Raw genomic sequence first — 52,236 nt, 5'->3', positions numbered from 1 at the left:
GCGCATAAGAATGATGTTGAACCTACTCTTGTTAATGAACAAGTTGAGAAAATCGTTAATCATGGAGATGTTTTCTCAAGTTCTTTGTCCAAAGAGACAGAAATATTGAGCGACTTGATCTTGTAAGTGTTGAAATATTTTAAATATAAATTAATAAAATTAATTTGAAATATATTGAATTCAAGAAAATAATCTAAATATTATGACTGATATAATTTGATTAAGAGCAAACTATATAAATCTCACTACTTTAGGTCCTAATTATTAGGACTCACTATAGTTTCAAATATTACTTCATGTACAATATTTCGTTCTTTAGATACATGTATCACAACTCGACAGATACATGTATCTGGCAATTTTAAAAAGCGTGATATATGTTTTATTCGTTTGTATTAAATGGTTGTAACTGATTTCCTTAATTAAAGGAGTAATTGACTACTCTAACAGATTTTCAGAATACATGGACAATTAATTCTGAAAAATTAAATTTAATCAAATTCGTTAATATAAGACGAAAATCAAGAAGTGTACTAATGTTTAAATAATTTCATTTTATTACTCTTTATAATAATAAATTCATTAATATTATTAATAAAAAACAAAACATGTATATCTTGGTTATATAATTTGATTAATTTCATTTTATTACTTTCAAAATAATAAATTCATTAATTTGATGTATCTATTATTAATATATGATGTTGTCACGACCCAGGGGTACATCCTACATGTAACATGGCATACAAGACCCCGAGAAGTCTCATATAAGCCACTTAGCTTTCATAACATAGGATAATAGAAAATACAAGATTTTTAAAACATTTCAACAAAATCAAAGTTTTCATATCAAAAGTGAAAGTCTATTATACTTTGTCTCAAACCATCTAAAACATGAATATCTTGGGACACAGCCCATACAACAATGTTCAAAACATAAAATGAAAGATCATAAGAGAAATGGTGGTCAAATCCTTGAATGCTATGAGGACTCACCAATCTTCAAGCTTGCTTTCTACTAAGATCCTAGCCACGGGGATGAGAGTCGAGATCGCCGGACCCTACATTTGGATAAGAAATGTAGGCTAGAGTATGCGTTAGAACAAGCATGTACTAAATATGATAGCTTGCATAAACATCAACATAAACATAAGAGTTAGACAATATAAGTCATAAGCATAATCAATGCATATAATAGAGCATGTCAACATAAAGGAATACTTCTTGAAGTAACCTCAAATCATCCTTACTCATCATGGATGGCAACTCAAGCACAATCCAAGCCATCACTTATCATAACATATCTATCTTGTCTTTTATAGAAATGGAGAATCGCCTCTTGCCCAACTTACTATGGGATCATGGGTAATCGCCTCTAGTCCCTTTACTTAGGATCATGGGAATTCGACTCTAGTCCAACATCATGTGACATTGGTACTCGCCTTTTGTCTTTTACATTATAAGAACGTGGGTAATTGCCTCTCGTTCAATACTAAGGAATGTGGTTAATCACCTCTTATTCAACTCTAAGGAATACGGGTAATCGCCTCATATCCTTTACATTTGGAGGTCTTGGGTAATCGCCTCTAGCCTCATCAATTTCTTAGTCTTTAGCGTGGATTCATTTTAGGTGAGCAATCCTTTCAACCTAGAATCATTCAATGTGAAAAAGCCTTTCATATTCATACATAATCAATTCATATGGGAATAATCCCTTCCATGACAATTACATCAATAATCAACAATTCATAATATGGGTTTTACACTCAAAGCATTACACCTCATAATCATCATACATGTTTTACTCTTGAAACAATTAATATCATAATTATCACCTATGCTTTCATCTCAAAGCAATTCTAATCATAAATAATCATATAGGCTTTAATCTCAAAGCACTTCTAATGTATCTCATCAATCCTATAAGAATATATCTAACCCTCAAGTTCTCCTTTCATGGCATCAAACCCATTTATATCAAATTCATCTTAGAAACATGGGTTAAGCATGGGTATATGTAAATTCATCCTAAAAACATGTAATCCTATCAATTCATGCATAAACAATCATCACCCAATCATTTGGATCAACATTCATCAATACCCATAACATTAGAAGAAAACCCTAACTCAATTAGGGAATTTCTACTTTTCAATTGGGGAATCCTAGGGGCTCCATGGATGGAAGGATTTCATTGATGAAAAGTCATCATACCTTGATAACAAAGCCCACAAATTCTTGAGGAATGGAGACTTGACCTTGATCCTAGCTCCAACACTTTCTTCTTCTACAAGTTCTAGAGAGAGAAATATTTGAGAGGAAGACTTTGGAATTTCTTTTCAAGTATTAAAGTGGCTCTTTTTAAGATCTGGATATTATACCCACAGAGACTTACCATTAGAATAACTTGATTTTTCCAATACTTTCAGCTAAACACAAGTGTTATCAAGATTTCAAGATCGATTGATTTTATAATCTAAAAGTTAAACAAGAACTAAACAAACGCGATTCAATTTCGAAAGTTTCAAACAATGATTGTGTAAAGTTCAGGGCTGCAACTCTTATCAGGATTCATGCAAATTAGCTTGTAAACGGATATTTATCAACTATTGAATCAATGATCACAAGTTTAAATATATGATTATGGTCTCTTGACCTCTAATCGCTTACGATAAATGGCAACCTAACTACATCATTGAGCGGGGATAGATTGAACCAATTACCGAGCATTATGATTTCTTCCTGTATAATGACCAAGCAAGGTTTATAGGTATATCCCTATCCTAGATACATTTAACTCTAATTCTTAAGAGAAAATCATGCTCATCATGCCCCACGCTCTATCCTCTTATTCCTCTCACGAGTTCAATTTGGATACTATGTTTATTTTAGTGGTAATCAAGCATGAAATACGAAAAACAAGAACATAAGAGAGATTCATATGATAGTTAATGGCAATCCATAAAAACTCAATAACTTACAATCATCTGGTAGCCACAGACCTAGAACTAGGGAAATTAGCTACTCATAATAGTAATTTCAATCAAACAAAGTTTAAATATCATCAATGGATCGAAAGTAGAAGAGTTTAGGAAAGAACCCTAAAAACTGATAAAATAGCTCTCCAAATCGTCGTTCTTCAAAATCCAGAAAAAGAATAATAAATAAAATAAAATATTAATCTATTTATAGTTAAGTCGAAACAGCCAAAAACTGGTACTTGGGGCGCGACGCGGAGGCGTTTTCCAGATTTGCTTCATGGCGATCAATTTGTCTCTGCTACACGGCCACTCCACGTAGCACTCTGTCTCCAATTCAACTTTATGAACCAAATTACAGCTCCCTCTCCGCGATGTGGCGAGGACACGGACCATTCTGTCCCAAATTGCTAATTCGCACCCAAGAATTGAATTCCTCTCCACGACGCGGAGAGGATACGAATCTACCTTGCTTTCATTTCTTTATTATTCTTTCTTGTTGCTTTTCGACTTGGATCCTTTCGCGCTTCCTAAAGCATGTTTTAGTGCTCGTTTCTTCATTCACACTTACCTACACAACTAATCATGTTGGTTAGCATATATACAATCAAAAGACTCGACATGGCTACAAACTAACATAAAATGATTCCAAAGTTAGCCAAAATGCAGGTGTTATTTGGTTTCTAGGCATATAAATACGCCTAAGATCAAGGATTTCGGGCATCATATCGGCCTCGGCCTGTCAAGTAGCACCCTCAACTAAATGATTCCTCCACAATACTTTCACAAAAACAACTTCTTTATTTCTCAACTTCTTAACTTGCCGGTCTAAAATCTCAATCGGAACTTTCTCAAAAGAAAGATTTTCATCAACTCCCAAACCCTCTAAGGGAACTATGGATGTCGAATCTCCAACACACTTCTTCAACATAGAGACATGGAAAACCGGATGCACAGATGCCAACTCATTAGGCAAATCAAGTTCATAGGCAACCTTATGATAAGATCTATTTCCTCAAGTCATTAATATTAGGAACACACAAACGACCTTGATATCTAAGTACGACATCTCCCCCTTGGGAGAAAGCCTCAACGGACTTTCTAAGTACCATCTCTTCCAATTCTACCAAAATTGGATCAAGACCTTGCTTGGTCTTCACATCCATCACAAAAGACGATTCTGATCCATTATGAACCATAACACCACCTTTGGTGGAATCAACTAATTGAACACCAAATCGGGCCAATCCATGTACATCTTGCACTAGTTCCTTCTTATCTTCTTCTATATGGGCAACACTACCTATTGATAATCGGCTAAGAGCATCCGCTACCACATTCGCCTTACCTGGGTGATAGAGAACACCCATATCAGAATCTTTGAATAACTCAAGCCACCTTCTTTGGCGGAGATTTAGATCTTTCTGATTAAACACATATTGTAGACTCTTGTGGTCGGTAAACACATCGACATGCACACCATACAAATAATGCCTCAAAATCATTAAGGAAAAAACCATCGCCGCTAATTCAAGATCATGGGTAGGATAATTATTTTCATGAACCTTAAGTTGCCTTGAAGCATAGGAAATAACTTTCCCATTTTGTATAAGCACACATCTTAGCCCAATTCTTGAGGCATCACAATAAACAACAAAACCATCCGCCCCATTCGGTAAAATTAATACTGGAGCGGAAGTAAGTCTATCTTTCAATTCCTGAAAACTCTTTTCACAAGATTCAGACCATATGAACTTGGCCTTATTTTGAGTCAAAGTTTCAATGAAGAGGCAATCGTAGAAAACCCCTCAATAAATCTTCTGTAATAACCAGCTAAACCCAAGAAAATTCTAATATCCAAAGGTGATAGAGGTCTAGACCAACTCTTGACAGCATCCATCTTCTTGGGATCTACCTCAATACCCTTACTTGAAACAATATGACCAAGAAAAGCTACAAACCTTAGCCAAACTCACATTTTCTGAATTTTGCAAAGAGTTGTTGTTCCTTAAGGATTTGCAACACAATCCTCAGATGATTAATGTGGTCATCCTCACTCTTTGAATAGATCAAAATATCGCCAATGAACACAATTACAAACATATCAAGGTATTGCCTAAACACCCTATTCATCAAATCCATAAATGTCGTCGGAGCATTAGTCAAGCCAAATAACATTACCAAAACCTCATAATGACCTTATTAGGTTCTAAAAGCCATTTTTGGAATATCATCATTCTTCACCCTCAATTGGTGATAACCCGACCTAAGGTCAATCTTAGAAAAGTAACTCGCACCTTGGAGTTGGTCAAACAAATTGTCTATCCTTTGAAAAGGAAACTTATTCTTGATGGTAACCTTGTTCAATTGCCGATAGTTAATACACATACGAAGTGAACCATATTTCTTCTTAACAAACAAAACTGAAGTATCCGATGGAGGTGAAACCCTTATCCAACAAATCTTTCAATCGTTCTTTCAATTCCTTAAGTTCTACCAGAGCCATTTTATAATGAGGAATAGAAATAGGTTGCGTATCTGGGAGAAGGTCAATACAAAAGTCTATTTCCCTTTCGGGAGGAATACTGAGTAAATCATCTGGGAACACTTCTGAAAACTCATTAACAACGGGGACCGACTCAAGAATAGGGATTTCAGAATCCATATCTCTCACCCTATCTAGATGGTAAAAGAAACCCTTAGAAATCATCATTCTATCTTTAAGATAGATATAGTTTTTCTAGAAATGGCATTCCTAAAAGCATGTCTTTATTTATAAATTCATAACTATATATATCTTCTATAGTTAATATTTTATCCCATATTTGTAACTTTATATTTTTTGCTTTATATGTTATCATACTTCCTTCATTATTAAATCCTGTGACGACTATAGGTGTTTTTAGTTTTTCCCATTTTTCATCTGGTAGACAATTATGTTTACACATGTTTGCTTCTGCTCCTGTATCTATCATTGGAGTATAGTATCTGTTGTAGTAATTTTCTACTATTATGTTTGCAAGTATATAAATTTTCATAATGCTCTTTTTACTATGATCTTTTTATTTTTATAAGTTATTGTTAATTGGGTATTTTCTAAATTATATGGTTTCATTTCTTCTAACCATTTTATTCCTAATATTATATTATCTTCTTGGTATATTTTAAAGTCTATTCATATTATTATACCTCCTATGATTATTTCTTTTTGAGTTGTTTCTTCTATATGTAACAATTCTTTTGGTAATTCAGGGCATACTTGTTCTTTAGAGGTTATTTCTTCTTTTGATACTAATTCTCTAGGTATATAATTTTCTTCTTGTCCTGTATTTATTATGATGATATGTTTTCTTTGTTCTATTATTCCAGTTATATAGTAGTGATATGGTTCAATTTCTTTTATTCTTTGGTATTCTACTGATTTTCTTAAGGGTTGGGACATATCAATATTTTTATCTATATTTTTTATCCTTTTTGATGTACTTATCCTATCACTCACTATTTCTAGATCCTCTTATATGTCTATTTCTTTGTAACTATAATCATTATTATCTATTACTGTAACAATTTGTTCAAAAGGATTCTCTATTTTTATTTTATTTATCTTATTCTTTGCTGTTATCTTATGTTTTGTTGTTAATACATATAGATTTTTACAGCGGGCTGTAAATATTTTACTTCCTGGGGCTAATTCTATCCCTGACATTTTCCAATATAATACTAATAATTTATCTATATTTCTATCATTTATTGCTACTGAATAATTAGCACTTATTATAAACTTAAATTTTTGGTAGATTAAATTTCCTTTTACTGCGCTTATTATACTTCTTTCTATTGGTTCTACTTGAAATAAACCGACCTTTCGACATAGAATTTCCTCCCTTCCACTCGAGGACATGCTCATTCGGGAACTGAAACTTGATTACATGGGTTCTACAATCAATAGAAGCATAACAAGAGTGCAACCAATTCATCCCAAGAATGACATCAAAATCTAGCATATCAAGCTCTACCAAGTCAACAAGAGTAACTCTATGGGATAATGAGACGGGACACTTTCTATAAACACTCTCAGCCATCACAAAATCACCAACAGGAGTAGAGACTAAAAAAAGGATCTAATAACACATCAGGAAGCACATCAAATATCATAGTCATATATGGTGTCACAAAAGACAAAGTAGCACTGAGATCAAGAAAAGTATAAACATCTAATTGGAAGACTTTCAACATACCGATAACCACATCAGGAGAATCGTTTTGTTCATCTCGAGTCTGAAGAGCATATAACCTATTTTTCCTGGGAGCACTAGTACCCAAACCACTTGGACCGGATGAAGGATAAGGTTGAGCCTTACGACAACTATCCCCTTCATTCTTAGCAACCGAAGGACAATCTCTTATCTTGTGATCCATCTTACCACAACCAAAACAAGTAATGGAACCGGCTAGAAATTTACCGTCATGCTTTCTTCCATACTAATTAGTACAATTAGGCAAAAAAGACCCATTACCACCTCCTTGAGGCTTAGGGATAGATACTCTTTCAATGTTGAACCTTGGAGGAGCCTTAGAAGAACCTTTCCTGGAAAATCTTCGTAGAAAACTTGAACGACCACGTCCATCGGACCTAGAGTATGAATAGTTACCACCATTGGTTCTAGCCCTCTTGGTCTCCCTCGACCTTTCCCTAAGTTTTTCTTCTTCAATCTGTTGGGCATGCACCATGAGACGAGAAATATCCATGTCATGAACAAGCATAATCGTACGACAGTCTTTCACTACCAATTCGGACAAACCCAAAATGAACTTGTTCATTCTTGCCCTAAAGTCGGCAACTATAGAAGGATCATACTTCAACAATTGAGTGAACTTCAAAGAATATTCTTTCACACTCATGTTTCCTTATTGGAGATTGATAAACTCAAGCACTCACTACTAAAAATCTGCTAAAAAGAGACGGAAAAAGCGACGGAAAAGCGACGCAATCAATCTCGTCGCTTTTTCGCTCGACGCTTTTCCAAAAGCAACGGATTGCGTCACTTTTTTTTATAAAAAAATAATTTTTATTTAGAAGAATGCAACGCCGTCCGTTGCTTTTTTTATTTTCAATTTTTATTTTATTTTAAAAAAGAGACGAAGTCCGTCGCTTTAATTAATTTTTATTTTTTTTAGAATCTTGAAAAGCGACGGACAATGAGACGCCGTCCGTCGCTTTTTTAAAAATAAAAATTTGAAAAATCCAGAAAAGCGACGCACTAAAGGACCCTGTCCGTCGCTTTTCTGGGTTTTAAAAAAAATTAAATTAAAAAAAGCGACAGACTAAAGGACCTTGTCCGCCGCTTTTCTGGATTTTAAAAAAAATAAAATCCAGAAAAGCGATGGACAAATCCACCCTGTCCGTCGCTTTTTCTGCAATTTTTTTGACAACAGAAACTGCCAATTCTGCTGCCCACCTGCAAAAACAATTCAATTCAGTTCAGCCCTAATCAAACACAAAACATTATAAAGAAGCTACACAAAATATAAAACAACAAACTTAAATTAACATTCAAAAATATTTAATCACAATTTAAAGACTTATAAAGTCTTTCAAAATTAGTTTTAAAATTACAAAAAATTAGTTTCAAAATTACAAATAGTTCATAAATACTATATTTTATCAAGATTTCTAAAGTTCAGCCTAATAATTAGTTCATAGATTCTATAAATCAAGATTTCTAAAGTTCACAACCTAAAGTTTAAAATTCTACAATAATTCAAGATTTCTAAAGTTTACAACTTAAAGTTCTAAGATCCCACAATAATTCAAGATTTCTGTTCACAACCTAAAGTTCTAAAATCCTAAAATAATTCAAGATTTCTAAATTTCACAACCTATAGTTCTAAAATCCTACAAAAATTCAAGTTTTCTAAAGTTCACAACTTAAAGTTCTAAAATCCTACAAAAATTCAAGTTTTCTAAAGTTCACAACTTAAAGTTCTAAAATCCTACAAAAATTCAAGTTTTCTAAAATTCATGACTTAAAGTTCTAAAATTCTACAATAATTCAAGATTTATACGTTTCACAACCTAAAGTTCTAAAATCCTACAAAAATTCAAATTCTCTAAAGTTCACAACTTAAAGTTCTAAAACCCTACAATAATTCAAGATTTCTAACGTTCACAATCTTATAAAGTTCTAAAATCCTACAAAAATTCAAGTTCTCTAAAGTTCACAACTTTAAGTTCTAAAATCCTACAATAATTCAAGATTTCTAAAGTTCACAACCTAAAGTTCTAAAATCCTACAATAATTCAAGATTGCTAACGTTTACAATCTTATAAAGTTCTAAAATCCTACAATAATTCAAGATTTCTAAAGTTCACAACCTAACGTTTAAAATCCTACAATAATTCAAAATTTCTAAAGTTCACAACTTAAAGCTCTAAAATCCCACAATAATTCAAGATTTCTAAAGTTCACAACCTAAATTTCTAAAATCCTACAATAATTCAAGATTTCTAAACTTCACAACCTAAAGTTCTAAAACCCTACAAAAATTCAAGTTCTCTAAAGTTCACAATCTAAAGTTCTAAAATCCTACAAAAATCAAGTTCTCTAAAGTTCACAATTTAAAGTTTTAAAATCCTACAAAAATTCAAGTTCTTTAAAATTTACAACTTAAAGTTCTAAAATTCTAGAATAATTCAAGATTTCTAACGTTTCACAACCTAAAGTTCTAAAATCCTACAAAAATCAAATTCTCTAAGGTTCACAACTTAAAGTTCTAAAATCCTACAATAATTCAAGATTCCTAACGTTCACAACCTTACGAAGTTCTAAAATCCTACAAAAATTCAAGTTCTCTAAAGTTCACACCTTTAAGTTCTAAAATCCTACAATAATTCAAGATTTCTAAAGTTCACAACCTGAAGTTCTAAAATCCTACAATAATTCAAGATTTCTAAAGTTCACAACCTAAAGTTTAAAATCCTACAATAATTCAAGTCTTCCAAAGTTCACAACTTAAAGTTCTAAAATCCCACAATAATTCAAGATTTCTAAAGTTCACAACTTAAAGTTCTAAAATTCTACAATAATTCAAGATTTCTGAAGTTCACAACCTAATTAAAGTTCTAAAATCCTACAAAAATTCAAGTGCATATCTAATTTCTAGAATTTCTAAGTACAAGAATTTCCAAGTTCAAGAATTTCTAAGTTCAAGAATATAATTCAAGTAACCCAATTTTCAACAACACTATAATACATATAAGCACAAATACAATGACAAATTGAAAAATTCAACTAATCTCTAACTTCTAGCTTCTACTTATTTGTTAGCTCTAACTTCTAATACTTAATTTACAATCATATTTAAAAATCCCCAATTTTTCTAACTTCAACTTTCAAACTTACTAAATTCAAGAACTTCTAAGTTGGAAAATTCATCTAATCTAATTTCAACTTTCATATACTATCCAATATTTTTCTAACTTCAAAGTAATCTAACTTTCATATACAATTGAATGCTTTTCTAACTTCAACCGTCAAACATACTAAATTCAAAAATTTCAAAGTTGGAAAATGCAACTAATCTAACTTTTAACTTTATAACTTCTAACTTCTAATTATTTGTTAGTTCTATCTTCTAATACTCTCACAATCATATTTTTTAAAAAAGCCCAATTTAGAAGAAAACCCTAAAATAAAAAATCTCCAATTCTCTACCTAACTAACAATAATCAAATATACAAATTAACAATTGAATAACACAATTCATCAAATTAAAATAATATACTAATTTATAACAAATCAAATATTACTAGAATTGAAAAAAACTAAAATTAAACCTTAACCTTAACAAGCTAAGGAAAAGAGGTAGTGGGGACGATGGGTGGCAGCGCCGACGAGGCAAGGCAGCGACGGGACTAATGCTCAGGAATAGAAGGGAGGTGACAGCATGGGGTGGTGTGGGGTAGCGGCGGCGGCAGCACAACAGTTTGGTTTTAGAGAGAAGAGAGAGAAAGAGAGATGGGAAAATGGGGGGAAAACCCGCTTTTAGGTTCAACATAATTTAAAAAAAGCGACGGACAGCGTGTCTTTGTTCGTCGCTATTTTAAAAATATTTGACCAAAAAGCGACGGACTAAGAGACGTTGTCCGTCGCTTTTTAAAAATGTTTAACTAGATATTTTGACCAAAAAGCGACGGACTAAGAGATGTCGTCCGTCGCTTTTTAATAAAACTAATTAATAAAATAAAATAAATTAAAAAAGACAGACAACGTGGTTATTGTTTAATTTATAAATAATTATTTTTATTAAAAAGCGACGGACGGCGTCTCTATAAATATTAAATAAATAATTATTAATTATATATATAGAGCAAAAATCTGCGAAAAAAGCAACGGACTAAGAGATGTCGTCCGTCGGTTTTTATAAAATAATTTTAAAAATAATTATTTTTATTAAAAAGCGACGGACAGTGTGGCAAATATCGTCGCTTTTTGGAGCGACGCAGTTCGTCGCTTTTCCGTCCGTCATTTTTTGGCTGTTTTTTAGTAGTTACTTTGGCCTCCCTCATCTCAAGAGGAAAGAACCTATCAAGAAAAGCGGACTTAAATCTCTCCCATTCTAGGGGACCCGCATCTACTGGTCTTGCTTCTTTCCATTAGTTGAACCAAATTTTGAACAACCCCTTTTAGTTGATAAGTGGCCAATTCAGCCTTCTCCACCGGAGTCACTCCCATGATAGCCAACACATTGTAGACCTCATCAATGAACTCTTGAGGATCTTCCTCAACCTTAGAATCATATAATTCCAGAGGATTCATCCTCATGAAGTCCCATTCTCTAGATGCCACAGTACCCACATTTAGGTTCACGGGGTTCACAACTTCCCTATTGTCTTAAGCCATTGCAACTTGAGCTAACACTTGAAAAGTCGTCCTAAACTTCGCATTAGTCACTTTCTCGGCCAAAGGGTCAACCAGAGCTTGATGATGAGCTTCTTGATCAACATTGGCATGCCCCGAAGCTACCTCGAGGACGTAGACACGGGACCTAAGATACTATGATAATTGAAATAAGAAAATTCTGTGCGGAAGATTAAAACATGAGATAAACTGAAAGTGATCGTGAATACCCATTCTAAGTCTGAATATATAATCTGAGAGTTTAACGACAAATGAAATATCAAACTCCAAGCTAAAACTGAATCTAACTTTGTCTGAAATAAAACCTCTAACTGACTAGAGATGTTGGTACATTCCCCCAACTAAATCTAGCAAAACCTAAAACTAAAGACCGAAAGTAGAAAGATAATCATGTCAATCGTCCTCGAAGAATGAGGACTCACCACTGATGTTGATGTACTGAAGATCGGGAACCGATCTATGCGTGATCTAACTTCTGAGGACCTGAACCTACATTACGAGAAGATGTAGCGCAGAGTATGTGTCCGTACTTGAAAGGTATTGAGCATGCATGATAGAATAAAGCTGAACAATATACATAACTGAACAAAACATATAGTTAAGCAATGATGTACGATAAGCATGATACTATACTGGAAATACTGAACATGAACTAACTGAATGCAATGACCAGGTTTATAACATACTGAGACTGAAATCTGACTGTAACTGATAACATGGTCAATTCAATAGAGTCTGACTGTAAGGGAGCTACTAATAACAGACATAAAACCACATGAGCTAAATGTGGAGTCCGATGTATACTCCCCATCGAGAGGACCTAATATACCCTACCAGAGGTATAAAGGCATGACTGGCGTGATTACTAAATTGATGCCCACATAGGGGACTTACAACCTATGGGGCACGTAGTTCTGGAACTTGAGGGTGAATGACCCTAGTCCACTCGGTATTAAGCTACTTCCAATTAATTATGAAATTAACAATTTATGATTGAAATTATGTAATACTGGATAGCTCAAAACACTGGCATGCTAACTGAAAATGCAACATTAATGTACTGATAATAAGACATTCAAATCTGAGGCATGTATAACTTAGATAACTGACCTAGCATGTGTAATTCATGAACTAAAAGAACTACATAGCTAGGGTTCTGAATTTATGAAAGAATCTACGCAAAACAATACTAATATCATGATAATCTGATTAGGAACATCAAGTAACTAATTCATAATAATCTGCTGAAATTTTAGAAACCCTAGGTCTAGATAATATGAAGGGAATCAAGAATCTGACTGAATTCTAGAGACCTAATCGGTGAAAGGAACCCACAAGTGAAATACCACATACCTGGTGACGAATTTCACAGAAAAATCTTTCGATTTCGGGGCTGGAACTGAAGAAACCTTATTGCATTCTTGGAAGGGTTTGGGTCGCATCTTTTCTCCTATTTTGTTCTAAGTTTGATGATTTTTTAGTGAATGAATCGCTTAGGGAAAGATCTGATTAAGTTACTAGGCTTAAACTGACCAAAACTACGTAGTTTAGGGATCAAACGACGTAGTTTAAGTACCCAACGCAAAGGAAAAAGACCTAAATGACCCTAAATTAAAAACTATTGAAGGCCACCCATAGAAGAACCTACGATATGTGGGTTGACCTACCAACTATAGGTAGGGGTCGTCGGTCAAGTCTTCCCGACGGTGCTTCACTAAAATTAGCATAACTTTTTGCTCGGAGATGGGATTTTAGCAAAATCAGTGGCATTGGAAAGAGGATTCAATTATAGTTTATTTAATAGGTCATGGGCCACCTAATTCCTATTATGCTAAGAGTTATGATCGTTTGAAGTTGATCCATCATCAATTTCCCTCTAACTGGTTATTGACCCTCACCTACGGTCCGTAGGTCCAACCATGGATCATACTGGTCGACCGTGGGTGGGATCAGACACTATAAAGATTTGGGCCTTAACGACGGAACCCCACATACGGTCCGTGGTCGCACCAATGGTCCATGGGTGGTTCCGTTGGTACTGGCACTAGTTTTTCTGAAAACTAGGATTTTCTTCATTTTGAGACCCGAGGTGTTACATTATCTCCCCCTTGGGGACATTTGTCCTCGAATGAAGTCTAAAAAAGCTGAGTATGGAGGGAAGGAGCTGCAATTCCTACCAATGAGTACTAGAAACTGATTTCTAACTGAACTGAGTTCTAAGAACATTCAAATATGATGGATGCAAGAACAACTGAAGGAACATGATACTAAGACTGAATTTACACAAGAGTAAACTGAGAGATTGGAGAGGAAACTATTATCTCAAGCTGAAACGAAATCGGGAGGAAAGAGATGAGGGTACTTGGCCATCATGTCTGCTTCTGCTTCCCAAGTAGCTCCTTCTACGGACTGACTCCTCCAAGTTTGTCAAATCTCATCACCCCCTTCATATGTGATACTTTCATGAAAACCCAATCATCTATCTCAAACCCTAAGTCCCTTCTCCTTACATCTGCATAGGACTTCTGTCTTAAATCTATCTCTGATGAGTTGAACTTTTTCCATAGCATCATGAACGGAATCTAGCCCAATATCCCTCTTAGGAACACATAAGCGACCATCTCCCCCTTGGGAGAAAACCTTTACTTTCTGTTGATGAACTGCACCTTCCAACTAGAATAATATAGGATCATTGTCATGTTTTTCCTTAACATGTGCTACACCACTCTCTAGATATCATCTTTCTAGCCTTAAGGTAAGAGATAAATCGACCTATAGGCACTGAGCTACTACCCTTTTATTCTAAGACTGGCTCATTTGGAAACTGAAACCGAACAGTCCTAGTTCTACAATCGACTAAGGCATAACAGGAAGGTAACCAATCTATGCCTAGAATGATATCAAAATCTACCATTTTTAAATCTACAAAATTTGCTAAGGTGACTTTCTGAGAGACTGTGACAGGGAAATTTCTGAATACCCATCTAGCTATAACTGAGTCACAAACTAGAGTAGAGACTGAGAAGTGTTGTGTAAGAGTTTTTGGACTGATACCGAAGTTTACTACTATATAGGGAGTTACAAAAGAAAGAGTAGCCCCTAGATCTACCAATGCATAAACATCTAAATGAAAGACTTGAAATGTACCAATGACCACATCAGGAGAATCTTCCTGGTCCTGGCGAGCCTGGAGAGCATAGAACCTGCCCTGGCATTGACCACCACCTGTACTAGATGACACACCCTGTTGAGTTGGGTGACCTGCTGGTGTTGTTGGGACTATAGACTGAGCCCTACTATTATTATCTTTTTGCCCCTACCTGGACGAAGGGCAATTCTTCACCCTATGACCAGACTGACCACATCCAAAGCATTTTTCCTTGCCTGCAAGACACTCGCCCAGATGGTTCTTACCACACTTTGGACAGGTTGGGTAGGTCCTATTTCCTGAAACACTTCCCTGAGACTTAGAGCCTAATGCCCTACTATTCTAATCCTGTTGAAACTGTGAGTGATTTTCACCTGCCGATTTCTGCTGAGAGTACTCATAGTTCCCTATAATAGCTTTCTTATTATCCTTAGCATGTTCCCTAAGCTTATCTCCCTCAACCTGTTGAGCATGAGTCATGAGCCTAGAGATTTTCATATTTTCCACCAACATAGCATTACGACACTCTATTTTCACTAAGTCAGATACCCCATATAGAAACTTGTTCATTTGATCCCTGGAATTTGCAACCATGTGAGGATCATATCTGGAGAGTTGGGTGAACTTAAGCCCGTACTCTTGGACTGTCATGTTACCTTGCCTCAAATTCATGAATTCCTGAGCTCTCGCCTCTCTCAACTCTCTTGGTAAAAACCTGTCCAGAAAAGTATCACTAAAAACTCCTAAGTGATAGGAACTGCATCCGTACCTCTGTTTCTTTCCATTGAGTAAACCAGATATGAGCTACATCCTTAAGTTGGTAGGATGCTAACTCCACCCTATCATTTCCAGTCACTTGCATCACTCCAAAGATCTTCTTGACCTCATCTATGAAGTTTTAGGGATCCTCACCAACTTGCGACCCTAGAAACTCTGGCGGATTCATCCTAACAAAATCACGGACCCTAGCTGTTGTTGATTTACCACTAGTATTTGTAGGAACTGGAACCTGCTAATTGTTTTGGTTAGTCACACTCTGAGCCAAAAGTTGAATAGCGTTCCAAAACTCTACATTGGAAACTTCATGATCAAGGACTGGAGGAGCTGCGTTAGCATTGCGTGCATTAACATTCCTTCCGTAAGCTTTATGAGGAGGCATGATCTGAAAGTGCATAACATCGAATTAGAAATGAGGAATTAGATCATACCTTGCTCACGATAAGAATATCAAGAAAGTGTAAATTTCCTAAAACACTTCGTTGCCTCCCTCCCATTAGATGTGGTGCACTTTACACCCATGAAGAAGACTCTACTTAGTGCGACTTTTCAGATATCCTAGGACACTTAAACCTAGTGGTCTCATACCAAGTTTGTCACTCCCCGAAGCTACCCCCAGGATACAAACATGGGACCTAGGATCACGAGTGACCCCAAGCTAACCCTGCTAGCATAACGTAAGCATACTATGATAACTGAAATAAGATAATTCTGTGCTGAAGCTTAAAACATAAGATAAACTGAAAGTGATGGGGAATACCCATTCTAAGTTTGATTATATAATCTGAGAGTTTAACGACTAATGAAATATCAAACTCCAAGCTAAAACTAAATCCAACTATGTCTGAAATAATGCCTCTAACTGACTAGAGATGCTGGGACATCCCCCAACTAAATCTATTAAAAACTAAAACTAAAGACTGAAAGTAGAAAGATAATCAAGTCAATCATCCTCGAAGAATAAGGACTCACCACTAATGTTGATGTACTGAAGATCGGGAACCGATCTTTGCGTGATCTAACTTCTGAGGACCTGAACCTACATCATGAGAAGATGTAGCGCACAGTATACGTCAGTACTTAAAAGCTACTGAGCATGCAAGATAGAATAAAGCTGAACAATATACATAACTGAACAAAACATATAACTGAGCAATGATGTACGATAAACATGATACTATACTGGAAATACTGAACATGAACTAACTAAATGCAATAACCAAGTTTATAACATGCTGAGACTGAATCTGACTGTAACTAATAACATGGTCAATGCAATAGAGTCTGATTGTAAGGGAGCTACTAATAACCGTCATAAAACCACATGAGCTAAATGTGGAGTCTGATGTATACGCCCCATCAAAAGGACCCAATATACCCTGCTAGAGGTATAAAGGCATGACTGATGTGATCACTAAATTGATGCCCACTGAGGGGACTTACAACCTACAGGTCACATAGTTCTGGGACTTGAGGGTGACTGACCCTAGTCCACTCGGTATTAAGCTACTCCTAATTGATTATGAAATTAACAATTTATGACTGAAATTCTGTAATACTGGATAGCTCAAAATAATGAGACATTCAAATATGAGGCATGTATAACTTAGATAACTGACCTAACATGTGTAATTCATAAACTAAAAGAACTACATAGCTAGGGTTCTGAATTTATGAAAGAATCTATGCAAAACAATACTAATATCATGATAATCTGATTAGGAACATTAAGTAACTAATTCATAATAATCTGCTGAAATTTTAGAAACCCTAGGTCTAGATAATATGAAGGGAATCAAGAATCTGACTGAATTCTAGGGACCTAATGGGTGAAAGGAACCCACTAGTGAAATCCCACATACCTGGTAACGAATTTCATAGAGAAATCTTTCGATTTCGGGGATGGAACTGAAGAAACCTTGCTGCGTTCTTGGAAGGGTTTGGGTCGCCTATTTTCTCTTCTTTTGTTCTAAGTTTGATGATTTTTTAGTGAATGAATCCCTTAGGGAAAGATCTGACTAAGTTACGAGGCTTAAACTGACCAAAACTACATAGTTTAGGGATCAAACGACGTAGTTTAAGTGCCCAACGCATAGGAAAAAGACCTAAATGACCCTAACTTAGAAGTTGTCGAAGTCCACCCACGGAGGGACCTACGATCCGTGGGTTGACCTACCAACCGTAGGTAGGGGTCATCGGTCAAGTCTGGCCGACAATGCTTCACTAAAATGAGCATAAATATTTACTCAGAGATGGGATTTTAGCAAACTCGTTGAGTTGGAAAGAGGATTCAATTGTCTTTAATTTCATAGGTCATGGGCTACCTAACTCCTTTTGTGCTGAGAGTTATAACCGTTTGAAGTTGACCCATCAGCAATTTCCCTCTAACTGGCTTCTGACCCTCACTTACGGTCAGACCTACTGTCTGTAGGTCCAACCACAAATCGTACATGTTGACCGTGGGTGGGATCAGAGACTATAAAGATTTGGGTCTTAACGATGGAACCCCACCTACGGTCCGTAGTCCCACCTACGGTCCGTGGGTGGTTCCGTTGGTACTGGCACAAGTCTTCTGAAAACTAGGATTTTCTTCATTTCTAGACCCGAGGTGTTACAAACATTTTCTCCCTCGGTCCTTCTAGCAAAAGCTCTTCGAGTAGTCATATCCTGTAGACCATCGGATAAGAATTATGAGAAAGACTTTATAAAGTTAAAACTCTATCGCGCGACTTAGAGTGAAGAAAGAAGTGAAGTTTCCTAAGCATCAAATCGCTTCTCATTCATAAATGTGGTGCAATTCACACTCATGAACAAGACTCTACTAGATGTGGTTTTGAAACATCGTAGGACCATTCTAAACCTTGTGCTCTGAATACCAAGTTTGTCACGACCCATGGGTATAACCTAGACGTAACATGGCATACAAGACCCTGAGAGGTCTCATATAAGCCACATAGATTTCATAACAGAAGATAATAGAACATACGAGATTTTTAAAACATTTCAACACAATCAAAGTTTTCATATCAAAAGCAGAAGTCTATTACACTTTGTCTCAAACCATCTAAAATATGAATATCTTGGGACACAGCCCATACAACAATGTTCAAAATATAAAATGAAAGATTATAACAGAAATGGTGGCCAAATCCTAGAATGTTGTGAGGACTCACCAATATTCAAGCTTGCTTTCTACTAAGATCTTAGCCATAAGGATGAAAGCCGAGATCGCCAGACCCTACGTTTAGATAAGAAATGTAGGCAAGAGTATGTGTTAGTACACGCATGTACTAAATATGATAGCTTTCATAAACATCAACATAAACATAAGAGTTAGACAATATAAGTCATAAACATAATCAATGCACATAATAGAACATGCCAACATAAAGGAATACTTCTTGAAATAATCTCAAATCATCCTTACTAATCATGGAAGGCAACTCAAACACAATCCAAGCCATCACCTATTATAACATATCTAGCTTCTCTTTTATAGACATGGAGAATCGACTCTTGCCTTCTTAATAAGGGTCATGGGTAGTCGCCTCTTGCCCAACTTACTATGGGATCATGGGTAATCGCCTCTAGTCCCTTTACTTAGGATCATGGGTATTCGTCTCTAATCCAACATCATGTGACATGGGTACTCGCCTCTTGTCTTTTACATTATAGGAACATGGGTAATCACATTTCGTTCAATACTAAGGAATATGGGTAATCACCTCTTATTCAACTCTAAGGAATATGGGTAATCGCCTCATATCCGTCACTTTTGGAGGTCTTGGGTAATCACCTCTAGCCTCATCAATTTTTTAGTCTTTAGCTTGGATTTAATTTAGGTGAGCAATCCTTTCAACCTAGAATCATTCAATGTGAGATAGCCTTTCATATTTATACATAAGCAATTCATGTAGGAATAATCCTTTCCACAACAATTACATCAATAATCAACAATTCATAACATGAGCTTTACTCTCAAAGCACTACATCTCATAAACATCATACATGTTTTACTCTCAAAGCAATTTAATATCATAATCATCACATATGCTTTCATATCAAAGCAATTCTAATCATAAATCATCATATAGGCTTCAATCTCAAATCACTTCTAATGTATCTCATCAATCCTATAAGAATACATCTAACCCACAAGTTCTCCTTTCATAGCATCAAACCCATTTATATCAAATTCATCTTAGAAACATGGGTTAAGTATGGGTACATCTAAATTCATCCTTAAAACATTTAATCATATCAATTCATGCATAAACAATCATAACCCAATCATTTGGATCAACATTCATCAATAACCACAACATTAGAAGAAAATCCTAACTTAATTGGGGAATTTCTACTTTTCAATTGGGAAATCTTAGGGGCTCCATGGATGAAAAGCCATCATACCTTGATAACAAATCCCACAAATGCTTGAGGAATGGAGACTTGATCTTGATCCTAGCTCCAACTTTTTCTTCTTCTTCAAGTTCTAGAGAGAGAAATATTTGAGAGGAAGACTTTGGGATTTCTTTTGGATTTTGGAAATAATGACTTGAATGGGTGAGTTTTGGGGTTAAAATCACTTATATATGGGTCCTAGGCTTAGGTAAAATGACATAACATTAATCTAATTAAAATCAGAAAAGACCTAATTTACCACCAATTTACAGGAGACTTCCCATCACCACATGAAACTCCACGAGCCATGGTTCCCTCTATGGTCTTGGAACAATGGCGTGTCAACCACCCTTTAATCCCTAAAAATCTATCTGATCACTACGACCCCTCCCACGACCCGTGGTGGCCTTCACAAGCTATTTGGTAGGTCATGTGGGGGGTCTCATTTTGGGCAGATTCTAGGGGCTCACTACCTCACCTTCACGGGCAGCACCACAAGCCGTAGTGCCACCACGAGCCATCAAAGTGCACGTGGGATGTGATCCTCCCTTGCTTAGATACTGCCTAGGGTCTACGGGCACCACCACGACTCGTGGTGCCTTTCACGACTTGTGTGAACTTTATGGAGGGTGTCGAGGCTACAATTTCTAATTCTTGACTTGACACTTAGCCCCTCACTTAGACTACTCGATTTTCGAGGTGTTACAGAAGTATCTAACAAACTAAACACTTAAATACATGTGTGTACAGTTGCACATATATATTTATACGCATCATGAACACATACTAACCTCTTAGATACATAAAAAATTGAAGGACTTTGATCAGATGGACACAAATATTCATACGTATCACAAAGAAATATTAATATCTTATTGCATATGAACATGTAATGATCTGGTTGGTCATTTTTGAAAAGTTTTATAATTTACCGTTTTGCCCCTCTTGGTGTCGACCTCGAGTCTTTTATGATCGAGTTCTGAATTGGTCTCGAACTTTGATTTTAAGGTTGAGAATTTGGTAAGATTTGAGTTTGAAAGGTTAATGTTGTTAAAAAGAGACTTTTTGTGTCTTTTGGAGTTTCGAATGTCGGAAGGGAATTTCTTCAATTTCATCAGTCCTGAAGGTGAATCTGATCTGTAAGAGTTTCAGTTTTTGATTTAGAGTCCTTTTGACGATTTGATATCCTAAGTTGTGAAATTATAGAAATTTTGCCTTTGGATTGACTTTCGTCAGCGTTCGGATTCAGATGCTCGGATCGAAATTCTGAGAATTCCTTTGAATTCGGAGGATAATTTTAGGCCCATGTGAGGTTTTGGTTGATTTTTGTGAGGTCTTGAGCTTGTTTCAACCTTTTTAGGCATTCAGTTAGTTTCTTATGGCTTTCAAATATGGCGTGTCAATGAGACCTCAAATTTGTGTTTTGACGATTTCATTTAATTTGGAACGTCGAGTTTGATCGATTTGCATATATGGTTTGTGTGCACGAAATTCCGAATGAATCCAAGGATCTTTTTGATGTTTTGAGTGTTGGCTGATTTTCTTGTATCTGTAATTTGGTGCACCTCGCGATAGTGAGGGGTGACTCTCTTTCGTGAGGTTCGCGATAGCGAGGTCAGGTTCACTTTCGCGAAGGGTCAACTTCCTTTGACCTTCACGATCGCAAAATACTTATTCGTGATCGCGACCTTTGCGAAAGTGAATGTCTATTAGCAAAAGCGAAGAGCGGATAATTTTCGAAGTTCACTTTTACGAATCAATGGTTGCTTTTGCAACATCAGATGGGATTTTTAACCTGCAAATTTTGGGATTTAAGCCCTATTTTTCATTTTTGAGCTTGGGAAATCCTTTGAGGCAAGTTTGGAAGAAATTCTTGTGCTAAATCATTTGGGTAAGCTTTAGTGATCCTAAAATTTCACTTTCCTTTGATTATTTATCGATTTTAACATCAAAATTTGGGACTTTGATTGGTAAATGGCAAGATTTTTCAAGAACTCAAGTTCTAAACTAAACTGGAGATTGTGAACTGATTTTGAGTTCTTTTGTGAAATGGTTTTCACCAATGACTTCCTAAGGCCTTGAGTAATGTATTCATGTGTTAATTTTCATATTCAAACATTATTTTCGAAAATGGGTTTTGAATTGATTGACCCATTTTTTAAAGAAATTGATTTGGGTATTGTTGTTTCTTGAAATTTATTGTGAAATACTTATTGTTATAGATTTTGTGGCTTTAGACATTGGTCGGAAGGGGAAGACTCAACTCTTGGAGTGATTAATTGATTGCATTAAGGCAAGTGATCCCCTAAAACTTGTATTTTGTATTCGCTTCATTGTTGTGTGTTGAGAGTAATAAAAATAAGGTGAAGGGTTAATTGTTCACTTGGTAAATCTTAATAAATAAAAATGGGTTGAAATGAAAAAGCTATGTGATTATCATAATGATGTGAATTGCCTTGTTTTGATCCTTATTGATTAATTAGTGAAATGTTTGATAGCATGAATATGGACTTCAATTGCATGAATTGTTGTCTCTTCCATGTGGAGTGATATTGTTTGTGTGCATTGACTGTTGAACACTGTGATAAGATATGTTATATTTATGATGCCGAGGTCATTTTCGACAAGTGTTATGATGCCGAGGTCATTTTCGACAAGTGTTATGATGTCGATGTCATTTTCGACAAGTATTATGATGCCGAGATCATTTTAGTTAAGTGTTATGATGTTGAGGTCATTTGAGGCAATTTTATGAGGCCTAGGTCATTTCCGGCTAGTGTTATAAAGCTGAGGTCATTTTCGACAAGTGTTATGATGTCGAGGTCCTTTCCGGCAAGTGTTTATGAAGCCAAGTTCATTTTGTCTAGTAAATTATATAAAGCTGATGGGAAATGGTTCTGGCTAGTGACATGACATAAAGGTGATGGGAAATGATTCTAGTAAGAATCGATCATTGTGGTTTGATGCATTTTGATACTTATGATTGACCTACTTGTTAACTGCGATTGATGTGCATGATACTTATGAATAATCTACTTGATACGTGAGGTTGACTTACTTGATTCGTGATGGTTGTTGACTTAAAACTTTTGGACTGTGAATATTGACATTTGTGAACTGTGTATTGTAAAACTGTTAGTTGGGCTGATTTATGTACAGGTTGTAGTTTTATGAGGTTTGGTTGCGATGAAATGAGTATTCGATTTTTACCTAGATGCTTCGTTTATTAGGTTATTTGTTGAGTACCGTATTGTTGGTACTCACTCATTTCTTCTACACTTGTGTAGATATCGAGCCTGGTACTGTGTGATTGTCCTTCTTCTCCTACTTTTCGAGGCTTGTCATATGACTTTTGATAGGTAACTGTTTGTCATTTCGATGAGCCCTTTTTTTCCTTTATATTATGTTTTGTTCTATTTGAGAAACAAAGACTTTGAAATTGTGTAATTATTCATTTCGCACTTTTATATTAGAGACTTGTACGCGTGACAATTAGGTTTTGGGGTGTAAATATAAAGAATAAGTTGTTCCGCTTTTATCTTATTCTTGCTTTAGTTTTCGTATTTCTTTCGCTTCGTTGGGTTGAGGCTGACTTGTCTTGGTGGGAAAGTACATGGCCATAAACGTGCTAAAACAAGTATACTTGATTTTCTAAGCTATAAATAATATTGTGTGTGATATTTTCAATTTTAACACATGGAGCTATGGTTCAAATCTTTTAAGATACCAATAACTTCGTCAGAACTTTGAAGTACTTACTCTAAATGGAGAGTTCAAATCTATTATAAGGTACTCTCTGGTATACATGATGTTATGAGAAATATACAAATTAATGGGGGATTGTTAGATATTTTGTAATATATAGAGGTCTTAAATTGAACAGACATATATGTCCACGAAAGAATATGACTATTATGAAAAGTCATTTGTTCATGAAAGAACATAACTATTACGAAAAGTCATTTCTTAAGTTCTATAAATATAAGGACTCTCTAGCAGTGGCGTAGCTACAACCAGTTCAGGGTGTCCAATTGGACATCCTTCGTCGGAAAATTACGTTGTATATATATGTCAAATTCTACATTTAAAGGATATATATTTAAAGTTGGACACCCTTGACAAAAGATGTGCCTTTAGCGCAATGGTAATGAGTGTCCATTTGAATGAAGGAGCTTTGGGTTTGAACCCCAAATAGCACAATATTTTTTAATTTTATTTTGGCAGTCACACACCATTATTCTTGGACACCCTTAATCAAAATTTTGGCTCCGTCAATGCAGTCTCTAGAAGTAGCCTAGGAAGATAAATTATTCGGTATATACCAGGGTTGTGTTGTATCCTCAATCCGGAAGGGAATTACTTGTATTTTCTCCAAAATATATACGGACAATACCTCACTTTATTTATGCCTCAAAGTCGTCTTCTTCTTCAATTTATATTTCCTTTTTTTTAACACACATCAAATATTTATGTTAAGTACATAAATGCATAACATGTATTAATGTATATGCCTTCAACACTTAATTATGGATAATTAAAATGAAACCTTAGCTTATTAAATAGTATAGTAAGTTTGCATGGTTTGATTTGAACACTCATATGGGTAGGTATTTACTCATGATCATGATTCATGAACAACCGTAGGCGAAGGTGTTGGGAGTTGTGATGCACTTACTCTCACGCATGTATTTCTTAATTTATATGGATCATTTTTGTAAAAATACATGTTTTGAATTCCATTATTTAAATTAACTTGTTTTATTTGGCCAAACATAATGGAGTTTTAGCCAAAAGTTATAAAGTTTTTTTAAAATTTTGCTAAAAATTTAATGTAGTTTCGCCAACGCCAAGTTTTATTATAGACTTCGCTCGAAAATATACACTGTTAGGATAAATATTTTTTTGTATATATGAATAATGAAGAAATACACATTTGTACTCTACTGTTATTTTGGCTAAAATATTTAATTTGGTCCTAATAGAGTTTTTGTCAAGTCTTTTTTATATAGATTTGACTTGAATAAATACACCATTAGAATAAGTATTCTTCATATATAAAGAAAAAACAAAAGGAAATACACACTTGTACTTCACTATTTTGGCTAAAACTTTAATCCAAATCAAAATGATGGAATTCTTGTCAAGTCTTTTTGATATATAGATTGGCCTGTAAAAGAAGAAAAATACAAATGAAATAAATAAATTGTTCTACCTACCAAAGAAACTTTAAAAAATGAGGTAACATGCTTCATGCTTGGTATATTAAGAAGTGAGAAAAAAAAATACACAGTTGAAACAAATAAATCATTAGGATCATGTGCATTAATCATGTTTTACACCTAAAATGAAAATATTCATTTACTTTGTTATTATAAATATTTTCTCCTTCTTATTACATAAATTTATTTTATATTAAAAAGTTATATGATTTTTTTTTATTTTTATGTTACAATAAAACTAAATAAAGTATTTTCAATATTTTTCGTCCCAAAAAAGAGTAAAATATTTTCTCTATGTTGAATTCTAAAATAGAGTACTATTTACTCATGAAAATATGAATAAAGAGTACTATTTACTCATGAAAATATGAATAAACTTGTATTTTACCAATCCATTTATTATCCAATCCATTTTTACTCATATAAAATATGTGCGAGTTGAATTATTATATATTTTATGTTGACTTATTTTCAACCCACCCAAATTTAATTTAACCCAACCCGCTCATTTATCACCAGCTAGCTAGGTGATGCATTATATGGGTAGGTTTTTGGCAAAGTCAGTTGTCAAAATAATTGCAAGTGAAAACAAGTTGGTTGACCAAATAGATGATGCATGAATGTGCAGCTTATTGGTTTGGCTCTTGGTGTTGATTAAGGGTTCCTAATTAAGCAAACAACTTTGGTCATAATCCTGGCTAAAGCACTCCTCTAAAAGCCCAAACCTTTTTGCATCTTCACGCGCCAACCATTCCTTTGAAAAATTTAATCATATTCAAAATATGCATGTGTGGATATTGCAAATATACTTACTTTGTTTCTCACTCATTTTTCTTTTTAGTCCATTAAAGAAAATGACACATTTCTATATTAAGTAGCAATTTAATTTTAAAATGTCAATTTTATCCTTAATAAAATGATTTATAGTTATACAAACATCTCTTACTTATTTTAGATCACAAGTTTTAAAAGTTTTCTTTCTGTAACAATTTAAAGTAACTCAAATAAAATGGAAGGCATAATACATAAACATGACCTTTAACTTGACGTCAGCTGACAATTATGACCTTTAACTTTGAGTGTGCACAAGTAGGCATACTTAAACTTGTATAAAATTGAACAAATAAACACATTCATCCTACATGGCACCCTATGACGCAATTTTGTGTCCAACGTGACATCCTACGTGTATTATGCCATGTAGGACACATGTGTCTACTTGTTCAACTTTATGCAAGTTTAAGTGCCTACTTGTGCACAGTCAAAGTTGGAGGACATATTTGTCCGTTGAAGCCAAGTTAAGGGTCGTGTTTATGTATTATGCCAAAATGGAACAGAGGAAGTAAAAATACTATGGTTGTCACAATAAGGCCTAGATGAAAAGAAAAATCATCTTTCATGAAGAACAAAAAAATAGTATGTGCTTGAGACCCTTTTGTTTGTTGATAAATAAAAATAAGTTTAGATAATTTGTTGACCATCGATATTTTATTTATTAAGTGTGCTCTCTACCATCAAATTAAAGCATTGACAGTCAAGATCACAATGGGTATCGACTAATTTTGAATAGTTAAGTTGATTGCTTTTTGACTTTTTGAGGCAAAGTTTGCTGATTAAATATTCAGGAAAGGGACATAAAACCTAACCTTTGAAAAAATATTAATCTGGTTTAAATTATGTTAGCTATATTCATTATATTAGTTAACTAATAAAATACAAGAGAAGTTAGGGGTCGTTTGGTAAGGTGTAAAGTGTATTTAGTAATGTTTACAGTAATTATACTTTCATTAATTGTGCAGAGATTAATTCTTATGCATTATGTATTTAGTTTGGTGTATTAAAAATAACATGCATTACATACTTTGTAAAAAATATATTTAATGACAAAGTTTTGAGAGGCAATTATATCTTTAATCATGCTAGTACTATTAAAGTTCCTTGCAGTACTAATATCATGAATTTTCATATATTAGTAATATACACATTAATACACAATAAAATATAATTAATTATATAAATTGAAAAAATAAAACAAACAATGTATATTACTAATATACGTTGATATTTCAAAATAAACCAAGAAAGCCAAATGTCTAAATATTAGCGTCAAACGCTATGCTACTTATGTCATTATCAAAATGTTATTAATAATTTTATATTCTGTCATTTTCCTAACCGTACAAATAGCAAAAATAAAGACTTCAAAATTAAATTGGTAAGAGAAAATTCCTTTACTCAATTAATAACTACAACTGCAAGCAGAGGCGAAATTAAGAGTTTGGGATTTTATATTTTGGGACATAAGAGATAAATATTGCAAAGTATGCTTCCTTTAAAAAGAAAAAGAGATATTTTTATCGATAGTGAGGTTCAATAACTCATAACATGAGTGTGAAAAGCATTTTCACCACTTTTTTTTATCACTAAGTTGTCAATCAATTTTGTTAGGGAGTTCACATGTTAATAGACATATATTAAATGGGTTCATAGGTTTATATATATATATATATATATATATATATATATATATATATATACGGAAAAGCTAATGGGTTTGCCCGAACTCATAAACCCCACCTAGCTTCACCTCTAACTTTTAAAATGAGACAAATTTTGCGGTAAAGTAAATTATTATATTTATATATTTGAACAGGAGATTAACGAAGATTTAGTATTGCAAAATGTTAGAAAAATTCAATTTTTTCTAGTAGTTTAACATTAACATGTAGAAGATTATGATTTATGAGTCAAAATTAATAAATTATTAATTATTTTGTAATCTTATCTTTTAAAATTTATATATATTGTAGACATTGAAATTTTGTTCAAATTGGGACTCTACAAGGTGTGTTCAATTTCAATTAGGATTCTTGAAGGCTACTCAACCCTAAACTCTAGTTCACGCCTATATAAAGGGTATTAAATCCCTTAAAAGGCATCTCAAAAATTTCATAAAAAGATCAAAATCTCAAATATTCCACAAATTCGTAGAATATCTTTAGATCAATTCCAAATCATCTTAATTTGAGAAATACGCCACTTACACCCCTCAAATTAACGTCCAAATCATCCTAAGTCGAGAAAAATCCACAAACGGCCCTCAAATTATGAATAAATATTTTATAAGAGAAGAATCAAGGGATCAACTGAATTATACCCGCAATCTTGATAAATAAAATTATGTTTCTTCATTTTTTTGTGATTGTAATTTATTTTCTATCACTTTAAAATCTGCCCTTCATCTCTTCTCTCATAAATGAAATATGAAATTATGAAGTTGCAAAGGTGGAAGAATGAGTACTTCAAGCCTCGTCTTTGAGTTTCATCGATTCTACACCCTGACAAGCCTTGAAGCAGGGGACATTTGTAGATACTGAAATTTTGTGGGACTCTACAAGACGTGTTCAATTCGAATTGAGACTCTAAAAGGTGTGTTCAGTTTCAATTAGATTTCTTGGAGCTGGCTTACTCAACCCTAAACCTTAGTTCATGCATATATAAAGTGTACTAAATTTCCTTAAAAGGCATCTCGATATATTCCACACACTCATGGAATATTTATATAAAGGTCAAATCTAAATCATCCTAGTTCGAGAAATACGTCTCTATCAGCCCTCGAATCATGGATAAATCTAAGGAGAGTAGAATCAAGGAAGGAACAGAATTGTACCCGCACTAATATCAATAAAATATTTATGTTTATTCAGATTTTATTTGTTTGTGTGGTTGATTTATATCTTTTGAAAAGAAAACACTCCCGTTTTCTATGGAGTACCCTGATTTTCACAGCATTCTGAAACATGGGAGGTGGAGGGGTCTGATCAAGCTATGATAAATGTATGGGGAAAAGTAAAGCATCTCAAAGTTAAACTGAAAGGCATAAACACATGCATGACATCATACTCACAGAAACTACATGTAGCTAAAGAGAAACAAGTGTGTTTGCCATGATAGTCTATGTAATTATATGGAGAGAAAGAAACAAGATTAGATTTTAGCGAGAGGCAGATTGTGCACAGATAAGATCGTGAGGGAGATGTGATGCATATTCATATTAGGGTCGTTTGGTAGGGAGTATTAGAAGAAATAGTCCATGTATTATGTATGATATAATTTAGTACTATGTTTGGTCCATGTGGATCGATTAGTTATACAACATACATGGTATTATTATATGATGTATTGCTAATACCTCCCATTTTGTGGTATTAGTAATACATAGGTTTTAATACCATGGGATTATCTATGTAAAGACAAAAATATCCCTCAAATTCTTTTAATTTTTTTATTTATTTTCTTGATTTTATATTTTATATTTTATATTTTATATTTTATAATTATATTAGTAAATTTATTTAAATAATTTAGCTTACAAATTTTATTATTTTAAAAGAGTTGTTTGTTGCTCAAAAGATTACTCAACTTTGAGAATTTATCAAGTAAAGTCACATTGAACTTTGTTTTGTGTCGATAAACTCACTCAACTTAGATATTTCTATCAATAAATCACTCAATTAAATCTAACTTCAAATATAGGATAATAAGGCAGAAGAAATTATTTTGTATGTAACAAAATTATGAACCCAACGAAGAAATTAATTATTTAGATTAAAAAGGACTCAAATGCTAAAGTGGAATTTCTAACTAATTCAGAATTCCATCTATTCTTTTTAATTTTTTTTGTAACTAGGGTTGTAAATAGGATAAGCTGAGAAATAAAATAATGAATTATCTATAACACACTATAACGTGTATCATAAAAGGAACCAAAACAGAAAACATCCTCAGTGTTCCTGATTTTTTTTGGAACGGCACTGTAATTATAGCAACACGCCATTTATGAAAAGAAAAAAAAATAAAGTAATAACCTTATTTAATTTCAAAGCAATTGAATTTTGATAATTCGAGCTCTAAAAATTTAGTAATAAGACTCTCAATTATAAAAATAATATTGTCCAATAGTTATCTATCTCGGCCCTATTAAATAAACTAGAAAATTCTATAACAATTCAAGGATATAATTGGTAAGAAACTTTTGTAAAAATTTTAATCCAAACCCAAAATTAGATGGGAAGCAATGAATCAAAAACTTGATAAAAATAACACCTGCATTACTAATCTCTGCGTTATAATACTTTGTACCAAACGACCCCTTAGAGTATAAGTATTTTGCTATGGAATTACCTAAATTTTCTTGTTTAGTATGCTGTATAAGTAGGAAGATGGATAAAATGAGAGAGCAGTTTATCAATTACTGTTTTGTTTTGTAACGAACTATTTTAGTTATGAATGAAAATCTCTAAAAAAAAAAGACTATTTTTCTTTTTTTTTTTCTCACAAGAAATTAGAAGTGAAAACAAATTAAAAAGAAATGAGATTCTTGTCTCACCCCAAAAACAAAAAACAAAAAGACAGAATAATATATGGAACTCTTGTATTTGATTATGTTTGTCAATTTGGTCCCCATATGCCAACTAAATTCTATTTCAAATCTCGTTTTACTTGACATTAATTAGATATGACATATTCAACCAATGTGCATGAGATACACTTATTTTAGAAGCGTGAGGTCCTTCTAAAAGAGTAAGATGGTCAAATTTGACCATTATAACACTCATTTTCTTCTCCAATTATTTCAACATCACTGATGCTCAAAATTTGAGCTTCCTCTTACTTTTTATTCAATCTTTGACTTGTTCCAAAAAAAAAAAAAACTTTACCTTGACTGCTCATTTTTGAAGTGTCTTAATTGTTGAAGTCATTTTTTTACCATGCCACCAAAGTAACAAGGATATTTTGATATAATGAGTTTGAATATTGTTTCTTTTACGCAAATCAATACACAATACAATAAAAATTCTTAATTTTTAAAGTAAAAATATTCCTCTATGTTCTCCCATAAAAACCTAGAATATAATGGCTAAATGAGTCTATACAAATTGCATTGTGTCAGTCCTTTATAAAGAAACCACAACTGGCCTAGTTGGTTAGATATGGTAAATTTTGATATATTCTAGACATGAAAAGATTATATTCATGTTTTGCTTCAGTCGATTGTAGAACTTGAGTAGTAAAAATATAATTTCCAGATGAGTCAGTTTTAGTGTGGAAAAGTAATTTAGTGGTGTCTAAGGGTCATTTCATTTCATACCTTAAGACAGAAATTTAGTTTCAAGGAGGTGTATCTATCACTTAGTCAGAGTTAAAGACTCCAGTGCTGAGATCTATCCCTTCAATCAGTTCCAATCATGAATGAGTTTCCAAAAATCTTTCTTGATGATCTTAGTCCCCCCTTCCAAATATGAAAATAGACTTTAGAATAAACGTTCTTCTTGATACTCGACTTATTTCATTCTTGTATATAAAATGGCTCCAGACAAGTTTAAAAAGTTAAAAAAAGCAGTTAAGAGATATTTTTATAAGGGTTTCATTAGACCAAGTGTCTCACCTTGGGGTGCGACCTTGGGGTGCTCCAGTCTTTTTCCTGTTAAAAATGGTTCCATTAGAATGTGAATAATTGTCACCAGTTGAACAAAGTCACCATAAATGATAAGTATCGCATTCTGAGAACTCTTGACTTGTTCAACCAGCTTCAGGGTGTCACTTGTTTTTAAAATAGACTTCAAATTCAGCTATCATCCGTTGGAAGTTAGAGTATGTGATATCCCTAAGACTGCTTTTAGGACCTGTTATGGTCACTTCAAATTTCTTGTCATGTCCTTCGATTTGACTAATGCTACTACAACGTCTATAGATTTAACAGATAGAGTATTTAAACCATACTTACACATATTTCTTATTGCGTTTATCAATAACATCTTAATCTACTCCAGATGTGAGGAGAATCATGCTAGTCACCTCAAAATAGTTCTTCAGACTCTTAAAGATAAGGAGTTACTCGCCAAGTTTTTCAAGTGTAAATTTTGGTTAAAGTTCGTGGCATTCCTAGGCGACATAATGTCCAGCGAAGGTATTCACGTTGACTCTCAGAAAATAGAAGCAGTAAAAAATTGGCCCAGACCCACAAACTCGACTAATATTAGAATTTTTTGGGGTTTGACTGACTATTATAAAACGTTCGTAGAATAATTTTCATCTATTGCTGCTTCTTTGACTAAGTTAACCTAGAAAAATGTTAAAATTTAGTGGTACGAGGCTTGAAATAAAAGTTATCACGAATTGAAAACTCTAAGGCTAACTTCTTTTTTTAAAAAAATTGTCATATATTTTTGATATATTTATTTTTGTCATCAAACTTTAGGCGCATATTTTCTCTTGAACTGTTAAGTGTCATGTCACAACGCTTATGATGTCTATGTGACGCCTACATGAATATATTTTTATCGCAATTAAAATTTACTTCTAAATTAATTATTCTACACACCCATTATTATATTCAATTCGTTTAACTTATTAAACCTAAACTCTTAATATCATTTTTCATCTCACTTTATTGGCTTCATACGTGATTGGAACAAGAACAAGTGCTTCTCGATTTATTCTAACTTTCATTTTCATATGACTTTTTGCAGAATAAGATAATTTCGCTGCACATTTCTCTCTAGCATTCACTATGACGATTCTATAAGGGCATGACATTGACTCCTATAAGTAATCTCTTTCAAGGCCTAAAACTAAAATTTGCGCAAACTTCTCCACCTTTTCTGCATATGTTGAGTTTGTTGCCTCCATTACAACCACATTACACAAAAGCAAAGACACTAGAAGTTGATGCTGCTTTTGAACAACAGACAAAAATACTAGCTTAATTAAATAAATATGCAAAAAAACATTATTTTCCTAGTGAATACCCACATAAAAGATTCAAGATTTCTGGTAACATTACAATTGCTGGACAAAAAACATATTCTACTTATTTATTTCTTTTTTAGGTTTAAATGGTGAGTTTAATATTGAGTGGGTAGGAAAATTAAATTGAGACCAAATTTTAATTGGAATGAAATTATATCTACGTAGGTGTCACATCAATGCCGCATAGTATAATAAGAGTGGTGACATGAGGCTTAAGCCTCATTTGTTTGCACTTAATGAAAGTTTGAATCTTAATCATTCAGATTCAGCTCATTAAGTCTATTTGTTTTTTTTTTTTAAAAAAAAAAAGAAACTTCTTAATGGGTCTTAATGAGTTTGAATGAGTCAGATTCATAACATAATCTTAATACCATTCAGACTCTATTAAAATAATAAGCGTTCTTTCATTAAAAAAATATATCTTCTTCCTTGCTTCTCTTCTGGGCAAGTTTCAAGTTTCTTCCTCTTCTTTTTCAACCAAATATCATTTTTTTTCTTTTGAATAAGTAAAATTTCATAATCTTTTACAAGTATTTATCTGATATTTTTAACATATACAATATTCTTGGGTGAATTGATATTTATGCAGAACTCTTCTTTTTACAATTCATTTGTTGTCAAAAATTCTTTGGAAGAAGTTATCATTGTTTCTTGAGAAAAAAATGTATGAGAAAATAAATAAATCGGTTTTTTCTAGGGTGGGTTATAATCTTATTCTTGAAACGGAAAAGGGTCAAAATTACCCTCGAACTATTCGAAACAGCTCATATATACTCTTTAGTTATGTTTGAGATCAAAATGATCCTTGACACTATGTTTTGGACCACAAATACCCTTAAAATGTTATCTTTGCGATATGTGCTGACATGATAGTCCACCTAGGCAGTCCAACATGGCAAAATCCCTTCCTCTCAATTATATTGTTCTTCCTTGTTCATCTCTATCACAAAATTTATTTTAATTTTTTTAATCAAAATAGTTCTTTCATTGTTCTTGTTTGAGTTATTGTTCGGACTTTGAAATTCCAATTTCGAAGTGAGCTGAAGTTCGTTTGAGATAGTAGTTGTGTGTTGAATGATTGAGTTCATTGTTTGGGTTTTGATGTCATCGAATCTGCGGCTCAAAATTTAATTCTCAAGGTTGAAAGACGTTGAAAAACTCTTAAAGTCATTCTTTTTGTGAAACTCGAAAATAGCTACTAATTTGAAAGCTTGTTGGTGAGAAATTTCTAACTTTTGTTGGATTTTTGAAATGCAAAAATTTGAAGAGATTTAATTTAATGTTACTAAAAATTGCTTGGATATTGCAATTGAAGCTGGAAATTGACATTTAACAACTGATTTCTTAGTTTGAAGATTGATATTTGAAGATTTGAGTTGAAATTTCAAAAAAATATATAAAAGAGTTCTAAAAAGCTTGAAAATCTAAAAATCGATTTTGTGAATCTATGACCCCAAAATTCAAACAATGAACTCGATCCTTCAACACGCAATTACAACTTCAAAAAAACTTCAGCACACTTTGAAATTGGAGTTCCAAAGTCCGAACAACAACTCAAAAGAGAACAATGGAAGAATTATATTTGATTTTCTTTTTGTGATAGGGATAAACAAGGAAAAACAACATTATTGAGAGGAAGGTATTTTTGCCATGTTGGACTGCCATGTCAGTTCTGATTGCAAAGATAACGTTTTAAGGGTATTTGTGGTCCAAAACATAGACATCAAGGGTAATTTTGATCTCAAACATAATTAAATGGTATATATAAGCTATTTCAAATAGTTTAAGGGTAATTTTGACCCTTTTCCATTTTTGAAATAAATTTTGGAAGAAATTATCTTGGGTTTGGATTATAACTTTTATTGATATAGTGCTTCATTCCTTTTCTTTTTTTTTAAAATAGAAAATTATGCATATTCAAATATTGAAAACAAATAATCTTAATGATTCAGTGTTCCCTAGAAACTGCATCTTAATATTCAGATGTGCATTTGACATCTAATCTTAATGTACATCTTAATATTCAGATTCAAACGTATTAAATAAGGATTTAACAATTTAAGAATAAATATGTGTCTAAAGTTAGATGATAAAAAAAAATATTAAAAACAAATGATAAAAGATAAATATAACTTCTTTTTTTATGAGAATATAAGGACAAATATGATAATTTTTCCTATTGAAACTTTTGAAAAGAAGAAAATAATATAATACTAGTGTTTAGTTAAAGAGCAGAAGAGCTCACAAAATTGAAATGGATCTCTGAAAAGCCATCAATCTTGTCCTTTGCACAACTCCAAAGGATCACATACCTATTGGCCTTGCCAACTTCTCCATTGGAAAACCCCCAATATATAAACCCTTCTCCATCTTTCTCCTTTCAGAGTTTTTCTCCCTACACACAAATTGATAGAATTATTTCATCTGATCATGGCTCATTCAGCTATCTCTCAGGTAACTACTACACTAATACTTCAAAAAGATTCCATTTTTATCTACCTTTGTTGACTTCAAATTCTGGATCCCTCCTGTGTTACTTGTTAGCTCATGGGTATGTATATGAATGCAGGTGTCAGTTGCTGTTCCTCTCCAAACGGATTCCTCTTTCCGAAGATCTACGTTTAAGGTTTCTTGAATATCTTTAGTCATTGCTAGTATTACTTTCTATTTCCTAACACATCAACTCACTCAGGAAAAAAAAGGGGTTTGATTTGTTTTTTTCTCAACAAAAAGAGATATTTTTTTTTACCAGTCACTGTCATAGCTTGTGTTATTTGAGTTTGATATGTCCCAAAACTGTTCAGATACTTGATGGACAATTGTATGATGTTGGACTTAAGGTATCTGACATGTTGAGTGGTCCAATTGGTGACTGTGACAGTCAATGTGCCTTCCCCCTTTTTTCCCTTTTCTGTGATGCAAAATGCAATTGATCTTGATTAAAATTGGTTTTCTGCTATGTGCTAAATTTTGAAAGATTTAATGAAATGATAATTTGAAACAACTTGTGTGTCTTGTACATTCAGGCTTGCTCAATCATCTCTTAACCAATGTTGCTATGTCTTCATGCTTGTCTAGATCACAAGACACAATATTAATGGTTCTCTCTTCCCAAAGATCTAAATTAATCACAACTGATATGCTTCATTTTGATCCCCATGCTCCTAGAATGCTAACCTTTTCTATCCTGTAATGGGTAATTGAGAATTTCATTACTAATTGCTTTGGTATCTGAGCCTTGCTTTCTTACCCATTCCTCTTGAATCGAAGTCTGATAGTATGAAGAAGGCTTAACACATAGTTTGCTCTCCCACAATTTGTAATGAAATCCCTTTGACACACCTCTAATTCTTGGAAAAAGCTTTACCCACTAAACCTTTCCTAAATTATGTTCAATGCACACCATTTTAGCTACATGGCACTTGCAAGTTCTACACACAAAAGAAGCGAGTAAATGCAAATTTCTTTTGTCAGAAGCTTTACATGGATGCTACGTGTCCGACTTTTAAAAATATTCATTTATTTTGAGTCCTTTTCATTTTCTAAAATTGTTTTACACTTGTTATGTGTAAAAGTTAAATTTCTCTGCCTCACTCACTGCCTGAACAACCATTTCTACTCTCCCAAATGACCTTCTTCTTGAATATCTCTCACAGGTAACTCATTCTTCACTTCCTTCTTTACCTTTGTTTTGCTGTCGTTGGGGGACTTCTTAATTCCTCAACATTTCTCCCTCATCCTCATTGCACACAAGTTGAGCATCTTGACTTGGTGAAAAGATGCTTCAAAACCGGACAAGAGTATTTTTTTTAAAATACCGCTATTGATCCCAAATTTATCTCAATGGTGTAAAAAATCAGAGTGCTTTTTGTCAATGTAAATGCTTGATCTAATTAATGAGAAACTAGACCTACTAAAAAGATGAGCGAGGGACTAATCCAAACACTTTGCTAGAAAAGACTGAATATGACTTGTTTGAATTCTGCAAAGCTTGGGAAGAGAAATGAAGCTGGAAAAGGTGTCCAAGACAAGGGTTTCTTTTTCCAAGGAAAAAGTACGCTAGGAAGGTTGTGGGTGCGAAAACCTACATTGGCCAGCGGTTGTGCAACTGCTGCAGCAGTAGAGGAGTATGATCCGACGAGAAACACATGGCGCATGAAAAATATGTTCTATGTGCATCTGTCATGGGGTGAAATTGGTGTGAAAACTTCATTTGTATCTGTTAATGGCGTTAACAAGAATCAGCCATGGGTTTTACTAGTGGGTTTGTAGATTTAGAAAGGTTGTCGTATTTTGGGTTTTGCTTCTTGGGAATTGAAGGTGGATAGAAGAGGAGATGAAAAAGTTGTTGAAGAGAGACTGAAAGTTACAGTAATATTTTCCCCTTGGATTCTTGCATTGAAGGACTCTAACTTTAAGTATTTTCTTGAGTTATGACATGTGTCATGGCAACAATTGGTGCTTGACATACACTTGTGGGGGGAAATATGATCAAACACTGAAGAGGTGTGTAAAAGCTATGGTTGGGAAAAGGATTGGTGCGTAAAGCTTTTCCCGGTGTGTGTCAAAGGGATTTTGTACAAACGCGAGTGGGGGGTGGGAGGATATGTATTTAAACAAATGAAGAATATTATGATTCGCGTTTCGGCATCCATTAGTGATTTCCAAGGGAGTAACCTGATTGCTACATATTCACTCAATTCTTTTATGAATATCAGCTTGTGTATATCCTTATTCCTGAAAAATGCAGATGTCATGTGTTCCATAACTTTTGGCCCATCTCTAAGCTGTTAGTCAAGAATCACTAGAGAAAATATCCTAAAGTTTCTGTCTTTATAAGTAACTCATACATTGTTCGTCTGCTTTGTGGTCTTGAATCATTTAGATGTTTCCAAGTAAGCACATTTGTTTTTCATTTCTTGGTCCTTTTGTTGCTAACATGTGTAGTGGTATATGTATCAGCATGAAAACATCCTTTACCGGTGGCATACTGTTTTTAGATTCTCCTTGCTTAATTCTAGTGCATAAATCTTTGTTCTAAAATCATGTTTTCCATTTTCATCAGTAAAATAATTATTTGACGGACAATGCAATATGCGCCAAGGTGAGTCATAGAAGTACATGGGCAGCAAGTATTACAATAAAAGGAACAAAACTAGAGAGATGAACTAAACAGTAAAATGAATAAAGAACAAAATTCACGTGAGTCGAAGGACATTAGGAACTCTGATAATGTACTTAATGAGGAAAGAAAAATAAAGTAGGATGTGATAGGCTGATAGCTACTTACATCGGTTGATATGTGCACATTTAGTTGAATATGTGTTTCCTGATCTATGCAATCACATGTTTTGTCTGTTTCATGACTGTTTGATAGTGATTTGACTAGACTAAAGAATACTATATATTAGTTAATGTTTTCTTATCCCCAATTGATATGCATTTCATTGTTACAGGCTACAAGCTTAACATTCAGTGATAAATCATGCATCTCTATGCCATCTATCGATCTAAAAGCGACTCGATCCAGAAGCCAATACGTTGTTTGCATGTCAGTGCAACATGCTAGCAAAGCCAAGGTTTCAGTTTCACCTTTATCACTTGAAGATGCAAAAGAACCACCCTTGAATATCTACAAGCCCAAGGAACCATACACAGCGACAATTGTCTCAGTTGAAAGAATTGTAGGCCCAAAAGCTCCCGGGGAGACTTGTCATATTGTCATTGATCATGATGGCAACCTTCCTTACTGGGAAGGACAAAGTTATGGTGTCGTTCCTCCTGTAAGTTCTGGCTCCATTTTCCCTATTATTTTTATTGCATTGAAAAGCTTTCTTGTTTTTGCCTGAATATATAGGACCAGTTATATAACATTTTGAATTAAATCTGTGTCCTATTTGCTTTAAACACATCTCCATTTGGTGTACTCAGTTTGAAGGACAACCATGTTCATTGCTGTTACTAATAGGACATTTACCATGAATATTCACTTGTTACTTTTACTACTTTGCACTTTTGACATCACAATAGACGGAAGGGCCCCCAAAAATGTACATCCAATCTTTGCCCTGGCATGCTTGTATGTTAGATTCTGTGTTTCAGATGTTTTGGTCATTGATACTATTGGTGTCCAACTATATTTGACCTGAACCTTTTGTAGTTTGCCCCCCCCCCCTTTTGCGATGCAAAAGTTATAAAAAAGTGATATCATGATGCTTTTATCCTTCTTTTTTATACCAAGCCTCAGTATGAGCTTCGTATAATTTTAACACCCACCATTCTTTCAGAGTCTCACTTTTAACTTCTTTCAGGGTGAAAACCCTAAGAAACCAGGGAGTCCCCACAATGTTCGTCTATATTCAATTGCATCCACCAGATATGGGGACTCTTTTGATGGGAAAACGGCCAGCTTGTGTGTCAGACGAGCTGTCTACTATGATCCTGAGACAGGAAAGGAAGACCCATCCAAAAATGGTGTTTGCAGTAACTTCCTATGCAATGCGAAGCCTGGTGACAAAGTGAAGATCACAGGTGAAATCCAAATAGTCCTTTTACAGATGTTATTCAAAGAAGACTTTGCATGCCAACACTACTCGTCTTCCATACATTGCATTCTCAATTTGTCATCTCTGATCACATCATTTGCATTTTGGCTTAATGAGTAGGTTTTTCCAACATTTCAATAGAGGGACAAAGAAATGATCTTTGAGGCAGCATACTGTTAAAAGTGGTCTTGTCAGCAGGAAATTATATTGTCCAGTTGACCATATAGGCTGTACAGCATAACAGATTGAAGATATTTGCCTTTTCCTTGTGTGCTTCAAATTGCCGGCTGATATGCATACTTTTTCTCCTGAGAGTGCATCAGTGCTTTGTCTGTCACTATCTCTAGAATCTTTTACCTTGACTATCTGATCATATGATGAATCGTTAAATGCCTATTTTGTACAACTAATTAATGATTTCCTTAATATTAGCCTTCCGTTAGTCTGTTGTATGCCCCTTCTAGATTTGGATTTGGCGTTACTAACCCCCCTTTTAGTTACAAACTTCCCAGTAAAGAACTTCTATACTCCATGGTCTTCCGTCTTCCTACACTGTCACCTTTTTCCGCTAAATTCCAACTACGCGTTTCTAATTTCTAAATAAGATACCCTGCTGAGCATTAAGTGTGGTGATGCTTTGCAATTAAACAGGATATTTCATGTGGCTCTTAGATTCTTATAATTTGTTGGTGGGTTGCATATTTATTGGTGAAACACTCCGAGATTCAATTTTCTTCTTCATTGATCGCCCTTTGGATGTTTTCACAGGTCCTTCTGGTAAGATAATGCTTCTACCTGAAAATAATCCTAATGCCACACACATCATGATTGGAACTGGAACTGGTGTGGCTCCCTTCAGAGGCTACCTTCGTCGTATGTTCATGGAGTCAGTTCCAATGAAGTTTAATGGCCTTGCTTGGCTTTTCCTTGGGGTTGCAAACACTGACAGCCTTCTATACGACGATGAGTTCACCAAGTATCTCAATGACTACCCAGGCAATTTCAGATATGACCGTGCTCTTAGCCGAGAACAAAAGAACAATAAAGGGGGGAAGATGTATGTTCAGGATAAAATTGAGGAATACAGCGATGAGATCTTCAAACTTCTGGATGAAGGGGCCCACATCTATTTCTGCGGGTTGAAGGGTATGATGCCTGGCATCCAGGATACCCTGAAGAGAGTTGCTGAAGAGAGAGGTGAGAGCTGGGAGCAGAAGCTTTCACAACTCAAAAAGAACAAGCAATGGCATGTTGAAGTCTACTAAATAGGAAATGTTAATTGTTGCATTTGTTTGTGATTGTTGATTGTTGTCAACTGAACTTAGCAAGCAGTTTAGATGACACATTGTATTGCTAGTTGACATACAAATTGTTCATGTTGCATGGGAAATGAAATAATAACTGTTGCTGCTTGAGGCAGTTTACCTTGCATCGTCTGTATTGGGTTTTGATGGCGTTTTCGTCGGGAGAGCTGCTCTATTGCACTTTGAAATTGGTATGAGTTGCATGTTTTCTTCCAATGTGGTGTTGATAGTTGAAATGTTACTGGCTTATGTTATCCTCAGAAATGTGGATATGCATTTGGAAAAAGTTGAAATGTGAAGTTTTGAGGTACCCGATTCTAGTTAACTTCGGACATATTAGGGGTGTGTTTGGTATGAAGGAAAATATTTTCCTGGAAAACAAGTTGATTTTTGACTTATTTTCTCATGTTTGGTTGGTGAGTAGAAAATATTTTCCGGAAAAGATTTTTAGTGTTTGATTTATGAATGAAAAATATTTTTGAGAAATATTTTTTATTTTTACTAGAGTAGAAAATAATTTTTGAAATTGAAAATAGTTTTTAAAAACAAACTTGAATTTTTTTTTGGGGGTGGGGGGTGGGGGATGGTAGGGGGTGGTGAAGGGGGGCGGGGGTCGAGGGTAGGGGTAAAAATTTGAAATTTTGAAGTTGAAATTATTTTTTAAAAACAAACTTAAATTTTTTTTGGGGGGGTGGGGGATGGTAGGGGGTGGTGAAGGGGGGCGGGGGTCGAGGGTAGGGGTGAAAAATTGAAATTTTGAAGTTGAAATTATTTTTTAAAAACAAACTTAAATTTTTTTTGGGGGGTGGGGGGTGGGGGATGGGTGCTGGTAGGGGGTGGGTGGGGGGTCGAGGGTTGGGGTGAAAAAATAAAATTTTGAAGTTGAAAATATATTTTAAAAACAAAATTAAAATTTTTTTTGGGCGTAGGGGGGAGGGGGAGGGTTGCTGGTAGGGGTTGGGTGGGGTGCGGGGGACTGGGTAGGGGTGAAAAAAATGAAATTTTGAAATTGAAAATATTTTTGAAAAACAAACTTAAAATTTTTGTGGGGAGGGGGGGCTGGTGGGGGTGGGTGGGGGGCTGGGTAGGAGGTGGGTGGGGGGGTCAAGGGTAGGATGAAAAAATGAAATCTTGAAGTTGAGAATATTTTTTAAAAACAAACTTAAATTTTTTTTTGGGGGGGGGGGGGTAGGGGTGGATGGGTGGGGGGCTGGGTAGGAGGTGGGTGGGGGGTCGAGGGTAGGGTGAAAAAAATGAAATTTTGAATTTGTAAATATATTTTAAAAACAAACTCAATTTTTTTTTGGAGGGGGGTGACCGGAGAGGGTAGTGGGTAGGGGGTAAAAAAATAAAAAATTGAAATTAGAAATATCTTTTAAAAATAATTTTTTATATTTTTGGGAGGGGGTGGGGGTCAAAAAATTGAATTTAAAAACAAGCTTTAAAATTTTATTTTATTTTTTTTGGGGGGGGGGGGGAGGGGGGGTGGTTTGAGGGTAGGAACAAAATAAATTGATTTTTTCAACAAAAAAATAATTGTAATTTGAAGTTCGAAGAGAATTTTGGAAAATGTTTTCCTTAAGTTTAGAAGGGAAGTCATTTTCCTTAAATTTGAGGAAAATGAGTTGATTTGGAAAACATTTTCCAAAACATTTAGTCCAACCAAACATGAGAAAATTAAAAAACATTTTCTGGAAAATGTTTTCCTTCAAACCAAACACACCCTAGATCAATACTTCACTCTTTAGAGCTTGTTTGGCCAAGACTAGGGTGTGTTCACGGTTTGGATAAAAATTGATCCAAACTGAAAAATCAAAATCAAATTGATTTTATTTGGATTTGATTTTAAATTTTTAAAAATCGATAGTATTTGGTTTGGTTATGATTTTGTTTGAAAAAATGGAAGAAATAACCAAATCGAATTGATAAATTATATCCATATATTTTATTATTATACATACATAATATATTATTTTTATAAACAATTTTAAAGATCTTATAGATGTTTTCATCAAAATTTATTTATAATTTACTTATGAAAACAAAAGTGTCTAAGGTGAGAACATTTATTTTACAGGTTTCATGTATATGAGTATCTCAATTCTCTGTGTGATTGATTGTCTCTTCCTGCTAGACCAAAATAGTGAATTTTGAAGCTTTATTCATTGTAATTCAAAGTTCTGTAAAGTCAGTCATTCTAACTATTTTTCGTTTTGAATTAATTATTTTTTTTATTTTTGTGTATGGTTAATAACCGAATAACCAAACTGAAACTGATAACAACCAAATTGGTAAATGTGATTATATTTGATTTGGTTTGATTTTGATAATTCTAAAATCGATTAAGTTGGTTTGATTTTGAATTTGATCAATAACCGACCCGTGAACACCCCTAGGCTATTTTATCGAGAAGTCTAAATATTAATTAAAGAGTGGAACTCTTATAGTTAAGATTGAGTGTTTAAATTCTTAAAGCTATTTAACTAAGTTATTCTATAAAAAAATTTCGATCAATTGAATTTTATTTTACTTTATTAAAAATTGTTTACTAAAAAAAAAATATACTCCACTATTTAATTTTATAAGACAAAATAATTTTAGAGCAACTTATAAAAATGACTATTTATAGGGATATTGAGGTTTAGTAGCTATAAATATGTTATTTACTAAAAATGACTACACTTTATGACAACTTCTCGCTATATGTTTGTATAATTTTTTTTATTTTTTTATTTTTATTATTATTATTAGATACCAAAACGAAAACGGATCGCACAGATAGACTATTAGGAACCTTTATAGTCATAGCTAGTCCTGGCAACAGTATATGAAAATCCCTACTATCCGGGTCCGCCCTTCCTCATGGGTAATCCAACGGATTCCTTCGGCTATCTTTCATATACTGGCCTGGATTATCTATGTCTGACCTTAATCTATTTTGTTCAATCTGTCAACATAATAGACACAACGCCACCTTATAATAACTTAGTATGCTATAGCTCAACACAAACAGTTTAGCCCATCATTGGGCTGATGAACATAAAGAAGTATATTAAATAAGGATAAGATTAAGAAACAGTACCTTATAATAAAATCTTCCAAACCAAATTGCAAACTTTTATTCAAATACTCGGAAATATTACAAGGGAGAGAGAATTTTAAAGAGAGAGAGAGGGTTCTGAAAACCTGCCTCCTCCTAATACAAACTTCCTCTTATATAGAGGTTTCAAACTAAAAACGAATAAAAAGAGTGGCCCACAACTTTTTACATTGGCCAATAACCACACGATAAGACCGACAAATCCCTATGGCTTTCACATGGTCTTATTTTTATTTAATATGGCCGACAATGCTTTCGGCTACTTTATAAAAGCTACTTAAATTATTTTGGCCTCTTATGACCAAATAATGCTGGAATCTTATGCTTTTTCTTTTCCTTTACCTCCAGCTGTACTTGCACTAGAAGATTCTTCTAGCTGCTGTTGATATCTTTGGAGAATAGTCTCAAGATCTATTTCTTCATCATCAATATCTTGACCTTCCCCAGCAATGCATGTATCATCTTCTTTATCATCATTTGTATGGCTTGCTGATGCCATAGAGATATCATCTTTTATATCTATGTCAAGATTTCTCATTAAATCTTTCTTTACTTCTTCCATATATAAGGCTATAGCTTCTGATTTAGAGATAAGTCCTTTCTTCATTTGAACTTTTCTTGTAATCTTCTTGAATGGACTTGAATCTTCTATGATAGACGACTCCATAGTAATAGCTTCATATTGACTAATTTTAACATTTATTAAATCAATAATCTCTTGGCCATGTAACTTGCCTTCCGGATTTTTCTAAAGTAATTTACTCCAGAACTTAGTATAAAAAGTCCTCTGCAAACAAGGAAATCCTTCTGAAGTATTATTAACTTCTATTGACCATTTCATGATCCAAGGAATTGAAAATTCAATGAAGAAATACATCAAGGATATTCCTTCGAAGAATACATTCTCTTCCTGCAACTTTATTAATTTTGGGGATATGTCTACCCATTCCAAATATAATTTCTTGTATGATTCTGGTAAAAATTTTACTGAAGGACCATATAAAGTCCACCACTTACAAAACCAATTAGGAATATGCCTGTCAAATACATTAGAACATATTTTAATAAACCATGAATGCTTCCTATTAGCATTTTCATATAACAGGACCTTATTAAACCCATCGATATAATCCCAATAATTATATTTTACAGCAACCTTTTGCTCTGGGTGGATATAATCTAATTCCTTCAAAGTACTCATTCCCCACTCTTCAGGTGCTATAACTTTTTTTATAATTAATTTTGAAAAGTTATAAACTTTCTTGGTATTAGCAGGGTAAAAATGCTGAAATTCGCACCCTGTAGATGAGAGTATTATCTCATAGTGCATTCTGTATTTGTACACAGTAGTAGTATAAGATACTGTATCCAAATACCTAGCCATTATCTGCCATGGCTCATTCCTCCATTTGAGATCATTTTCTTCTAAAAGAAGTATAACTTTTTTCTTATCATTCATATCAAAAACCTCTATGTTCTCATCATCCATTAAAATTGAAGAGTATGACGGTGGATTATTATTATCCGACTCTTTCTTGGATTTCATAAAATCCATAAACTCCTTATACATCGGGTGGTTTGTATCAATACCACTGGTTCCACTTGATGAAGCCGTTGAATTACTAACATTAAATGATGTTAGTATTCTGCTACCTTGTTGAGCGAGGATATGACCTCCTCTTCCTGGGTTGGTTCTTCCTCGTCCTCTCCTGGATGGAGGGGGCCATGTTGGTCTCATCCTGAAAAGAGAAGGATTTCAAAATCAAAAGGAGCTAATAAAGCTTGCCATCTTGCAAACATCTGTTTAGACACATCATGTTTGCAATCTTTGTTAAACATAAATTTAGCTTCTTGGCAATCAGTTTTTATCAAAAACGTTATAGAGATCGCCTTGAAATTTAAGAACACATTTAACTATAGCCAAAATTTCTTTAGCTATAGTAGCATAATTCTTCTGTGCATTATTCCATTTGCCAGAATAAAATTGAACAATATAATGACGCTTATTATTAGGACAATATTGGGTTAATACTCCCCCATAACCTATATCTGAAGCATCAGTTTCTACTGTTTTGGCCCAATTCGGATTTGCCAAAGTCAAACAAGGAAGGTTTTTAACCTTTTCCTTAATCCTTTTGACAGCTTCAGTATGGCCATCTGTCCAAGCCTTAGGATTATTTTTTAACCTGTCATATAATACAACAGTATCTTTTGCTAAATCTTTAATAAAAGGAGCAACATAATTAAGACTTCCAAGAAATCTTTGTAACTGAGTCTTATTAGTTAAAATATCAGGAAACTTTGAAGCAAATTCAATACTTCGATTAATAGGGCTAATATTACCTTTTTCAATATTATGACCAAGGAATCTGACATTTATTTTAAACAAAGCCATCTTAGGTTGAGATAAAACCAAACCATTTTGCATAATAATTTTCTTAAACAATTCTAAGTGTTTAAAATGAGTTTCTATATTTTTAGAAAATACTAGGATATCATCTATATAAACTATTATAAAGTTACTGTAAGGAATAAAAATATCATTCATTATTTTCTGAAATTCTGATGGAGCATTTTTTAAGCCAAATGGCATAACATTCCATTCAAATTGTCCCATCGGTACATTAAAAGCGATTTTAAACCTGTCTGATTCATTTATCTGAATCTGCCAATAGCCTGATTTCAAATCAAATTTAGAGAATATAATAGCATCATAAACTCTATCTAATAAATCTTTTTTATTAGGAATCGGATATCTAATCCATCTCAAAGCTTTATTAAGAGGTTTATAATTTATTACCAATCGGGGTGCCCCCCTTTCCTGTTCGGCATGTTTATTAACATAGAACGCCGTACAAGACCATGGTGATTTGGATTGCCTTATAAGGCCTTTTTGTAATAAAGAGCTAATTTCTTTTTTGCATAACTCTAAATATTCAGAGTTCATTTGACAAGGTCTTGCCTTTGTAGGAATATTATCCTCATCAAAATCATCTTCATACGGAAGACTTACAACATGCTTTTTTTCTATTCCAAAAGCATTGGGATGATCTCCACAAATATCAAGAGAGAATTGATTTGCCAAGATTTTTATTTTATCTTGTAATTTAGGATTTTGTAAGATATTTTCAATTCCAATACTATTAATTTCTTGTTTTATAAAATTGACTTGGTTATTTTTCGAAACCAATAATTTGGCAGTTAAATCATTTATCATTCTAGTAAATGGTTTAGTGACAAACTCTAAAATAAATGGCTTGTTATTCCATGTTCCAATAATTTTATCATTATCCCAATGAGTGAGTGGGAAAATATCATTTATAAAAGGTACACCCAAAATAATTTGATTAGTGATATTTTTTACTAAAACAAAACTTTGAGGGACACAACTTGTCCCTTTACATATAAAAGCTTTGGGTAATTTAAATTCAATATTCATTTTGCTGCCATTAGCGGAACGAAGGCTATGAGTTGTTTTATGAAAATATCTTGAAGATATAAGGCCTTCTTGAATACAATTTAAATCAGCTGCACTATCAATAAGCGCAATAAATTCTTTTTTTATAATTATAATCTATTAAAAGAGTTATTTTAGTATAAAACTTTTGAGAAGTAAAGGCTTTAAGACTATATAAAAAGTCTGTCTTATTATTTTTTAAAGAAAGATTTTTTATAAAATCAAGATTATCATTTTCTCCTTCAAGAGAAGAAGATGATTCAGAAGCATTTTCTAAATCTAGACGGGTTTGTAAAACATCCATTCTAACTTCTATAACAACATTCTTTTCTTTAAGACTTATAATGTCTTCTTTGAGATTATTAATCTCTTCTTTTAAATCACTGATCGTGGTGGGAGAACTTATCATTTTCCTCCTTTCTAATAAGAGATTTTTAACCTCTGCCATAGTATGTGAACCTTCTTTAGTAGGAATTTCTTTAGGAATATGATTCTTTTCAAAATTATGATCTTTCTCTTTTGAATCACTTATTTTATCAATGATTTGAGCCCTGATTTCAGGATCTTTGATATTTTGTAAGAGCTCTATTATTTTATCATTATCAATGACATTCAGACTCATTTCTTTAAATTGATCATAGATCTTATAAAGATCGTCTTCATCCTCCTTTTCACATGCCATTCCTTGCTGGCAAGGTGAGCATTCATCTTCAGAAGTTAAATATTCTTCTTGTTGAAGAGCTTTCAGATCTTCACTTGTTGAAGATTCTTCTTCACTGCTATATTCTGATCCTGTTTCTGAGTCAGAATTAAGCATAATCTTATAAAGAGAATCCTTTATATTATCTTCTACATCAAGACTTTTAATCTTTTCCTTGACTCTGCAATCTTTGGCATTATGACCAAATCTTCCACATTTGTGACAAGTATCTGATTTATTATAATTATGGCGATACTTTCTCTTTCTTCGAGAAGAGTCTCCTTTACCTTCTTCAGCTCTCCTTAGCTTCTTTTCGATTCTCTTCTTTTTCCATTTTTCATAATCCTTTTTTGAAGATTTCTTCTTCTTATGATGAGTGTCCTCCTTATCTCTTGATTTATTTTTAGGAATATCAAATGCGAATTGTTCGCAAAATTCTCCTAATTGTTTTCTTTCATTTAAGCGATGTCGCTTAATCTGTTGATTCAACTTGATTTCATTACATAAGGATAAACCTTCTTGTACACAGGCACTTATAAGTTTTCCATAAGTATAATCATCATAATTAATACTATGATTGTCTCCTCTTATGGCCTTCCTGACTCTTTCGGCAAATAAAGTCGGTAATCCATCTATAAATTTGGATTTCCAATGAGTGCTATTACACTCTGGTAATTCCATAACTCTACAAAGGAAAACATCTTTATAGTATCTGAAGGATGTAAGTGTCTTACATCTCAAGTTTTGGAGAAGAGTTCTAATGGTCTCACTATTATCTGACCATCTTCCTGAGAAATGTTCAATAATATTTAAAACCAGTGTATAAACTGCATTTTGAGAGACTTGATCTCCTTCTTGTTTTATTGCCATTAAGACCCTATCTCTTTGTTCCTGGTTGAGATAATTATCCCACCATCCTTTCAATTGGCCAGTAAAACCTGCTGTTATCATATCAGCAATAGTCTTATCGCTATTTTTATTGGTTTTACAGATAGTACTGTACATTAACATTCTATGAACAGTTGTATAAATTTGTCTATCAGTATAACCATCTATGTTCCATTCATAGATTTCCTTTCCATTATAACTATTAGTTATAATATGTTCATGTTCTTCAAGTAAAACATCTTGGGGAGTGGCTCTAGGATAATAGAACATTCTTTGGTAAGGTTTCCTAACATATCTCTCTGATATCTTATTAATACTATCATAAAATTCCTTTTTATTGCTAGGTTCTCCTTCCTCAAAGTTTTCAGCATTTAAAGGCTGAACTCCACCACCTTTAAATTTCTTTTCTAAGAAATGTTCAAGATCTGAATAATCTTTAATCTTGAAGTCTTCGATTTCTGGAGGTGGTTGTAAACTGCTATGAGCAATTTTCTCTTTTCCTTTTAACTTAGTAGGTAAAAGGGAAATAATCTTATCAACTTTGTCATGTAGAGAGACAATATGATCACCCAAAATACTCATATAAATATTAGCATAATTATTCTGCTTAAACATGACATTAACATGTTGAGCAGTCACTGAAGCAGTGTCATTTTCAAATAATTTTGAAAAAGCATTAAAGTTAACAATCTTATCATTTTTATTAATCTGAAAAGACTGTTGTGGAGGAAAGACTGCTTTAGTAATTTCTCCATTACTAAGAGTAAAATCTCTTTCAAGCATAGTAATATAATTATGAACATGTTTGCACATAAACCATGGAACAAAAGCTATTAAACGATTTATTCCTGAATTTATAAGATCTTTATAAAATTCTTCTTGAAAATCATGTTGTTCAACTTTATTAAAGTTGTTGAAAAACCATTTTCTAAAGAGTTTCCATTTTTTCCTTTGAAAATCTTTAGCAATACGAGCCCTTGCCGGAGATCCCGGACTAAAATCAATAATTTTGTCAGTCATATAAAAACAAGTTTAACCTGTTATTCCATCTGGAAAATTCATTTCAGATTCAGTTATATCTAAATCAGAACTAGCCCTCTGCAGAAAAACAAAAAATTAAAATTGATCCTCGATTAAACATTGTCCAAACGAATGATAAAGCATCTGATATTTCTGATAAGGATATTCCTTCTGTATCCGAGATGGATTTTAATCTTAATGATACTTAATGATGAGTGAACATCAAATTGATTTTAGTCCAGGTTCACTGGCAAGAAAATATATTCAAAACGAATTTTTAAATGAAAAATGGAACCGGTTTAAAACTTGGTTTTTTGACACTTATAGTAAAGAAGATTTAAATAATATTTCTCAAGAGTTTTATGAAACTTATGCATTATATATCATATTATATTTTTTGTGCCTTGGTTTATAACCACTTATTTGCCCCTGTTTATCAACGTTCTTGAACGATCTTACAAAGATGAATCGGGTAATATTATTCAATCCATTTATCCTCCTCAAGCTCCGTTTATTTTACCCAATAATACTGGTATTTTTTTTACTGCTTTTCATAAATTTATTGATAATGATGTCGCCGCAGTAAGTATAAATGAAATTAATCGTCTTATTTCTCAAAATAATTACTTGGGCCTATATGTCAAAGTTATTGGTGAACATATCTGTTCTCTAGACAAAAAATTAGATAACCTGTCTAATCTGATTGTTCAAATTGATAGTAAGCTAAAATCTGTAAAACAAGTTTCGGAACAGGCTTCTTCGTCAAAACAACCTGATGTCCATATTCAAAGGCCTCCTGAGATTCAGGATTTTATTCTTAGACCTTTGCACGATTTTGAAAATCTTCTTGATAAAAAATTTTCACAATTTGGTGCAAGTGTGAAACCGATAAGTCTCGCTGAAGATTTTGCAGATGAGATGGAAGCCACTTTTGATTTCAAAACTCAAATGGAAATGGAAGTTAATAAACTTCATGGGTATCCAAAGAAGAATAGTGGTAATACTGCTTATGCTAGAAAACCTAGCATGCAAACTTATTACTATCCCAGGCCTACTCCTCAAGATGTTTTAATAGAGGAAAGAGATTGGAATCAAACTAACACTTCTTATAGTGGAAGTGAGATTTATGAATGGAATCTCGATGGGCTAACTGATAGGCAGTTGACGATTATGGTTCATAGGATGCTTATGTATGCTACTATTTGCAAAAGTGTCAATAACACTGACAGGACCATCTGCAAGATGATTATTGCAGGATTTACCGGTCAACTAAGAGGATGGTGGGATAATTATATGCCCTCTGATGCCAGAGCAGCAGTAATTAATGCTAAGGCAGCAAATGAAGGTCATGACAATTTAGGCTTTGCCCTTGTTCAAAATAGAGAAGACGTTGTATATACACTTATTTTGACTATTCTTGAACATTTTAGTGGTAGATTTACCAATCAATATGAAACCATTAGATCTCTTCTAAATGGTCTTAGATGTAGACATTTAGGTGAGTTTAGATGGTATAAAGACACTTATTTAAGTCGGGTAATGGAACTTCCCGAAAATGGTTTAGAATTCTGGAAAGCCAAATTTATTGATGGCTTACCTTCTTTATTTGCAGAAAGAGTAAAAAAGACTCTTAGAAATTCACAAGGAATTATTCTCTATAGTGATTTCACTTATGGAAAGCTTATTGGGGCTTGTACGCAAGAAGGCATAAATTTGTGCAATGAGTTAAAACTCTCAAGACAGCTTAAGATGGATAAGCTTAAAGAAAGGTCTCAATTAGGAGATTTTTGTACTCAATTCGGTTTACCGGATGCTTCAAAAAGCACCCACCGAGAAACTTCTAAATCAGATTATCATAGATCTCATCATAAGAAAAGAAGATCTAGAAGAAGGACTAGAGAAGAAAGAGATGAGCGTAAGACTCATCGTAAATCTCATAGATTTATCAGGAATAGGTCCAAGCGAA

At 33.6% G+C, this 52,236-nt stretch overlaps 1 protein-coding gene across 1 annotated transcript; it reads left to right on the top strand.

The window, feature by feature from the left end:
* The first annotated feature begins 35,456 nt into the window (after positions 1–35,456).
* Positions 35,457–41,230, top strand: LOC125840891 (ferredoxin--NADP reductase, root-type isozyme, chloroplastic-like). The gene is made up of 5 exons (XM_049519867.1): positions 35,457–35,710; positions 35,826–35,882; positions 38,713–39,039; positions 39,568–39,787; positions 40,570–41,230. The coding sequence occupies exons 1-5, from the start codon at positions 35,687–35,689 to the stop codon at positions 41,064–41,066; spliced, it is 1,125 nt and encodes a 374-aa protein (XP_049375824.1). The 5' UTR covers positions 35,457–35,686; the 3' UTR covers positions 41,067–41,230.
* Positions 41,231–52,236: the final 11,006 nt, after the last annotated feature.

This window comes from Solanum verrucosum, unplaced genomic scaffold (genome assembly GCF_900185275.1).
Source record: "Solanum verrucosum unplaced genomic scaffold, falcon-dt-bn FXZP01000194.1, whole genome shotgun sequence".
Classification (NCBI taxonomy): domain Eukaryota; kingdom Viridiplantae; phylum Streptophyta; class Magnoliopsida; order Solanales; family Solanaceae; genus Solanum; species Solanum verrucosum.
Note: the sequence above shows the minus strand (reverse complement) of the source record. Positions and strands in the feature narration are given on the sequence as shown.

Coding starts and splice junctions, on each gene's coding strand:
- LOC125840891 (XM_049519867.1), top strand. CDS start 35,687: ATGGCTCATTCAGCTATCTCTCAG. Junction 35,711..35,825: donor CTCATTCAGCTATCTCTCAG/GTAACTACTACA, acceptor ATATGAATGCAG/GTGTCAGTTGCTGTTCCTCT. Junction 39,040..39,567: donor GTTATGGTGTCGTTCCTCCT/GTAAGTTCTGGC, acceptor AACTTCTTTCAG/GGTGAAAACCCTAAGAAACC.